The sequence below is a fragment of the Schistocerca gregaria genome, chromosome 4 (assembly GCF_023897955.1).
Source record: "Schistocerca gregaria isolate iqSchGreg1 chromosome 4, iqSchGreg1.2, whole genome shotgun sequence".
Taxonomy (NCBI): Eukaryota; Metazoa; Arthropoda; class Insecta; order Orthoptera; family Acrididae; genus Schistocerca; species Schistocerca gregaria.
In genome coordinates, this window is record NC_064923.1 from 695,179,197 (window position 1) to 695,251,285 (window position 72,089).

Consider the following 72,089-nt stretch of genomic DNA (forward strand, 5'->3'; position numbering starts at 1 on the left):
CCCCTCACGTCTGCTGCTAGATGGGCCACCCTTACTCCAACACCTCCTTAATAAAGATTAACATGTCGATCACAGAACTGAGTGCTACGCAGCCACCCAGTTCACATGTAACTGCAAGTGTAACTGCGAGTGCGAGTGTCTTGTTGCTATCAAAGCGGGCGTATTTAAAGGAAGCACGAGCGACGTCCTGACGTCATGCTCGTTTGCAATGAACGCATTAGTTACACTTATACTGCTGATTCATCGGTCGTACTCGCCCCTTAGGTGTTCTTGCGACAGAGTTGCGTGTTGTTGCGGCAGACTTGCGCAAGTTGTGAAATGCAGTACAGCTGAGGCTATACCTCTGTTTCGCACTCTACGAAAGTCTCCGCCTAACACAAACCCGCGTGCTAAGGAGTATTCTCTCGCCTGTTGTGTGTAACTAGGCTATTGCCCCTGCGTGACGACACATTCCGATATTTGTGCAATCCTCCTACCTCTTGACCAACCTAAAGCCTCTGGCTCTCAGCATAGGCAACGAAATTTTGACAATATTCCACGTTTCCAAATCTTTACTTTTGCGCGACACTACAGATCTAACAATCTAAATATGACGGTGTTTCTTCGAGCTAGGAAAAGTTTCGGACAAATAACACAGATAATTTACACGTCGAAGTAACGGTGTAATTTAAATTAAGGATCCATTGTGCCTTACACGTAGTGGGTACTAGGTTCAACCCACGGTCTGGGTTTGTGTAGATCGAATGTTTATGTACTTTTGATAACTAATACGGACAATTTAGACGTCGAAGTAACATTCTGGTATGTAATTTGAGAAATCGATTATGGTTTACAACTACCGGGTACAAAGTCGTATTTTGAGCCCAAGTGAACCTGTAATTTCCAGCAGTAGTGACAACGAAGTGAGCCCCATGTGCTTCTAGCCTATTACAGAATTAACCTGCACTCATTTTGACAAGATATACAGCAAATTTTTCAGTTCCTTAAACTGTAATTTTACTTTGGTACGGGGGACGAACGACAATGTTGGTCGGGTGCCAATTGGAGTACAGAATAGTCAAGAAAGAAGCTTGGCTTAGAATAGGGGCACAGAGTTGCAGGAGACTTGGCGGGGAACGATGACGTAGCCCCGACACCACTCCTCACCTCAAAGCTGTCCTCGCCTCGCCGCTACTTACCAAAGTCTGAGGAATGACCACTGTATATCTTGGGTTCGAACAGTACATTGCTTTCCTACTGTCTAGTTAACCTTCAGACAAGAAGTGGAAATGATTCACACAATGTACCTCACAAGAAGATGGGTAATGTTTGTGTTACATCGCCAGCTTTGACAATTCAGCGCCTTCTCCGTAAATAGATAGGTATTTCAAAGGTTATTCAATAAAGTATAACAACAATACGTTTCAGCCACGTAGAACTCAGAAGTGTGAACAGTTTTGCTGCGATTTACTGAACTCTAGAAACATTTAGTAAGTCTTACAGCATATAGAAATAATTTAAAAGACAAGATCGCTTACTTACTGTTTACTGGATAACCGGTTTCAACACACTAAAGATGAAACTCTCGGATCTAATTACCTTTAATATGTGAAACCGGTTATCCAGTAAACAATAGTTAAGCGATAATGACTTTTTTAATTATTTCTACAATAGAGTGATAGCCCGACTGCACGCTATGTGTTCACTGCTTTTAGAATATGCTGACAGTATCACCACAAGTGTTGTACAACACGGTGTATCTTTAAGCCAACCGGATTAAAACTCTTCGCGTGTACTAAACCGCCTTAACTTACTTACCTATAATTTCGTACCGAATTTTGCGTCGATAAGCAACAACTTATTTTTCTCTCATCAAAGAGGCGATAAAGAAATTCAGACAGAAAATTTTTGTAGCGTGTAGCTTACAAACACTTTGACTTTGTTTCTTTCCGTTGAGGGAGATACAGACATAAATCAAGACTGACACGGAGATGTTACGACAGAATATAACAACGTGAAACTGAACGAGAGTTAAAATAAAAGTCACACAATGCAAGATATCGTGTAATCTGTTTGTTCAATTAAACCTTGGGTAATAATGTATTGACATTTTTAAGTTTGGAGACAAAATTTAATTGAAAGAGAAACGTTAAAGTCAGCAGAATATCCAGCAAACATTCAGGACCTTAACGTCCTATACACGGTAACATTTCTGGAGGTTCATTCCAAAATGTACTTTCACACACATTATGTAAGTTCTGGCCGGAAGTATGATCTGGATATAAGGTTACAGAAATACTAACTTAACCGATTTAGATGCCAATTTTTGCAAGACACGTTTTGCAACTAAGAGGTAAAAGAGATCAGTTTCGGAAGTGAAGAAACAACTGTTTGATTACAGATAAGAGAAGTAATGCATACCCCATACATACAGCAAATTATGCCTGAAAAAGTACAGAATAAAAGTAAGAAGACTGTGGTAAATGCATTGACTCCTTCCATTCGATAAACATTATAATCCCTACAATACAAACCGCTATAGATATTTACATCAATCTCTGTGACCTCTGAGTCGATGTAGTCGCGAGATTGTAACCTCTTCGTTAGAAATTGTAGTTACACTACCGTGTACCTATTATTAGACGACCGGACCTTTGAATGAGCGGACCTACAACTGGTTGCGTCAACATTAAAACTTACGCCATCTACCTAACTGTTAGTGACATGTCTGTAATTAATGACCATCTACTTCGCAATTAAATATGATCATGACCTGTTGTGATGACAATAGGTAGCTCAACCACGTTTGTATGTTCGCAACAATGAAAGTTTATATAAAAGTCTTCCATACGAACACTTTTGCATTCCAGTCTGATAACTTGTCACTACAGAGAAATAATTATTTAATTGGTCTTCATTATTGCGTCTATACCACTTTTCACAATTACTGCCGTCTCCTATACACTGTGTGATCAGAAGTATACGGACACCTGGCTGTTACAAGTTCGTGGTATCTTCCATGGGTAGTGCTGGAATTTAATATGGTGTTGACCCATACTGATCCTTGATGACAGCTTCTATTCTCGCAGGTGCTGGAAGGTTCTTTCGGTAATGGCAGGCCATTCTTCACGGAGTGCTGCACTGAGGAGAGTTATCGATGTCGGTCGGAGAGGCCTCGCACGAAGTCGGCGTTCCAAAACATTTCAGAGGTGTACTATAGGATTCAGGTCATGACTCTGTGCAGGCCAGTCCATTACCGCCACAGGCTGTGCATTATGAACAGGTGCTCCATCGTGATGAAAGATGCAGTCGCCATCCCCGAATTGCTCTTCAACAGTGGGAAGCAAGAAGGTGCTTAAAACATCAGTGTAGGCCTGTGCTGTGATTGTGCCACGCAAAACAACAATGGGTGGAAGCCCCTTCCGTGAAAAACACGACCAGATCATAACACCAACGCCTCCGAATTTTACTGTTGGCACTACACGCGCTGGCAGATGACGTGTACCGGTCATTCAACATACCCACACCCTGCCACCGGATCGCCACATTGTGTACCGTGAATCGTCACTCCACACAATGCTTTTCCACTGTTAAGCAGTCCAATGTTTACGCTCTTTACACCAAGCGAGTTGTCGTTTGGCATTTACCGGTTTGATGTGTGGCTTATGAGTAGCCGCCCGACCATTAAATTCAAGTTTTCTCACCTCCCGCCTAACTGCAGCGGATCCTGATGCAGTTTGGAATTCCTGTATGATGGTCTGGATAGATGGTGGTGGTGGTTATTGTTTAACGTCCCGTCGACAGCGAGGTCATTAGAGACGCAGTGCAAGCTCGGGTTAGGGAAGGATTGGGAAGGAAATCGGCAGTACCCTTTCAAAGGAACCATCCCAGCATTTGCCTGAAACGATTTAGGGAAATCACGGAAAACCTAAATCAGGATGGCCGGAGACGGGATTGAACCGTCGTCCTCCCGAATGCGAGTCCAGTGTGCTAACCACTGCGCCACCTCGCTCGGTCGGTCTGGATAGATGTCTGCCTATGTCGGCGGTCTGTCAGTCACGTTTCCACTTCACTGTAACATCGGAAACAGGGGAGCTAGGGATGTTTATGAGTGTGCGAATCTCGTATACAAACGTATGACACAAATAACACCCAATCACCTGACCACGTTCGAAGAACGTGAGTTCCGCTGAGGGCCCCATTCTGCTTTCTCAAGATGTCTAATGACTATTGAGGTCGCTGATATGGAGTACCTGGTAGTAGGTGGCAGGAAAATGCACGTAATATGAAAAACGCATGTTTTTGTGGGTATCTGGATACTTTTGATCACATAGTGCAGGATTTTAAACCAAGGAGATTACAGCTCCTAGGTTCAGACCTACTCACACAGTAATGGGTAACATTCGCTCCTTCTGCTTCACTTTGATATGTGTATCTATTAACGAACAACCACTTTAACATAATTCTTCCTCACGAAGTTATATTACCACCGAGCCACATCTGTAGGGTTCGGGGAGCACATCTAGCTTCCGACATCGACGTACTCGCGTGCCCGCTCGTTACGTGCTGGAACACTACTGGTGCGAATCGACAATGCTCCTGCCGCCGAAGAAAATGCGCGTAGCGTACCGAAGGTTCAAGAATGCCTGATTCGTAGGCTAGCTCATGCTAACGAAGCATAGTAGTGTTGGAAAAACAATACTCTTACAAGTAACATACTGAATGTGAAAGACTAAATTCTCATTGATGACTCCTTTACTCGTTTCAAACATCAGAATCATAAACTCTTTGGTCAAACAGATTTGTCTCACAATGATTCCATGTCGACTGTGATGTTGTTGTTGTGGTCTTCAGACTGATATGAGCAGCTCTCCATGCTACTATATCCAGTGCAAGCCTCTACATCTCCGAACAACTACTGCAATCTACATCACTGTACGCCCTGTGCACTTCCCTCAAATAGTAAATTTTGATCCCTTGGTGTCTCAGAGTACGTCCTATCAACCGATCACTTCTTTTCGCCAAGTTGCTTCTCAAATTTCTTTTCTTCTCAGTTCTATTCTAGCTTCCCATTACATAATCTGCCTGTCAACCCATCCAATTTTCTGCTTTCTTTTGTAGCCATACATTTCAAAACATGTATTCGCTTCTGGCAGTCGTTGATGTTTCATTTCCATACACTACTAGACTCCAACCAAATACAGCCTTTAGGAAAGACGTCCTAACACTTAAATCTATAACCGACGTTAACAATTCCCTCTTCATCAGAAACGCTTTTCTTCCCCATTTCCAGTTTACATTTCATAGCCTCTCCACTTCGACATCATCAGCTTCTTTCCAGCTCAAATAACAAAACTCACCTACTACTTTAAATGTCTCGTTTTCTAATCTAATTCTCCATTCACCACCAGATTTAATTCTACAACATTCTATTGCTCTTGTTTTCCTTGTACAATATTCATCTTATATCCTGCTTCCAAGACACTTCCCATTCCATTCAACTGTAATTCCTGGTCCTCTGCTGTCCCTGACAGAATTAGAATGTCATCGCCAAATCTCAAAACTCTTATATCTTCTTCTTGACCTTTAATTCCTACTCAAAAATTTTCTTTGGTTTCCTTTACTGCTTCTCGATGTCCAGATTTATGCTACAACCCCGTCTCACAACCTTTTCAACCAATATTCCGTTCCATGCCCCTAGTTCTTATAACTGCCATGTTGATTCTGCACGAATCTTAAATAGCCTTTTCCTCTGTGTATCTCATCCCTGCAACCTTCAGAATGTCAAAGTGAATATTTCAGTTAAAGTATTTCATTTAACAGAGCCAAAAGCTTGCTCTGAATCTACAAGAGGTATAAACATAGATTTGACTTTCCTTAACATGTTTTCTAAGATAAGTCGTAGGGTCGGTATGGCTTTGCATGTTTCTACATTTCTCCAGAACCCAAATTGATCTTCCCCTAGGTCAGCTTCTACAAGCCTTTACACTCATTTGAAAAGAATTAGTTTTAGTAGATTACAACCACGGCTAAGTAAACTGATAGTTCGGTAATATTCACATCTGTCAGCAAGTGTCCTCACTGGAATTGAAATTATTAAATCATATTTTAAGTCTGAGGATATTTCGCCTGTCTCATACATCTTGCACACCAGACGGAATACGTTTGTCATGGCTGTCAGTGGTTCTAAAGGAATGTCGCCTAATCGAGGGATCTAGCTTCGACATGGGTCTTTCACTGATGTATCGGATTCTTCTCGATTTATCATATCCCGTCTTCATCTACATCTTCTTCCCTGATTATAATATTGCCTTTAAGCTTATCTCAGTTCATTGGACCCACTGTACTCTTTACAATTTTAAGGTTTCCCTTGGTTGCTTAGTATTGGGTTTCCATTTGAGCTCTTGATATTCAAACAGCTGTTTCTCTTTTCTCCGAAGGCCTTCTGATATTGACGTACATACAAATTACGCAGTTAACTTGTTCTTAAACATTTTTATGACATCAATAATTTTATCGTTCATTTGTGCTGTCTAGGAATTTCAACACACATGAAAAGATATGCGTCTCTTAGGTCAAGTGACACAATCGCATTGCACAATTCTGTCTGGGAACGAGAACTGACCTAGTAGAATTTGTTGGCATCGGGGAAAGTTTCAGTTTCTGCATTTGATCTGTTTTTACAGAGAATGACAAGAATATTATTATGAATGCTCGCCATTAGCTTGTGCCCAATGGCAGCTGTCAAGTCACAGGCTGGGTTATCTCATATAAAGCGGGCACTGTGATCGAAAAAGCTTATTGAGAACTACCACATACTCAAGTTTCTGAGGAAGAGCAAATACTATTACGAACACAACAATAACCTTAATGAATGTGGCATTCCGTCGCTAGTATTTGACTGAAAGTTTTATACAAAAGCTAGCACAAGGACGTGGCAAAATAAATTCAATACAGTTCTCAAAATAGCAGGATGTTTACCAGGATGCTTGGTTTTAGCTTTCCCATCAAACAGAAGTTCAGTTTCAAATTACTGCAGCGTATTCGATGCAATAACTCAAGACTGTGGAAGTATTCTTCTACATATCCTTATTAGGAAGAACAATATCGTGCAAGAACACCAAGTGTACTCAGTTTCCAGTCTCTGTTTTATGACCAGAGATTAGCAAGTAGTGAATAAGGAGAAACCTACTCACGAACCACACAGAGTTCTAGAACAGCTCCAATGAATTTCTAGTCTCTGAATTTTGACGAGAGACTACGAAGTGGTGAATGATAAGAAATTTGCTCATGAATCGCTCAGAGTTCCAGAGTAGTTCCAATTATTTTGTAACGTACAGACTGGTAAAGCGTGATAATATTATAAACAATTACGTTCTCAAGCTACTGTGTACTGCAGTGTGCGTATTTCTAAAATATTTAATGCTTTCATGTAAACAGCAGTATGAGGAATGACACTGTACATATCAAAATGAGGTGCAATAAAGAGACAATACTTTTGAAGGAAATATTTCTCCTTGTTTAAAATTTTGCTACATCTATGTGTATCCTGTGGAGTTATTTTCAATTAAAACAACACAAAATACACTCCTGGAAATTGAAATAAGAACACCGTGAATTCATTGTCCCAGGAAGGGGAAACTTTATTGACACATTTCTGGGGTCAGATACATCACATGACCACACTGACAGAAACACAGGCACATAGACACAGGCAACAGAGCATGCACAATGTCGGCACTAGTACAGTGTATATCCACCTTTCGCAGCAATGCAGGCTGCTATTCTCCCATGGAGACGATCGTAGAGATGCTGGATGTAGTCCTGTGGAACGGCTTGCAATGCCATTTCCACCTGGCGCCTCAGTTAGACCAGCGTTCGTGCTGGACGTGCAGACCGCGTCAGACGACGCTTCATCCAGTCCCAAACATGCTCAATGGGGGACAGATCCGGAGATCTTGCTGGCCAGGGTAGTTGACTTACACCTTCTACAGCACGTTGGGTGGCACGTGATACATGCGGACGTGCATTATCCTGTTGGAACAGCAAGTTCCCTTGCCGTTCTAGGAGTGGTAGAACGATGGGTTCGATGACTGTTTGGATGTACCGTGCACTATTCAGTGTCCCCTCGACGATCACCAGAGGTGTACGGCAGTGTAGGAGATCGCTCCCCACACCATGATGCCGGGTGTTGGCACTGTGTGCCTCGGTCGTATGCAGTCCTGATTGTGGCGCTCACCTGCACGGCGCCAAACACGCATACGACCATCATTGGCACCAAGGCAGAAGCGACTCTCATCGCTGAAGACGACACGTCTCCATTCGTCCCTCCATTCACGCCTGTCGCGACACCACTGGAGGTGGGCTGCACGATGTTGGGGCGTGAGCGGGAGACGGCCTAACGGTGTGCGGGACCGTAGCCCAGCTTCATGGAGACGGTTGCGAATGGTCCTCGCCGATATCCCAGGAGCAACAATGTCCCTAATTTTCTGGGAGGTGGCGGTGCGGTCCCCTACGGCACTGCGTAGGATCCTACGGTCTTGGCGTGCATCCGTGCGTCGCTGCGGTCCGGTCGCAGGTCGACGGGCATGTGGGCCTTCCGCCGACCACTGGCGACAACATCGATGTACTGTGGAGACCTCACGTCTCACGTGTTGAGCAATTGGGCGGTACCTCCACCCGGCCTCCCGCATACCCACTATACGCCCTCGCTCAAAGTCCGTCAACTGCACATACGGTTCACGTCCACGCTGTCGCGGCATGCTACCAGTGTTAAAGACTGCGATGGAGCTCCGTATGCCACGGTAAACTGGCTGACACTGACGGCGGCGATGCACAAATGCTGCGCAGCTAGCGCCATTCGACGGCCAACACCGTGGTTCCTGGTGTGTTCGCTGTGCTGTGCGTGTGATCATTGCTTGTACAGCCCTGTCGCAGTGTCCGGGGCAAGTATGGTGGGTCTGACACACCGGTGTCAATGTGTTCTTTTTTCCATTTCCAGGAGTGTATAATGGTAGTAACAGTAACAGCTGTACCGGAAAGATGCATTGGCACGCGGTTCGTTCTAGATTGGTGTTTTACAATTTCTGTCTTTTAATAAATGTTGATGATGTCATATAGTTCGTCACGTCTCCACCTCATGTGTCGATCTGTAAAAACACTGTTTTTAAATTGCTGTTTCTTCGCTGTAACCGTACCCGGCGTGGATAGAAATGACAGTTGGGGTTTAAAAACGAAAGCGAGCAGTGTCCTGTAAAGCGGCTTTAGTGTTAAAGATGTCTTTTACTGCACACAATAAGGTCTCTGATTTTAATTCTGACGCTTGCACGTTACGTGCTTCCTTTTAGATTCACTATATTTGCTGTTTAATAACAAGCAAATTATATAGTATAACACGTCAACAACTCTAAATAACACTTTAGTCTGTTGTAAAATATAATTTTTTACGTCAGTAAGCCTAACTTAGATTGTTTCATCTTCGATTTGTTTATGAGTAGGCCGCGTTTGAAAATTGTCTTTAAGGCCAGAATTGACCAATCGCGCAAGCCAAAGCGGAAAACTTCAAAACGTCCTTTAACGAATATACGGCTGTGATACCCCATAAGTAGAAAATGGTAGTAACGTGTCATAGCGGCTGCAGTGTAACACGTGTTAAGTTCGTCTCGCGAAATTTAGTTGAATTCGAAGGTGTTCTCGCAGGTGGTGTTGTCTAGTACAAGTGGAAATCGTGTACCCAACAGTGTTCTGTGCAGTAGTGCTATTTTTCTTTCTGTGCTCCGCCAATATCTTCGAGAAAATGGTAAACAAAAGAGTCAACAGCAGCGCGTCCAGCAGCGGGGAAGCAGCAGGTGCGGCGGGCCTGCTCTTGGCGGAACGTGTGGCCGCGGCTCCCCGTATAGCGGAGCTGGTCCGCTCTGAGGTAAACGCTGCGCTTCGCGATAAAAACAATCTCGATCTGATAGCAGGCACCATATCAGATACTGTAACGGCAGCAGTATTGGCGAAAATGCGTGAAACTGTTGAGGCCAATACATCCGAAATTACAGCACTAAAAAGTCGGTGTCTGAATACGAGAAAAAGGGACGTGAGTTGGAAGTGAAACTATCTGCACAACAGACGAGCTAGAACAGTACCAAAGGCGAAATAGTCTACGACTGTTTGGAGTAGCAGAAAATAAGGAAGAAGACGCGGACAACCTACTTATACAGGTTACGCGTGAAAAATTAGGCGTTGAAGTGACCAAGGCAGACATTGACAGGAGCCATCGGGTGGGACGAAAACTACCAGGTGCTACCAAACCTCGTCCAATAATAATTAAATTTGTCTCGTACCGAAAAAGGGCTGAGATCTTTACCCAGAAGAAGACGTTAGCAAGGACAGGGCTTACAATAAGGGAAGATCTGACACACGAACGGCTAAAGATTTTAAAGATTGCCATATCACATTTCGGTCTTCAGAATGTGTGGACTGAGGATGGCAGAGTAATCATTAAGACAGCAGCTGGAAAGAAGACAGTCACAAACATTACAAAAATGAATAGTATAAAGTGAAGCCTCTCGAGCCAAAAGTGCAAACTTAACACCATTTGCAAATAGTAACAGTCCTATACTCAGATATAGTCATGTATCTGTATTAACTGTTTACTATTTTTTTGTGTCTGTAGCTCTAACCATTGCTTAATTTTAGTTACTGCTAATACTTTTTTCATTTTCTCAGTTTATTCTCTTCCATTCTGTAATAGTTCTATTGCAATAATTAGTCTCTCCTTTAGTTCATTGGTCAACCCATCTCTTCGGTTTAAATTGTTCATAACAAAAATCACTGTCAGTATCACTTTAGCAAATTTAAATCTAATTGTAGCTTCCTATGATAATCACTACCAGTATCACTTTAGTAAATTTCAATTTAATTCTAGCTTCCTACGATAATCTATTAAATATTACGCTTATTTCTCTCTGCTGGCAGCATCGGCCTCTTAAATCACTCCCCTTTCCCTTATTTCCACCCTAAGCGGTTTCAAATACGCTAATTACATTTCTCCTCTTACGGCAAAGGATACTCAGTGACACACAGCAGTCACTATTTTGGTCATATTCTCCTTGCACCGAATACCACTAATCCATTTTCTATACTCCCTCTACCTCAGGAAATCTCTTGCAGTCGCCTTTCTTTCGCCACTCGCGGAGTCACAAACAGGGCGCGCAAAATCTCGGACACCCCTGTGTTATGTCACTTGGCGGAAACACCGGCCAGTGCCCCTCGCCGCAGGTAGTGCATAACAAAGGGACAAACCAGTCTGCCACCCTACTCCAGCTCAGCGAAACGCGTCAGAGCTTCTAGCAGCTCACTGTAACATCTCGTCTTAACCTGCGCATTACGAAGAACTTAGCCTCCTCTTCAACCAACTAAACTACCACGTAATCCTTTTATCCGAAACGTAGTTGGAACCACATCTGCATCTATTCATCTCCCAGGGTACATATTTCTTAGGGCAGACAGATCAAAAAAGCGAGGTGGAGGGGTTGGCGCGTATATACGAACACATCTCAAAGCGAAAGTCTTCTGTACGTCAAATACTGCCGAAGAAAAAGAGGCTGAATTCATGTTCATTGAAATCAATATACAAAGTCGGAAATTCTTGACTGGCGTCGTGTACAAGCCGCCAAAAATAAGACCAATGAGTTCCTTCCAGTCGGAATTACATTCACTTCAGTGTCATTACGAACATGTCATCGTAATGGGTGACTTGAACATAGACCTGCTAAGAAACACTCTCTCCGCAATAAACCTAAGAAGATTGTTTAGTTGCAATACCATGAACATTCTACCATTACAACCTACACACCATACCGTTCACAGTCATACTCTTATAGACGTAATCGCAACGAAACAGACTGACAAAGTAAGAGATGTTGGTCAATCATCGGCCCCTGGCCTCTCAGCACATGATATAATATTCCTGGCCTACTCTGTGCAGCCCCCAAGGATCAAATCGCGTTACATAACTTGTAGGAACATGAAACGTATTGACCTTGACACTCTAACAGCCGCTTGCTCAGATATCTCATGGCATCAAATAATCAGAGAACCTACAATCGACGGCAAAATTAATGAAGTTGGTGATAAACTCACTGCCCTCTATGACAAACATGCACCGATGTGCACAGTCCGTGTAAGAAAAGCTCCTGCTCCATGGCTGACAGCTGAATTACGTCAAATGATGACTAATAGGGATGCTGCCCACAGGCGTTTCATGGCAGATCCGAAACCCGAGCGTTTCGAAGAATATAGAAACAATGCATTCGCAATGCCAAAATCAGGCACGGTCGCTCCCTTGTATGCAGCGATCTGACACCCACGACTCTATGGAAGAATCTCTGTAGCTTGGGGGTCGGAAAGCCAAAATCGGAAACTACTTTTCATCTGTCAGCTAACGAATTAAATGATTTCTTCTCTGCACCTCTGAATACCAGCACGGCTGATAATTACCATTTACAAGAATCCCAAACCTAAGCGTCAGATCTGAAGATGTAAACACTGCAATCGCTCTGATGAATGATGATCTGTCTTCAGCAGTTACATGGGCGAAAAACCTGGGACTTAAACTAAATACAAAAAAGACGCAAGTAATCTTAGTAGCCCATCAGTAATTAATAAGTTCAGATTTCCGCGAACGGCTACCTCCTATTCTGGTCGAAGGTACTCCAATACCATATCAGAAAACAGTGAAGAACTTGGGTGTAACTTTGGATGAGCATCTCAACTGGGCGGAGAATACAGTCGCAGTGTGTCGAAAGACGTCTGCTTGTCTCTATGCTCTCAAAAAGTTTCGGAAATTATTTCCACAGGACTTGAAACGCCAGCTAGTGCAAGCACTCGTTCTACCGAACCTCCACTATTGTGATGTGATTCAACAAGGCATGAGTAGTGAAAACAATAGACGGCTAGAGCTAACCATGAATGCCTGTGTGCGTTACACTTGCAACATTCGCCGATATGATCATGTTAGTGCTTCATACTCCGAGCTACGGTGGCTGCGGCCTGACAAATTGCGTGACTACCACACTCTATGTCTACTTCACCGACTCCTCGTCTCGCAAGCACCCCAGTAACTTGCTTCAGAGATTAAAAACCTGTCATGCCATCATAATCGAAACACGAGGTCACTCTTATCTGGTATCCTAAGTGCGCCCACTCACAAAACAAAAACTTTTGAGAACTCCTTCTCAGTTGCCGCTGTTCGCCTCTGAAACAAACTGCCCCTTACCTTGAGGAAAATTCAATCTCCTGCTGCTTTTAAGAAGAAGTTGAGGCATTACCTACTATCATCCTCATAAAGTTCTCCACAAAATTAATGTAGAAGGCCGATCCTCTCATCTGTCAGATAGCAAAGCTAGCGTCTCCTATCTTGCTCCTGAGATGCCTTCCTCTTCATCTATCTCTATTAGCCACGCAATCTTCTTTTCCTTTTCATTTCCTTAATTATGTTTCATCATGTCTCTCTAGTATTCTCCTCCCTTCACCATGAGTCTCTCTCATACTCCATGCTGCCAGCACTCCTATCTAAAATCTTTCTCTTCAATAATGTAGTTTTCCAGGTGTACCTTTCTAATTGTTTATTTAACTTTTTGTACTAGATGTAGTTTAACATGCCTACTAAAACATATGAATGTAAAATAAATAGAATGCCTGGTTAGATGTAAGAGAGGGCCTGATGGCCCTAATCTTGCCAGGTTAAATAAATAAATAAATAAATAAAAAAGACCATGGTATGGCAGCAGAGATTGTGTAGTAAAAGTGTTCGTTTAAGTTTTTATGGTAAGGCAGAGTGTGGTATCTTGAAACATTTACAGGCAGGACTGAAATAATAGCTTAATATAACTTCATATTCCACACTTTTCTGTTTTTCAGTTTTTTCTCATATATACAAAAAATGTTCCGAGAAGTGTGGTTCCTCCAAATTTTAAATAATTTTTAAAAGTACAACATGGCCATGTACCTTGGAACAAATTATACTGAAATTCGAGGACGTTGTAATTGACGGAATCTTGTCAATACTTTATATCTCTGTTACGTCATTGTTCTACTAGACGCCAGTAATCAGTAAGTGAAATCAAATTAAGTTCAAATGGTTCAAATGGCTCTCAGCACTATGGAACTTAACATCTGAGGTCATCAATCCCCTAGTACGTAGAACTACTTAAACCTAACTAACCTAAGGACATCACACACATCCATGTCCGAGGAAGGATTCGAACCTGCGACCGTAGCAGTAGCGCGGTTCCGGACTGCAGCCCCTAGAACTGCGTGGCCACTGCGGTCGGCTCAAACTAAATAACCAATTACAAGACAAATAGGTTTTGAAATAGAAGCACTTATAGTATCAATTTTCAAGATAGACATTAAAGAACCTCGGTTTATTTGCAAATACCACTTGCTCCGTTGTAGAAGACGTGCTTCCGTTTCAAGGTACAAGACTGTGCGCGGTCGATGAAGCAAGGCTGAACTCTCCACACAGTATGTTACAACTATTTTTCTGAAAATATGTAATTCTGTAATGGAAGAATTAACATCTTACAGATAGCTTAAATTTATCATAAAGCACTTAAAAGCGTCAAACCCAAAATGTTTACAAATGCCGCAAGAAAATTAGTCTCAGGCTCTAAACAACAAAAGTGGTATAAAATGCTAGAAACCTCTTTCGACGATCTCTGTGGTGCATTACCTCATATGCTTCTAAAATCTGTGATTAAACTGGAATAATGACGAGGGAAAATCATTTGTGCTTAGATATACTATTCTAAAGGCAAAAGAACCTCCACTACAATTATAGTGCTTTTTAATACTGAAAGAATCCACACAACTTCATCAGCACTCACATAGACACATACACATCAGCCCTCAAAGAACTCATGCTGCTTCATCAGCACACACAAGCATTCTTCAATAGAAGAAGTAGGGTAGCGTTACTGAAGTTTGTCACAGCTGTAGGGTAATACAGCATTCACAGAACCACCAGAGCCGCGTCTTCTTATTCTCATTCGTACAATATTGGAGCAGAAACAGTAAGGTTATACAGATAACGCATTTCTCGAAATAATTTCTGGATCAGAGGCACAGATAGAAGCCAAATGGCAGTTGTGACTTGACTCCCATATCAGCTCTCTTCTCATTGTAGTCTGTGCACATTGCAGGGAGCAAGCATCTTTCGGAAGCTAAAGCGAACATATATTTGTGAGTGGAGTTTGATGTTTTTTATGGCATGGGATAGCTCATTGCTGTGTGTTCATGTGTCGGCCGCGGTGGCCAAGCGGTTTTAGGCGCTTCAGTCCCGAACCGCACGACTGCATGCTGTCGCACGTTCAAATCCTGCCTCGGGCATGGACGTGTGTAATGTCCTTAGGTTAGTTAGGTTTAAGTAGTTCCAAATTCTAGATGACTGATGACCTCAGCTGTTAAGGCCCATAGTGCTCAGAGCCATTTGAATTTTTGTGTGTCCATTCCTAGGACCCTGTGCATCATCCTCTTCGATTGCCAAGGATTCCAGCCCACACAAAATCAGCCGGTACCGAAGGAACTGCTTTTTCAGATGATGTGTGGTGCTCTTAATAGTGTAGCTACTTCTTGATATTTTATTCTACATAGCACGGTAGTGAACAATAATCTGGATATAACTTCAGCAGAATGTACAGTGCAAGATCACCATCAAAGAATTGGCTCAGTTGGTGTATCGCTGGAGACCGCACTGAATGGTTTACACTCATCTGTACTACCAGTCACAAGCGTTTGTGAAGAGTTTGGAAAAGGTAGGGAGGGTTAAGAGTATGTAGCCACAGAATGACATGTATGATACTGAAGAGACCTAAAATATTTTATAGTTGTAAATCCTGAGAAAAAAGATTCTCTGATAACGGGAGTGCCTTCATTTTTTGCACTAAGAATGAACATGGGTATTGCCCTGGCATGTGCCAACGATCCAGATGTGAAGTTGGAGGACCCGTGGTTGTGGAAATGTCGCCAGAGAGATTTCCCATTTGATACCAATGAATAGGAAGCAAACTTGTTGTTAAACTCACAAGGAAATGTGACATGTTCAAATTTTTTTATAATAAAATGTATATCTAGAGTATTTTTTCATGTAACGTAAAACAAAATAATATTTCGTTGATGCCCCATTCCGATGAGATTTTGCTGTTATTGCTGACTTCTCTACCGTCCTCATTGTAACCAGCAAGGAAGCTAAAATAACTGAAGAACTACATCAAAGAGTAGATATAATTCATCAGAGGAGAAAGGTTGCCGTGAAAGTACACTGATGACCTTCAATAAGCTAATTTTGTTGACCTGATTGCACATTTCAAATATAGTTCTAGGTATAAAAATTTATTGAAAGTAATTTTCTGTACTCGTATACGCATTGGTCACAGTTCTAATGATTGAAATTGGTACTCAGGATGCTGAAAAATTTACAGAATGATCAAAAGTATTCCAAATTATATACAACAAAAACCAATTTAGGAAAGGGATTTTTCAACCCTGTTTTCAAGAAGGTAATGAAAAAATGTAGGAGAAATCACTAATCATATTTTCGGGTGCGGGGCAAATCAGTAGAGCTCTTAAAAGTATGACGTCTAAATGCTTTACAGCAAAAGCGTTTTCGAAATATATTTATTCGGTGCAAGATCTAGTACGTCTGTAAACTCACACTTATATAGAACAGTCAGTATGACGCCTGAGTATATGAAAAGTAACAGTCTTTTGTCTACTGTGTGTGATAACATCAAACTGTTTCCAGAATTAATTTTCACCCCACAGAGAAATGTAAGCTGACTTGAAACTTCTTGGCAGTGTTGTGTCGACTGAGCTACGCAAACACGACTGACGTCCCGCCCTGTGGTTAAGCCATGTCTCAGCAATACCCCTTCTTTCTGGAGATCTAGGTATGCAAAAAAAAAAAAAAAAAAAAAAACTAATATGAAGTTTGGCAGGTAGGAGATGCACTATTGGCGGAAACAAAGCTGGCAGAGCGGATAGTAAGCCGTGCTTACATAGCTCAGTAGGTACATCACTTTCCCGAAAAAGATAAGTTTCCCAAGTTCGCCTCCCGGTTCGGAAGACACTTTCAATCTGCCAGGAAGGTTCAGTATCAAGATGACATATTCACAAACAACTAAATTCTAAGTAAACTAATTTGTTAGAATTACAAATCACATGACAATTTTTAAAAATCGAATGACCATCTGCTGATCGGCGGAGATACTGAACAGTCTAGCAGTTCAGTAATCAACCATAAAAATGTATATGTGGGAATGTTAATAGTTGCTACGTAAAGCAGAAGGTTTCTACAGTACCTAACTACAGAAAACTACGTACCTACCCTCACATGGAAGGAAAAAATTGTTAGAGAGAAACGAAACGTAGCTTTCTCCAAATGGTTGGGCTTTAATACAACACACAGTTATTGGATTACTTTCTAATGGCTACATGTGTAATGACATGAAAGGCAAGAAAAGTGTGTGTCTGTTTCAGTTAGCGAAGCAGTCAGCTATACAATGGTGTCATGCCCCACACGAAAGCTGTAACACATTGGTAGTAGATGTATTATCATTAACAAAAAGTAGAAGGTGAGCACAAATTCTGGTCCTGATTATAACGATTTATTACAGAATAACCGTTTGACATAATAATTTACATTTGATTCCGTTACACAGGTTTGTGTTACTAGTTTCTTTAAGACCACTTACGTTACTAAACCTCAACGTAAGCCCCCTTGGTAACTCGGGGAATATCGAGGCGGTTTTCCGGTTCCCGCCAAGTGTTTCGTAGCATGTGTTCTGTCATAGTACCCACAGCAGCTTGTAGCCTAACCTTCAGTTCGTCGACGTCAGCAACTGGTGTGACAAAGGCCCTTGACCCAGAAAAAAAAAGTCAATGGGTGTAATGTCTGGAGAGGGAGTAATGTCCGTATCGGTGGACTGGAAGGAACGATCCAACACCCTGGTCACCCCGCCCTCCAGACATTAAGCCCCTTGACTTTTTTTCTGGGGCTATATAAAGAACGGAGTCTTAGTCACACCAGTTGCTGATGTTGACGAACTGAAGGCTAGGATACAAGTTCCTGTGGGTACTGTGACAGAATACATGAAACACCTGGCGGGAACTGGAATACCGTCTTGACATTCTCCGAGCTACCAAGGGAGCACACATTGACGTTTACTAACGCAAGTGGTCTTTAACAAAAAGAAAAAAAAGAAAAACTAGTAACACTAACCTCTGTAATGGCATCAAATGTAACTTATTATGTCAAGCGGTTATTCTGTTACAAATATTTATAATCAGGGAAAGGCTTTGTGCTGACCCTGTATTACATTGCAAATGTATTATGGAAGTGTAATTCTAACTCACTGTCTATACATACTGTATAGGACAGATACAATCGACGTTCTCTGAAAATGTAACGAAAAATTTTTATAATAAATAATGAGTTACGTAACCCAGTGTTTTTTCATGATCCATATCATTAATGTGTTTGACCGTTTTTTCTGGTAGAAAAAATGAACAAAATATGTTGCATGTGTAAAACCTCTCCAACAGGGCTGTTTCTGAGAAAGGAGCGGCGGGAAGGGTTGTGGCTTACGTACGTGGCGAGGGGTAGAGACATGGCAAGGGGGAGAAAGGGTTTTGGAGGAAAGGGAGTTTGTAGGGGAGCAGTGAGAGGAGAAAGTCATATTTTAGCGAGAATCTACATTACATTCCTGCTGTCCTTCCCACAAATTTCACAAGGTGTTGGTGGTAAACATTAAAATATATTAGAGCAGTAGCTTCGCTGTGGACAGCTCTAGTGCCCCTCTCCCCCTCACTTGCCCTCCCCACTTACTTAATCCATAACCACTTCCCCTCCTCTCTCCCTAACTACGCTTGTTTCTCCGAAATAGCTGGGGGAGCACAGATATTTAATTGCCGCAATAACTGTGATAGCTCAGATGATCTGGCTGTGATTGATTAATGGGTAATCTTCGGGTTTTCCGCTTTTTGATTCCGTTTCTATGGGCGCCTAGATAGGTTGTGAAAATTCCGTGCAGAAGAAAGCAGTTAATAGCTGCACTGCACTCCTGAAAGCAGACTAAAGCAATACTTTTTTCAAGAAAGTTCGTTATTTCCATTGCTCAAGGAGGGCTTACTATCACAAGTGAACAGTCTACGAGCACAAGCTTTACAGCTTAAACTTTCACAAGTAAATATCATGTCGAAAGTATTTAAACATCACAAGCAAACATATTAAAGGGGGAAACAATAAAGGAGAGAAGGGAGAACTACTTACGTTTATGTTTAGAAGCTAACTGTTCCCCATAGTCCATAAGCTTTACAAACCGACGTTCTATTTTAATTAAAGTCTAACAAGAAATAATCAAAGTGTTCTACCATTCAAATCAGTACTGACATTAATCACAAATGGTTACCATAAGCACCATATACAAGGCTCCTTGGGCAGATAGCATTGGAACAACCTTAAAACAACAATTAGTCTAAAACAGAAACAAGAAACCATTTACACTACTTCATACACAAACGTTTACAGAACATCATTTATTCGGATGAAGTTAAAACTATTATTTTATTTTATCAACTTGTTGAAAAAAGGAGGAAACTACCTTGACCAGCATCTAGTAAAACACTCGTAATAAAAACAATTGACTAAATTAAAGTCCAAACACGACATTAACACTATTGGGGATGAATACACGGTAAAATGTGGCTTAAAAGCGTAAGTACTCAATAATAAATGTGTCATTCCATAGTTGAATATAACAGTACTTTTGCTTTAAGGCAATTTACGAGAACACTGAGAACGCAGCCATAAAAAAAGGTACTAGTATTACCAAAACTCAGTTCTGGTTGTTTAACGAAACGGCTCTACAGGCGCCACTGAAAGTTACTAGTAAACAGACATCACCCACTCTTTCCTGCCACGAAGGCAGATCAAAATATGAAACAGAGGATCAGCACCTCCTTCCGTCCCGCCGCGACCTTGTGGTTCCGACTGCAGAGAACAACACTTTCCCGAGCGGCACCCGCCCGGCCTGAATGTAGTGTTTACTTCCACGCTCTTCCCCGTCTCTGATGCACACTTCTAGCCAAGGCACAACCCTGCTTTACTGCGAAAAGCACAAGTCAAATAGTCGACTGCCGACGGAAATGCTGCTGCCTCACACAAGAGAGCCGAAAACCAACTGCCTGGAGACGAATCTCTTCTGTCGCTCTTGAAGACTTCGTTCAGCCCCTCCCACCACCTAGCGGAGAAGCCGAATACGCGCGACAGTGGTAACCTCTCTGAAATCGATGGAGGCTGTCTCAACGAGAGGACACACTTATCAAGGGGATTTGCATTACCACTCTTACCTTTTCTTTGCTCTAAGTTCCACATGTATGTAGTAGATGTTTCTGATTTTATCTATCCTACCAAAGTCTTTTACCAATATGAGTAACTTCATTTCTAATATTACAAGTTACTTGTGATCATTATTTTACGATCCCACTTTCTGTTGTTTTCTACTGCCATCTTTTACACAATTTACTAACTTCGTTACTAATGTTTCTAGTTGTTTAGATCTTCATTTTCTGATTCCAAGCAGTTCTGCTCCCTCCAGTTGGGTGACAAGATGCTATATTTTGCAATAACAAGTTTTGGTCTCTTTCCTCAAATTACCCTCAGTACCTATTGCAATTTCACTAAATATGTTAACACACGCGTTTGCTAACCTATGTTTCAGAAATTCAAGTAAATTTGTGTTTTCATTTTTTTAAATTTTTGCAGCTAGTACATAAGGAGCATTACGTGACGCATTTGATAACTAAATACCAGTCACTTTAATCTACAGGTAGCGTTTTGACTAACAATCAGTATATCTTGGGTCCCAGTTTCGACAACAGACACGGCATAATTTCGGAAAATACACTCCTGGAAATTGAAATAAGAACACCGTGAATTCATTGTCCCAGGAAGGGGAAACTTTATTGACACATTCCTGGGGCCAGATACATCACATGATCACACTGACAGAACCACAGGCACATAGACACAGGCAACAGAGCATGCACAATGTCGGCACTAGTACAGTGTATATCCACCTTTCACAGCAATGCAGGCTGCTATTCTCCCATGGAGACGATCTTAGAGATGCTGGATGTAGTCCTGTGGAACGGCTTGCCATGCCATTTCCCCTTGGCGCCTCAGTTGGACCAGCGTACGTGCTGGACGTGCAGACCTCGTGAGACGACGCTTTATCCAATCCCAAACATGCTCAATGGGGGACAGATCCGGAGATCTTGCTGGCCAGGGTAGTTGACTTACACCTTCTAGAGCACGTTGGGTGGCACGGGATACATGCGGACGTGCATTGTCCTGTTGGAACAGCAAGTTCCCTTGCCGGTCTAGGAATGGTACAACGATGGGTTCGATGACGGTTTGGATGTACCGTGCACTATTCAGTGTCCCCTCGACGATCACCAGAGGTGTACGGGCAGTGTAGGAGATCGCTCCCCACACCATGATGCCGGGTGTTAGCCCTGGGTGCCTCGGTCGTATGCACTCCTGATTGTGGCGCTCACCTGCACGGCACCAAACACGCACACTACCATTATTGGCACCAAGGCAGAAGCGACTCTCATCGCTGAAGACGACACGTCTCCATTCGTCCCTCCATTCACGCCTGTCGCGACACCACTGGAGGCGGGCTGCACGATGTTGGGGCGTGAGCGGAAGACGGCCTAACAGTGTGCGGGACCGTAGCCCAGCTTCATGGAGACGGTTGCGAATGGTCCTCGACGATACCCCAGGAGAAACAGTGTCCCTAATTTGCTGGGAAGTGGCGGTGCGGTCCCCTACGGCACTGCGTAGGAACCTACGGTCTTGGCGTGCATCCGTGCGTCGCTGCGGTCCGGTCCCAGGTCGACGGGCACGTGCATCTTCCGCCGACCACTGGCGACAACATCGATGTACTGTGGAGACCTCACGCCCCACGTGTTGAGCAATTCGGCGGTACGTCCACCCGGCCTCCCGCATGCCCACTATACGCCCTCGCTCAAAGTCCGTCAACTGCACATACGGTTCACGTCCACGCTGTCGCGGCATGCTACCAGTGTTAAAGACTGCGATGGAGCTCCGTATGCCACGGAAAACTGGCTGACACTGACGGCGGCGGTGCACAAATGCTGCGCAGCTAGCGCCATTCGACGGCCAACACCGCGGTTCCTGGTGTGTCCGCTGTGCCGTGCGTGTGATCATTGCTTGTACAGCCCTCTCGCAGTGTCCGGAGCAAGTATGGTGGGTCTGACACACCGGTGTCAATGTGTTCTTTTTTCCATTTCCAGGAGTGTAATTATCAGCAATGATGGTCCAAGACTTCTGGTATAAGTAGTTATACCACTGGTGCCAACGCCTTGTGGAAGAGGACGGAGGAGCACTTCTTACCCTTGAGAATGAAAACTGTGCTCGTGGAAGGATCAGCTGTGATCAACATTATGAGGATGCCAAGAGAATGGAAGTCACTGCACTAAATACACACAATGAGTGTCCACAGAGCATATTTGTGTGACCTTTACTTTAAAAATATGCTTTTAAGACGTATCTATTTGCAAAACATTCCGGATTAGTCACCTATCCGAATCCCACAGATCACAATGCCAAAGGGGACGTGACCGTAAGAAAGAGGTCCTATAATCAACGGAAGTGTAGCATGCCACGAGTCAGAGCTTGCTACGTCAGAAGTGCGAATGCACGGACTAAGGCGTCTTGTCACGGTCCGCGCGGCTCATCCCGTTGGAAGTTCGAGTCCTCCCTCGGGCATGGGTGTGTGTGTCGCCCTAGGCGTAAGTTAGCTTAGGTTATATTAAATAGTGTGTAAGCTTATTGTCCGATGACAGCAGTTTGGTCCTATTACACTGGGAGGGGTTTCTGCAAGTGCTGTTAAGAGGTAAGCCCCTCAAGATTTTCGCTATCGGAAGATTATTCTGCCACGTTGGCTCCACGCAGTCAACCCGCTACAGCCAGCTGCATACCCCATTAGTAGGTCTCGTGCCTCAGCGGACGGAGCCGACGCCCTCGCTCACGATTATTGCGTCCACGGTAAGATTGCACTATGCGATGCTGGCTTACTGTTTCAGGTTGATTAAGAGGGTGGTCTGGGAATGGAATGGAAAGTTGGCGGGTCTACATTTATTTGCAAGGAACATCGCTCAATATTGCATTCATAACTGCTGTACATTGAGTTACAAAAACTTTTAATCAAAAGTTCAAAGAGATAACATGACGAAAATTCGAAACAGAACACACAGAAGGCAATAAAACGCCTTACGTATAGCGCAAATAGTAAAATTAATTTCATGTCAAGTCTAAGGACGTTCAGAATCCAGTCACCATAGATTAAATCCGCTAATTGGTGACAATTCAAAATTTAGAACGAAGTACGTAACTGATGTGTCTCTCGCACCGACACAGAGGAAACGGATATCAAAGTTTACAATAGAAAGAAACGTCTGCTTCTACGATAATACCAAAATCATAATTACAGTCTCTCACAGGTAAGACGACTTGACAACATGGTGATTTCAGAGTCTGGCAAAGAAACACAATTAGAATCTTCATAGACAGATAAACCTGTATGGAAAATATTCGAAGTCTGAATAAGATATCATGACTAACACCAGCGTACAAGCAGAAAAGTGTATGCTGGATAGAGTCTGACTACTCCAAGGGAACAACACTGAAGGCTGAATACAGAGGTGTCCAATGGGTCTTCGAGAGCGTCCTAAGACGATGGGGCGAATAGCACCCGCCCGGAGGCCAGAAGAGACTCTCGAAGCCTGAGGAACTTACCTGTGTATCTCTGGCGCCGACCTTTATAGAGGCCGGCAACGTCATACTCGCAGCGCTATTTCCTGGTAACGTGTGTAGCGGACGCGAATAGGTCCCTTTTAAGTGCCAGCCTCTGCTAGCGCTCGTAACGGTCCCAGACGTCCGTCCATTAGGAGATGATTCCGCGGTGCTGAGGCGTGCCGGGATCATGTAGGCTGCACGCGTGCCCGAGGTGCTCGAAGGGTTGCCGAGTGCTTTTGCGACGATCGCCGGTATAGCCCGAGCCAACAACCTTTGACGCACTTACGACCTTATAGCATGACATTAACTGCGGTTGAATGGCTGGCCAGGAAAACCCTCGGATCAACAGTAATCACAGGAGAGGCAACAGTGACCAGTAATACAAGTGATTAAACACAAATTAAACACAGGCTTAAAATAGAGACCAGTTCCACACAATTAAGATGGCAAATCTGTGGAAGCACACATATATCCAATTAGCACATGTAAGTCATTTTATCTAGCCCAGAAGAAATTAGCATTATTAGGATAGCTGAAATGCAGTATGATTCTTTGCTTTAGCAACTTATCTACTCGATTCTAAAGGCGAGTCAATTGTTAATTCGCTAATAGCAGTTATAAATCCCTGACATATCAAACATTATACCTTCTATAGCAAAGGGAGAATAACGTTCAGAAATTATTCCCCATGCAATCCTTTCTCGGCGACAAGCAGTGCATGTCTATTACAAGAGTTGAGCCACATTCATAAGTTCAGGTCGTCTTCCTCTCTGAGAGGCAGTTCCATATCATTAGAGCTGCTTGAAAATCAACAGCAATTAGGATCAAGGTCAGCCGCGCGCCCTCACACACATTCAGCGGTTGAAGCGACTCCCTGTGGTACGACCAGCCAGCAGCCATGAGAAAAACAGTCCATCGTCACTGCTGTAGGCAACTTCCTTCTCTCACCGGCGTAACAGCTTAAATCGCCCTCATCGGCGATGCGCTATCTCGGCCGGCCAGAGAAGTGATCTAATTCCCCGAGCTGACGTTGAAACGTCCCCATTGAAAAATTGTACATGATTGTGCTTAAGCTGACACACAATATTTTTTCAGCTCAACGCAATCTGACTTTCAGTAATCCCTACAAGAGAATGGCCCTGACTATCATTAACCTATACGTTTCACAAATCACTTACCTCACAAAAATCTTCGTTACTCAAGCTACTGCAATACAGCGAGCGCCACTACTGCCAGCTAAATAAAAGACTCAAACTACAGAAGGCACTAACTACTGATAGGCATAGTTAGCGAATGAAAGGTTTTAATAGAGAACAAACAATATATTTACCTTAATAGTCATAATATATATAGCAGTTCATGACATCCAGTCTTACAAATTTCACAATTCCGCCATCTCTCTCCCCACGTCCACCACTGCTGGCGGCTCACCTCCAACTGCGCAACGCTACGCGCTGTTCACATCCAGCTGCCGCTGCCCAACACTACAATGGCAGACAACAATGCAAACCAGCCAAAGACTGCACACGGCACAGCCAGCGATTTTCGTACAGAGCGCTACGTGGCGTTACCAATAAGAAAACCTAAACAGCCTACTTACAAGGTAGCCGATCGTAATAACCATCGATGCCCACACTCGCACGGACCACAGTTAATATGCTACAGTGCTATTGTGAGCGATAGGTCTCACACTAACTCTAATGATTTTTGAACTATTTAATTCCAAATTAAATCCCATTTGTATACTCTGTTGATGTCACGCTAATTCGATTCCTCTTCCACCACGGTTGAAATTATTATTTGTGTGCCAATTCGACTTTCCCAGTGAAATCCTATTGGCGGCCCTTTGTTACTTGTTACTAACATATACCTTTTAAAACAAACCAATATTTCAAAATCTTGTGTTTCCAATCTATTCATGCAATTGTATGATTTACCTAGTTTCTTCTTGACTGAAAATGAAACGTCACCTGATGAACTCTTTCATCTGGTATTTATTCAGTTACCGTACATATTGATTTTCGCAACTCTCTAACCATATGCTGGGGTAAAGGCGAACATGATAGCTTCAGATATTTAATATCAGCGTTTCCTTTTGCGCAACAGTCGTTATGACCGTGTAATACACGTGCTTCATGGGAGTATTTTATCATCTCTCAGGATTAGGTAAGATAAATTATCGAGATTTCGTCATTTGCATATCCATAGAGAATTCAGTGAGGCGGTGTCTGTGTTCACAAAACACCGACTTGTGCCAAAATTAAAAGTCCGGCCATTCCCTAAATTTCTTGGACTCTCTTATGTATAACTGGCGTCCTGTCGCTCTCTAGTTCGGAGGATCAGGTGACGGTCTTTGGTATTTTGACTGATAACAGATTTTAAATTTTGACATGATCTAAATGAAAACTCTGCCATCCTGCCATTCCTTAAATTTTTGGGACTCGATGACGTATATTTGCCGTCCCGTCAATTTTTAGTTCTGTAGACCCAGTGATGGTCATGGTAATTTTAATTGATAGATTTTAAATTTTCAATTGATTCAACTACTCGGAGTGAGTTAATGCAACAGCTTACACCGAGAACTGAGGCGGTAGAAACAGCAGCCAACATCATCCGACTCAAATTCAGCCACCGATAGCAGCAGCAGTACAAACTCAGGAGCCAGGATCCAAATGGACGTCCTCTGAGCCGGTTTCTGAACCACAGAGATTCGCGACTGTTTAAGGTTCAAAGAAACTCAAGAGAATGCAAACTTTTTAAAATTCTGAAGGATTTTATTGTTGAAATTTCCGCGTGGAGCACTCTGTTAATTTGGCGCGCTCTTTTTAACCACGTACTTCAGTTCACACGGTTGCTTACCTTCCAGCGTTGTTAGTATTAAGATGTATGTGTTTTTCTTGATACCGTTCGTTACGACACCGTCACTTTCATCGTAGACATTGTTAATGAAGACTGGTAACCAAACCAGCCAATTAAGCACCACGGAAAATGTAACGGCGTTGGTTCAGTGTCTACTAAAATCTATACACCCAAAATATGGCCTTCCAATTATAATTAAGTAACTCTTACTTCAGCAGAGCGAGAAGGCGTCACTGCAGCAGAGCAGTTCTCGATAAATTCAAAGTTCAGGAGGCATTCAACAACAAAGTTGCCAATACGTTAGAGAAGCAAGAATAGCAAAATGAAATAGTCGCTGAGACGCTAAGCAATCACCAGCAACATATCGCGCAAATTTTCGAAGAAGTGAAGAATCTTCCGGAAGTGGTTAAGAGAACTGAGGCGGTAAATACAGCAGTCATCATCATTCCGACTCATATTCAGCCACAGATAGCAGCAGCAGTAGAAAATCAGGAGCCCGGATCCCACTGGACGTACGCTGCCCCGGTTTCTGAACCAAAGAGATTCTCGACTCTTTAAGAGTCAAAGAAACCCAAGAGAATGCAAACTCAGTCCGCAGAGACAGAAGACAATCACGATGAAGCGAGTTACTCTGGGTCGCCAAGTGCATCCACCGGCAGGCGGGATGGTCGGTGTCAGCGTAACCTACTGTAGCGAACAGTCTAGCTTACACGCTATGTTAGAAACTGATCAGAATCCGTCAGAGACTAGTAACGGAAGTGAAAAGTCATGACCAGCGTGTGTCAAATGTGTCAGTGAGCATCTGGCATTAAATGAGACCGCGGGCTCAGTGGAGGAGGAGCTTTTGACAACCATTACTTTTCGAAACTCAGGAATTTCAGCTATTTCTTGAGAGTAAACCGAATCTCAACCCTGAAGCTTATGTGGAACAATTCGATCACTGCAGGAACTCTAAATAATTTGCAGTTACCTTGAGGAGATGCCCCCATTCTTCCGCTGGGATAGTATACCTCGTAACGTCCTATTGGTATCATTCCTTCATCGATCTCATTCACATGGCCAAGTAACAGCAGCAGTTTTTGGCGGACGTCATCAGATACCCCTATACATTTGCTTCGTTGGTTTACGTCATTTCTTATTGTATCCATCCTATTACAGCTTGAGCTTCTTCTTAAGTAACCCATCTCAGAGGGAAGCAGTTTATCTTTGTTAACGTCCCAGGCTTCTGCACAGTACAGGATTACATGCTGCACCTACATTCTGGACTATAGCCTTATACATTCTCTCCTTCGTTGTTCTTATTAACTAGAGTTCATTGTCCTTGTTACAGCTCTTCCTTTATTAATTTTAACAATGATTTCACCGTTGTTTGTACACAGTTTATTAAACAGTATCCCAAGATATTATGCCTCTACCACACCGGCAATTATTTCTCCACCTACACCCAAATTATTTACTTCTCCATTCCCAAAAGCCAAGTACTCACACTTCGTCATGACCATCTTCAGTCCAGGTTTATTGTATTCCTCCTTTATATTTCTAACCACATAGGTCAGATTATCTCCATCTTCTGCTAGTGCATTCTGGTCATCTGCAAAACCGAGTCGAGGTATCTTGCTCTCGTCTGCTGTCACTCACATAACCTGGCATTTTCTGTACGAATTCTGCTCCTAGATACGGCTTAAATGGAGTCGGTGACAGCCCACATCCCTAACGCAGATCCTTATTGACATTTAATTCTTCTGTCCACGTATTCCGTATCATTACTATCCCTTTGTTATTTTCGGATAATTTCATAACAGCCTTTAGCAACGTTTTATCCAATTCTATCACTTTCAACTTTTCCCCAGCATGTTGGTGGGTGCATTATTATATGCTGTCTCTCAGTCATTCAAAGAAACATATTTCTCCAGTCCAACATATGTGCGTATCTCACTTATTAGATGCGTTTCTCATTTTTTAGATTCATTGTGAAGATGCTATCCATTAACGATCTTCCTACTCGGATCCAGCCTGCTCTCCTTGTGGCTTCCGATTTCTTATTTCGTTACCAGATCTTTCAGTACCTTCGAGTACAGTCTTCCAGCGTAAGGAATTAGTGAAATTCCTTCTTAATTATTTGAGTAATGATCCAACTATTTCTTATGCATGCGTCTTATGTATGACGTTTTGCATTCCGATGGATCATGTTCTCTATCTAATATTCTTAAAAATTAGCATCTCCAATAATTTCGGTGGACCGAACTCCACAGCCGCTGGATATATTGATCCACATTATGTTGCCTTCTTCATCTTACAGCTCCTCATAGCCAGCCGAAGAAGTTTTATATCTACACGCCATAACTATCCCTTTAGCATTCTCACCTCACATTTACGTGAAAATTCAGGCTGATTTTCTTCGAATAAACCCTTAAAATATGTTCCAGATAGTATAAAATATTGTCCTCCTTGCCTCAGCACTAAGGGTCCCACCAGTCAGCCTCACTACATATTCACATCTTTCTTCCCACATTTTACTCATCCTCTCTAACAGTTCTCATTTTACTTACCTATTTAGTGTTCTATATCTCTCTATACTTAGACTGCCATTTACATTCAGGATGTCAGATAAATTTCTTTCTTTCCTGTTAATCATCTCTGCCATTTCTAATCCCATCAAATTGGTTCATCTTCGCCTCATAGTCTCAAAGTGCTCCTTTCTCTGCTTTATCTATGACCTTCTTTATATTCTAGTATGCCTATTCTACTGCTCTATCTGCATTCTGCACTTTTTGTTTGCAGTCGCAGTTGGTGTAAGTGCTTAAATCTTTCAATATATATCCTACGGGGTAGGGCTGATCTGAATGACTCGACCTCTCCTGTTCGTCATTACTCCTCAGAGTATAGGGGATATCAATTTTTCATACGACAATCTACCCCTCTTTTAACATTAAGATCATAAATATTTAAATTGGTTTCTTTCTCAAGATTAGATAGTAAAAAATTTATTTCATCCGTCTTGAAGATACTGACACTGCTCCAATGATTCTAACACCTTTTCCCACTCTCAAATCTAACATCCCAATGGCCTTACTACTCCTCTCCATCCTTACTCTCTTATTAAAATCTTCCTGCAACTATAACTTCTTGGCCTCTTGGAACGGATTCTGCAGTCTCTATCACAATCTATTTATACTCTTCTTTTACCTTCATCGGCGAGCCTTCAGTAGGGGCATACAACCCCCACAATCAATGTATTCATGACTATAGCTCTAAAGTTGAGCTTCATCATTCTTTCGTGAACTGCTTACGCAAGGTAACATAGTTTGATCACTGTTTGTTTAGAATGATGGATACTGATACTCTTGCCCTAACGCTTTTGTCCATTCCAAAATACAGCTAGATCAGTGTTGTGCTGTTTTAGCTCCACAACAGTTTCTCGTCGTTAATTACGGATGCCCTGTAGATACCAGACGTCCATTTTCGTTCCGGTAGTCGAATCACATTAAAACCACGCGTCAACCGAGGAATATTACAGGGAATTTTAGCTAGCCATCTTTTACTATGCATGGGGAGCTGGTCCATCGCGTCGCCGCCAACGTGGAGGAAAAGCATTTGTAATCAGGATTCTCTTCCCTGAGAATGCGCCTGATGTGCAAATCGTATAATACGAAGTTTTTTGGTACATGGAGCTTTCTTAGGGGTGACCTGTAAGAGACAGGTGCTTACAGTTTTAAAGTTACTCACTTTGGAGTTATACCTGTATGTAGGCTGTTTAGGGTTTTATGTTGGTAACGTCACGTAGCGCTCTGTATGAAAATCACTGACTGTGCTGTGTGCAGTCTGTTGCTGGTTTGCATTGTTGGAATATTCTAGTGTTGGACAGTTGGATGTGAACAGCGCGTAGCGTTGCGCAATTGGAGATGAGCCGCCAAGAGTGGGTGATGTGGGGACAGACATGGAGGAGTTTTGAGAGCGGATGATCAGGACGTGTGTCCATCAGAGACAGAAAATTTGTAACACTGGATGTCATGAACTGATATACATATTATGACTTTTGAATACTATTAAGGTAAATACATTGTTTGATCTTTATCAAAATCTTTCATTTGCTAACTATGCCTATCAGTAGTTAGTGCCTTCAGTAGTTAGAATCTTTCATTTAGCTGATAGTATTTGCACTCGCTGTATTGCAGTAGTTTGAGTATCGAAGATTTTTGTGAGGTAAGTGATTCATGAAAGGTATAGGTTATTGTTAGTCAGGGCCATTCTTTTGTAGCGATTATTAAAACTCATATTGCGTTGCGCTAAATATATTGTGTGTCAGTTTATGCACAGTCATTGATAATTTTTCTAAGGGGACGTTTCACACTATAACTTTTCGTGAGCTACAGATTATTTAACTGCGTTGGTATCCGCTAGATGATGTTTTCGGCTTAACGCCGTCAACCCCTTACTACAGTCAACCACCTTCAATTACTATTTCTGCGGCCGTGACAAGAATGAAGATTTCGACGTGCTTTTTCAAATACAAGCTATGATGAGAAAGAGAGACAAAATCTCAATATGTAGCTCAGTTAGTTTTTCTGAGGCAGTGCTTGAGTTACGTGAAGTCATGTATGTTTTTCTAACAAGTCAAGTTTTCTTTCTTGGTATGCTGACCATCCACGAATCGATTAATTGTTGCTGTTACGAGCGGTAGGTCTTGCTATTACTCCAATGATTTTAGAACTTTTATATTCCAAATTCTATTCCTTTTGTGTGATCTGCTGATATCATGCAAATTCGTTCCTTTTTCACCACGGTCTAAATTATTATTTGCGTGTCCGTAAACTGTTTTCTGGTCGCCACTACATTATTCAACCTTTCCAGTGTAAAGCTATTGGAGATTATTTGTAATTTATTACTGAGTAAACATCTTCTAACGGAAATACATATTTCAAGTGGTTTGGTCTTTCCAATCTATTGATGCAAGTCTTTCATCCAACCTTAAGCCAGTAGAGAGGCCAGCCTGATTGCTTCAGGTATTTACATCAGCGTTTATTACGAGCAACAGCCGGTATGCCCGTGCAATTCACGTGCTTCATGGGAGTACTTTATCATGTCTCAGTTTCAGGTAAGATAAACTATCATGGTTTCATCATTTGCATACTGACGGTGAATTCAGTGAGGTGGTGTCTGCGCTCAGAGACCACAGACTGTCTGTGTCATTTGAATATGACTACTGGATGACATCATGGTGAGATAGAGATGTCGAAATCACATACTGAATTGTGAGACGTGCCCAGGAGCAGATATTCCAGTAATAGTGAAGGGCAGACGGAAATATATGAGAATCTTCAGTAAGACCGACGTAGAAAAAAGTGGTATACTGGTGTAGCGATGGGCGGTGAAATGCTTTGGAAGTGGTTTGATGCTGCAATTACTGCGATAATTAACCCTATAATAGGAAGTTCAGTGGAAAAGGGATAGACTTCTTGGAAACAGAGAACAACTCCACTGGCAACTTATTTAGAACTCTTACAGACGGCCTTAGCAGACAAAGCGATTTTGCAATGGTTGTGCAGCGTGAGGCATTTAAACTGGATTAAGAATAACTTGCAATAAAAATTGTTCCCTTCGAAAGGGAACATTCATTGATAGCAAAGTCGGCCCTGCCCCTACCGCAGGGGCTGGAGACGTGTCAAGTTTGAAATCTTAAATAGGAACGAACGTCGTTTTTCTTTTTTTATGAGTAAGTTTCGTATTTAACATTATTTTTGTGCGTGATAGATGGTGCTGTAATCGACAAAACTCCGAATGGGTAAAAAGCGCTGAAAAATTAAAATATCTCAATAATTACGCATCAGAGTAGGATCACAGGTGGTTAAAAATGAATTTATTCTAACAATTTTAAAGTCAAACTGACCTTTCTTTTTAAAAAATTACAATCTCCACCACGTAATGATTAGATTGCCCACAACATTAGCGTAATAAATAAAACTGATGTCGCTGTAATGGAAAACAGTGAATAATGATTTGTTTTCTACATCAAAGAATTCAAAACTTTTTTCTTAATATGGCCCAGGAACTCTGAAAGTAGTTACAGCAATAATGTAGGCAAAGTAAAGTGTTAAGCACTGGATATTCAAGTTTCTTTTTGCTATGAGAAACATGTTTCTCATTAAAGACTTTACAATAACTGCTTTTCTGATCTCCTTGGACCCTAATCTGGCATATATTTCTTGAGATATTTAATATTTTAAATGGTTTTTAACCCACTTACAATTTTTCTATTACAGTGTCAAGGCTTCACATCATATAGTGTCTATGATTCAAATGGTTCAAATGGCTCTGAGCACTATGAGACTCAGCATCTATGGTCATTAGTCCCCTAGAACGTAGAACTACTTAAACGTGACTAACCTAAGGACAAAACACAACACCCAGCCATCACAAGGCAGGGAAAATCCCTGACCCCGTAGTGTCTATGATCTGATGGATAAAAGGACGACGGTGAGCTACACTTTGTGGTCGTAATGCGCTGGTTAAGATCCAAGAGACAGCATACAGTCTCTTCTGAGTGCTGTTCGTTGTTTTGACGTTATACTGATTCGGATCGTCCTGCTGACCGCCTTTAGCTGGGGCCTTTATGCAGACCAGCATTCTAGCGATAAGAATCTGTCCAAAACAAATATTCACTTCACTGTAAGAGGGTATCAACTTCAGAAGGCTAATGTCTTTTCTAAGTTGAAGTCTTAGTGTCCGATACGTCATGTAGGGTATTTAAGAGCCTTCTTGTATTAATTTTCTAATTTGATACTAGTGGGCCAAACGGACTCATCGTATGCCCTTATGTTTCTGTTGTGGCTGGCGATTGGCGTACTGGTTGTCATTCAGTTGCTGTGTGAATTTGATCTGTAATCTGTAACTTTTCGAATTTATCGAGCAACTGTCTGACAGAGATCGAGTCGTTACTGTATTTGTCTAATTTGTGCGCTAGAGGCCCTTGTCTTACCTGGGATTTCGTTCTTCATAATGATGAATGGTAAACCTTTCAGTCTGTTTCATAGACATATGCATTATTGAAAATTTCCCGTTTTTCATTACCACGCATACTAGTGAATTACGCTGCTTCACAGCCTTGTATGTAAAGTAATTTTTCTTTTTACATAGTGATCGAAATCTTTTAGCCCAGAAGCCTGCTGCACAGAGATGAACACTTTTTTAAAACTCTTCTTATATATAACTGATGCTCATTGACGCTAAAGTCTGCTTCGCTGACGCATATATCATTTAAAATTTTTTTTTTTTTTACAAATATGCACATTAAGGAAATAGCAGTTCCTTTCGGCTGGTTCATGGTTCTGTATGTAGAGGCTTAAAATTGTGAAGTTAATTTCTTCACTTTGTGATGCTTATTAATTGGTGGCAAAGTGTGCTTCGCAATGGGTACTTTAATTTTTGGTTTCTATGAGTGTGCAGTCTAGTGGGATAACAACTTTTTCTGTTTGCTTTTCAGACGTGTGTGTAATTTTTTAAAATTATTTTGGTGTTTAATGATGCTCCTCTCCATTCTTTAGTCAGTGTGATTCGCAGTCATATGTATAAATCATTTCCTGTGTCAGGTGTTTGCCGATGTGTGTTACAGAATTTGTTTACGTGTGTTTTGATAAATTCTTGGGAATTTCTCAGAACGTAACGATTTGTTTCGAAACCTAACTCTTGTGGAAAACAAGTACCATTTCCTACTGTAATTTTAATAAAAATAGCTTTAAGGGATTAGTCAATTAACAATTTAACTACAACCATTATTGTATTTTCGTGCAACAGCTTATTACTTCCAGATTCTGGCTCCCTATTAGTTCACTATATTTAGTACCAGTATGGAATATGGACTGAGAGTAAATTGAAGAAGAAAGTAAATAATAACAAGTAGGAGAAATGAGATTAGTCAAAAAATGAACATTAAAATTGCTGACTCGTGTTAGATGAAGCGAATGAAACAAAATAAATTAAAATGAATAAAGCAAGGAGGATTTAAGAAACAGACTAACGGAGACAAAGAAGATATTTCTTGCCAAAAGAAGTCTACTAGTATCAAACATTTGCTTTACCTTGAGAAAAAATATCTGTGAATAAAATGTGTGAGAAGTAGCTTTGAATGGAAGTCAGTCATCGAAAGTGACGTCCGCGGATCGTGGTTTTGATGTAGTGTTCTCGCTTCCCGCGCACGGGGTTCCCGTTTCGATTCCCGGCGGGGGTCAGGGATTTTCTCTGCCTCGAGATGACTGGATGTTGTGTGTCTTTCATCGTCATTTCATCCTCATTCACTCGCAAGTCGCGGTAGTGGCGTTAAAGAACTTGTGGAGCGGCGGCCGAACCGCCCTGCGAGGGGTCTCCCGGCCACCAATGCCATACGGTCATTATTATTATTACTATCGAAAGTGTAAACAGAAGAGAATCGGTATGTTTGAAATACGGTGCTACAGAACAATTCTGAAAATTGGGTAGATTGATAAGAAACAAATGAGGAAGTTATCCGCAGAATCAGCGAACAGAGGAATATGAGAAAAATTTTGACGCAGGGACAGGACGATAAAAGTTGTGTTATGCCATAAGGGAATAGCTTAAATCCTACTATAGGGATCTTCCGGTGTCAAAAGCAATAGAGGAAGACTGAGACACGAATATATTCAGTTAAGGCAATAATTGAGGATCTTGGGTGCAAGTGCTACACTGAGATGAGAGGTCAAGAATTCGTGGTATGCTGAGCAAAGCAGTCGGTAGATGTTGCCCCAGAAAAAAATTAATTCCAGTTCATTTTGCACGTAGACCCAAGGCAGTGAACAGTATTGAAAATACAGCCTGTGCAACTTCTGTAAGTTATGTGAAACATTCCTATTTGACACAATTGCTTCCTGCCAAGTCTTCATTAAAACTGCCAATTTCGGTGAAAGAACTGACTGTCCTCTGGAATAAGGAACGTCGTTAAGCACAGGTCATTTGTAGAAACACGATTATTAGTATCTAGGTCAACATTATACGCTTATTGATTCAAAACTATAGAACGCTGTAAAGTACTCTATTTATATTTGGCAAGATTTTTTCAGGGCGAAGATCAAATTTTTATGAGTCCTGCCAGCGTCTGAAGAGCTGCGCCACCATTGGCTGGTGTAGGAGGCGTCTGGTCGATAGCTTGTTAATCCGCCGTCCTTATGAGGGAGCATCCTTTTGTGAGGGTCCCAGACGACGGCTCAGCCGCTCTCCACCTTCTGGCCCGCTCGCTTTCCGCCGCCCGCCCACGACTTGTTAGTAGCTCGTTTCGCCGGCGCCTGTCCGACTGCGCTGCCAGCAGCGGCGCATGTCTGAAATATTAAAAACGCCGTTCCATTAATCCCCGACAAATCCGCTCGCCGCTTCGTCTCCTCTTATCCGCTGCGCTATTGGCATCGCCGACCCCTTGCTCCGACTCTCCCGCGGCGCACGTACCTTCCTCGCCGACCCAACGCCTGCGGGGCCGCTGCCTTGCTTAACTCCTCCAGCTCTGTCTCGCACTCACCTGTTTCCGCACTGCTCTACAATGTGCACCCTGAGCAAAACGACGCAAGAAGGGAGCCCTCTTGAAGCAGGCTCACATTTGCATCGCACTCAAGTTCATCTGCGAATTGAGTTCCTAATGAAATTCATCGCATTAATACCTAACCATTTTTGCCTTCGCGCTACTTGGCCCACACTGGGAAACAAATTGCTACAATGGTATGGCACTAATTTTTGACTATCAAATTACGTGCGACAAAAGGGGTAAATATTCTGTGACAAAACATGAAAAAGGAGATATTTTTAAAAAGGTACAGTACAGAACAGCTATTCTTTATCAGTTTACTAGGGAAATTTGTCACTGGTGTCTATGAATAACACCTACCGACCTCTTGAGACGGCAAAAAATAAACAAAAAAGTTATTTCTCTGTGTGGGCCACAACGAAGATTATAATTCTCATCCTCCTCTGGATATTGTGAGTTTCATTTCCCCTGCTCGTCTGGATTCTGTCAATAGGCTATTAAAACATTCTTCCCACCTACCACGTGATCAAAAAGTCAGTATAAATATGAAAACTGAATAAATCACAGAATAACGTAGATAGAGAGGTACAGATTGACACACATGCTTCGAATGACATGGGGTTTTATTAGAACAAAAAAAAAAATACAAAAGTTCAAAAAATGGCCGACAGGAGCGCTTCATCTGATCAGATAGCAATAATTAGCATAACAAAGTACGACAAAGGAAAGATGATGTTCTTTACAGCAGATGCCCAATATGTCCACCATCATTCCACAACAATAGCTGTAGCCGAGGAATGATGTTGTGAACAGCACTGTAAAGCATGTGCGGAGATATGGTGAGGCATTGGCGTCGGATGTTGTCTTTCAGCATCCCTAGAGATGTCGGTCGATAGCAATGCACTTGCGACTTCAGGTATACCCCAAAGCCAATAATCGCACGGACTGAGGTCTGGGGAGCTAGGAGGCCAAGCATGACGAAAGTGGCGGCTGAGCACACGATCATCACCAAACGACGCGGGCAAGAGATCTTACACGCGTCTAGCAATATAGGGTGGTTCTAATAAACCCCATGTCATTCCAAGCATGTGTGTCAATTTTTCCCTCTCTATTTACATCATTCCGTGGTTTATTAAGTTTTCAAATTTATACTGACTTTTTGATCAGCCGGTACCTCTTCATCTGGTCTAGTGCTGTAATAAGTCAGTCCGACTATTAGGCCAATTACCTGTTACAGCACTCCATCTCTGGTGTGACCTTCCTTGATTTATTTTCTTGTTCGTTTATAATCAGTCCCTTTACATGGCTTCTGTCTTCATTCATACCTTCTGAATGTTCGTTCAGTTTTCTATTTTTATTTTTTATTTTTTGGCGTACCTTAGGTATTTGTAAATCTTTCCCCACAAATCCGACCCAGCCCTCCCGTTGGTCTCACGCATTATATCCTGAAGGTGTCTAGAGGATGATCCGCAATGCAGTACGACTAGGACAGGATTAGATGGTGGAGCCACCGCAAGAGGACTCGGTGAGTTTTATGGCAGCCATCTAAGACACTCGCATAGACGTAGACATACAGAAATAGAGCAAGTGCAACGCATCTGTAACATGTGTGGCTGTGAGTGACTGGGTACTTTCGATCACAGTGCTGTACTATGCCGACCGACTAATATGCTGTTCTGTCTTGCACGACTCCTTCCATTCAATCGACATCTAGCACACAAAATAGCGGAATTGGGATTATCATGTGCCGTCATCATTGATCTGTAATAAGAGTATAACGGGAGGCGGGATAGGTACGGAAGGATGCCATGGTTTTTTGTTATTACTGGAGAGTCTAGACAATTCTGTTAGGAAATATGTAAAACATTCTCGGTTTCCTTGCCGAGTCAGTTCGGGATAAAATCTCAAGTTTTCGACCATAGCCTCTATCGTCATCGTCAAGACCAACTGTCATCACTGCTGCTTTGGTGGTCTTACATATCCCGTGGACGACTTCTGACTGTTCGGCTTGTAATTGGTCGGCGATTACGTACTGCCGTCGCTGACTGTCTCAATGTCTGCGCTGGTGGCGTCACCGCTTCCGTGGGAGCTTTATGAAATGACGAACGGTATGGCGTTAGGCTCTCCGTTGTCTCCATCATTGGATAACTTTTGTATGCAGAATTTTCAGGAACGTACGTTAAGTTCGGCTCCCCTCCGTCTATCCTTATTTTATTGTTATGCTGACGATACATATATGGTCTGGCCACACGGCACGAAAGATCTCGAACAATTTATGGAACACATGAACAGCATACATCCGACCATCCAGTTCATAGTCGAGTTGGAGAAGGAGAAAAGTCTAGATGTTTTAGTACAACGACAGACGGACTGGCGTTTCGGCCACTCTGTGTACCGTATGCCGACACATACCGATTTATACGTTAATGTACAGAGCTTCCATCATCTTGCCCAGAGGGAGCCATTTCGAACAAGTTGGTATATAGAGCAAAACCTGTTTCTGACGAGGACCACTTGAAGTCCGAATTTAACCATCTGAAGTAAGTGTTCCAAAAGAATGGCTATGATGCACGCGATATAAAGGCAGCGCTCTCCAAGAAAAGGGAACGTGAAAATGCTGCACACTCACGGGATGAAACACCGATTGCGGCTCTTCCTTTTTGTGGTGCTATATCCAGCAAAATAGGAAGAGTCCTGGGTAGAAGGGGTATAAGACTGATTTTTCGTTCTCCTAAAAAAATTACGGAGAAGATGCCCCCTGTTAAGGACAGTCTCGGCCTCAGGGTCCCTGGAATTTATAATATCTCCTGTGAGTGTTGAAGCAATTATATACGTCAAGCCATTTGTACCGTTTCCCACCGCTGTGCAGAACGCTAACGGCATATTAAAAATAGAGAACATGAGAAATCGGCAACTGCGGAGCACTGCCACACGAATAAACGTAAAATATGGATCAAATGGCTCTAAGCACTATGCGACTTAACATCTGAGGTCATCAGTCGCCTAGACATACAACTATTTAAACCTAACTAACCTAAGGTCATCACAAACATTCATGCCAGAGGTAGGATTCGTACCTACGACCGTAGAATAAACATAAAATACTGTTCGATGAAACAAATATTTTGTCCCAAGCCTCCGCATACTGGGATTCTGTTACTACAGAGTCTGTTTAAATAAGAATGAGCTAGAAGAACTTTAACCGTGATAGTGGATCATGGGAACGAGCGTTTGACGCAGAGAAGCAGCAGAGAGAGGTTTACGCTCCCACGGACCCGTGGCGCCAACCAGCGCTGACATTGACGCCGTCTGCGACAGCAGTATTTAATAGCCGACCAATCAGAAGCCAACCACGGGCTATATAAGGCCATCACAGTAGCAGTGAAGACTGCCTCGACGTCTGTATGCACCTCCTGTCCCCCACACGGATCCTCTAGGACATGTTTCGTTTCCCCTATCTGCTCCTTTTCCTCGAACATATCCGAGTCATCTACACCTCCTGCCGACTTGATCGCAAGGCCGCGGTCGTCTCGCGGTTCTAGGCGCGCAGTCCGGAACCATGTGACTGCTACGGTCGCAGGTTCGAATCCTGCCTTGGACATGGATGTGTGTGATGTCCTTAGATTAGTTAGGTTTAAGTAGTTCTAAGTTCTAGGGGACTAATGACCACAGCAGTTGAGTCCCATAGTGCTCAGAGCCATTTGAAACATTTGAACCGACTACATCGTCTCCTCTCAAATCGCCGACCGCACCTGAGCCTTTACCATAGTGTCTCCCTTCCCTCCACTTCTACACCTTTCCCAAGGTGGTTTCCACAATCTACCAGACGACGCCCTAGCTCCCTCCAGTAATCCCTCCTAAGTACAAAAATGTTCAAATGTGTGTGAAATCTTATGGGACTTACCTGCTAGGTTCATCAGTCCCTAAGCTTACACACTACTTAACCTAAATTAGCCTAAGGACAAACACACACACCCATTTCCGAGGGAGGACTCGAACCTCCGCCAGGACCAATCCCCCCTATCTACTCTCTGATCTCCTATTTCCTTCCTCTGTCCTTTTCCTTGGCTTCCTCTCCTCCCTCCCTACCATCCTGTTTTTTCCCCACCTACCCTCTCTCTCATACCATTCTCTCCCCAATTCCTTTTGCTTTCCTCTCCTATGCCTTCCCCCACTCCTTCTCGCATAGGCCCTCACCCATTTTGTGTGTCCTCTCCGTCCATCAGCTGCCCCCCCCCCCATTTCTCTTTCCCTCTCCTCACCCCTTTTCCCCTTCGTCGACCTGGGTCCTCCCCGCCCTTATCTGCCCCCATGTCTCCTCTATACTGGTGTTTTAAGTGAGTGTTCAGTGTTGTGTGTCCCCTGTTAGTTTTGCGAACAGACAACATATTCTCGCTAGTTGTGTTTTTTATCTCGTGCAAACAGACACCAAACTGTCGCAGTGTTTTCTAACTGTGGCTGTCTACTTACTGTGTGTCTTCATCCACTCCGTCAACCCCGTGTTTTTATACACTCCTGGAAATGGAAAAAAGAACACATTGACACCGGTGTGTCAGATCCACCATACTTGCTCCGGACACTGAGAGAGGGCTGTACAAGCAATGATAACACGCACGGCACAGCGGACACACCAGGAACCGCGGTGTTGGCCGTCGAATGGCGCTAGCTGCGCAGCATTTGTGCATCGCCGCCGTCAGTGTCAGCCAGTTTGCCGTGACATACGGAGCTCCATCGCACTCTTTAACACTGGTAGCATGCCGCGACAGCGTGGATGTGAACCGTATGTGCAGTTGACGGACTTTGAGCGAGGGCGTATAGTGGGCATGCGGGAGGCCGGGTGGACGTACCGCCGAATTGCTCAACACGTGGGGCGTGAGGTCTCTACAGTACATAGATGTTGTCGCCAGTGGTCGGCGGAAGGTGCACGTGCCCGTCGACCTGGGACCGGACCGCAGCGACACAAGGATGCACGCCAAGACCGTAGGATCCTACGCAGTGCCGTACGGGACCGCACCGCCACTTCCCAGCAAATTAGGGACACTGTTGCTCCTGGGGTGTTGGCGAGGACCATTCGCAACCGTCTCCATGAAGCTGGGCTACGGTCCCGCTCACCGTTAGGCCGTCTTCCGCTCACGCCCCAACATCGTGCAGCCCGCCTCCAGTGGTGTCGCGACAGGCGTGAAAGGAGGGACGAACGGAGACGTGTCGTCTTCAGCGATGAGAGTCGCTTCTGCCTTGGTGCCAATGATGGTCGTATGCGTGTTTGGCGCCGTGCAGGTGAGCGCCACAATCAGGACTGCATACGACCGAGGCACACAGGGCCAACACCCGGCATCATGGTGTAGGCAGCGATCTCCTACACTGGCCGTACACCTCTGGTGATAGTCGAGGGGACACTGAATAGAGCACGGTACATCCAAACCGTCATCGAACCCATCGTTCTACCATTCCTAGACCGGCATGGGAACTTGCTGTTCCAACAGGACAATGCACGTCCGCATGTATCCCGTGCCACCCAACGTGCTCTAGAAGGTGTAAGTCAACTACCCTGGCTAGCAAGATCTCCGGATCTGTCCCCCATTGAGCATGTTGGGGACTGGATGAAGCGTCGTCTCACGCGGTCTGCACGTCCAGCACGAAAGCTGGTCCAACTGAGGCGCCAGGTGGAAATGGCATGGCAAGCCGTTCCACAGGACTACATCCAGCATCTCTACGATCGTCTCCATGGGAGAATAGCAGCCTGCATTGCTGCGAAAAGTGGATATACACTGTACTAGAGCCGACATTGTGCATGCTCTGTTGCCTGTGTCTATGTGCCTGTGGTTCTGTCAGTGTGATCAGGTGATGTATCTGACCCCAGGAATGTGTCAATAAAGTTTCCCCTTCCTGGGACAATGTATTCACGGTGTTCTTATTTCAATTTCCAGGAGTGTATTTTAACTTCCACAACTTTCCGCCTTTTCACTGTTTTTTTTTTTTAAAAGTCACCTTTCTATCCCGTTTTTTACTGTTTGTTTATTTCGTAGTTACCTTTTTTAACATTTCCGTAGGCTGTAGAGCTGCCACCAGACCTCCGCCCCCTTATGGGGGGGGGGGGGTGAAATCTAAGTGTAATAAAGGAAAAAAGAAACAGTATAGACAATCAGTTGCTTCTGACGATGTTGATGGAGGATGTCGTCGAAAGCTTTGAGATTTTATTCCAAATTGACCATACAAGAAAAGCGAGAATGTTTTACAATATCTGTGCCATCGCGAAAGACTTTGTTCTCACTTTTACGAAATATCGGTGACATAGAATGCGTCGAAGATGTTATGCTCTTTTGTAGGATGTATTTAATTGTCCTTACATCCCTACAGAAGCATTTGCGAAGAGGTTTTCGCTATTTGCTGGCCTGTAGCTCTGTCAAAAGCGGTTGAAATCGAGACGTCGTTCTCGGTAATATGCATGGGTACGTATATGTGTAAAGCCGTCAGCGGCGGTCGGTTGCGTTCGAATATATAACCTGCTATGTGTTCGTCTATAAATTACCTTTCCGGAGGTGCGCACCCAGCAGGTAAGGGGAAAGGAAGCTCTCACGCTCCAGGATACTACGTGCAGTCGTCACACTGTCAACTATCGAATAACATATTGCTGGATAGAAAAAAATACCCTAAATCTTCAGTTTGTAGATGTCCTGACCCGTACCAGAAGCGGAAGGTGTAAACACAAGTAGCGAAGATCAACAGATAAGCAGTAAGAGCTTATATTTATGGAAAAAAATATCAGAGCAGCAGCAGAAACCGACACTGGACACATGTCAACTCCCTGTTGCAAATTCCTACACGGTAGAGTGGAAGTAAGATGAATGTACAGAACCGTGCCGGACTTTGAGTTCCATCAAGTGCATCGCTACACGAGTCTGCAGACAATCTCTCTGATGTTACGAGCTGTAACCTTATTTGTTTCAACACTACGAGTTTCCAATCTGCAACGCTCGTTGAATCTCATCTGAGTACGAGGCTCCCAATCCAAAATACGCGCATGTAGATCATCGGACAGAGGAGAATTCTTAGGACTTTTTAGTAAGCTGGTATATAGGATACGCAATCATCCTCACATAAAATGAAACAGCACCTCGGTATGCTAGAAGTATAACTATATACATACGAAAAAATATCGAACAATATAAAAAAAGACATAAAAATTGTAAGAAACGGGCCACATCCGGTGTAACAGGAAATACTTAAAATTGAGGGAAACACGACGGAATTTGTAAAATCGCGACGAAATCTTGAAAATTAGGTAATCTGACCGAGAATAGATAAAATTAGGGAAAAAGTACCGTGAAATGCGGGGGATTGAGGAGGGTTGAGGATACCCGAACAGGCAAGACCGAGTAAAGCTTAAAAATTATGCTCTGGTAGCATTCAGTTTTAACCCTCTCCCCTAAACTTCATGTGTTTTCTCAGCACATACTTCGACATAGGCGACGCAAGTTTACACATAGCCGATGTATTAAAGAAGGTGAAACATACATGTTTCAGTCCATAAGTGTATTCTCACGCTTGCAGTCGAATATACACTGAATCACCAAAGAAACTAGTACAGGCATTCATATACAAATACAGAGATTTGTAAATAGCAGAATACGGCGCAGAGGTCGGCAACGCCCATATAAGTGACTGACACAGTCGATGCATCGGTTACTACTGCTACAATGGCAGGATATCCGGATTTAAGGGAGGTTGAATGTGGTGCTATAGTTGGCGCACGAGCGGTGGGAAACATCGATGAAGTGGGGATTTTCCCGTACGACCATTTAACGAGGGTACCGTGAATATCAGGAAGCCGGTAATACATGGAATGTCTGACTTCGCTGCGGCCAGAAAAAAATCCTGCATAAACTGGACCAACGGCGACTGAAGAAAGTCGTTCAAAGTGATAGAAGAGCAACATTTCCGTAAATTGTTTCTGGGCCATCGACGAGTGTCAACGTACAAACCATTCAACGGAACATCATCGATATGCGCTTTTGGAGACGAAAGCCCACTCGTGTACCCTTGAAGACTACACGACACAAAGCTTCACACCTCCCCTGGGCCGTCAACACTGACATTGGACTGCTGACGACAGGAAACAAGATTCGTCGTCGGACGAGTCTCGTCTCAAATTGTATCGATTGGATGGACGTGTATGGGTATGGAGACAACCTCATGAATGGATGGCTGCTCTGTAATGGAGTGGGGCGTGTCAAGTTGGAGCGATAATGAACCTATGATATGTCTAGATAAGATTCTGATACGTGACACGTACGTGGTTACCTGTATCCATTCATGTCCACTGTGCCTTCTGACGGACTTGGACAATTCCAGTAGGACAATGCCTCAACCCACACGTCCGGAATTGCGACAGAGTGGCTCCAGGAACAGTCTTCTGAGTTTAAACACTTCCGCTGGTCACGAAACTCCCGAGGCATGAACATTATTGAGCATATAAGACATGCCTTGCAAAGTGCTGATCAGAATAGATCTCCACCCCCTTGTACTCTTACGGATTTATGGGGAGCGCTGTAGAATTCATGGCGTCAGTTCCCTCGAGCACTGCTTCTGACATCAGTGCGTTGCGGCACTTCTGCGTGCTGTTGGGGGGCTTACACGATATTGGGCATGATCACCTGTTTCTTTGGGTCTTCAGCGTAGATATTACCGAATTTTGCTGCTTCTTCGTGTGCATTTTCGGGTAGCAGGGCGTGGGTGGTACCACAAAGTATCAGCTGTCGAAAATATTCATGTCAGTTTTTCGTCGCTCTCTTTCCTAGTGAGACATAGCCGCATTCTTCAAAACAGATACTACTACTAATAATTAGCATGAAAGCCGTGGATTGTGTGATTGATTACGTTTCTGACTTAAAAATACTTATAAAATTCATTTATTTCCTAAGAGATAAACAGTAGTAGCCTCCCGACTTCGTTCTAGTTTCCTTATAAGTAGCTCTATCGACGGATTTACACTGACACCACCTTCCTAGGACGCCAAAACAAAGTAGAAGGAAGTAATGTTATCCTTTTAAAGTTTGTCACAAAAGCGATTGGGGTAGAAAACTTGCAGGATCATTGTACGTCTGATGTTGTAAACCCAAATATGCACCTAAAACAGCAACTGTAATCGTCAAAAACTGTAAATAATAAGGCAAAGCAATCACATGTGGAACACGAAAAATCAATCAAGATAAAATACTACCACCATAAAAAGCAACTAATAATAAACCAAAGATACAAATTTGTTCTGCATTAGAGTATTAATTGCGTAGCACTCTGCTTGAGTAATACTTGGGAAACCAAACGGCTTTTAAACATAGGATTATTAGGTGCAGTACCGTGTAGCCATGGTAGTGAGTGTTTACTGCCTACGATCATTTCTCTCATGCCTTCCCGGTGCTGACTCCAGACAGTGGCATAACAATAACTGACAGTACAGTTGATCTACGTGAAATGTTTCAAAAACCATCTGTCTCGAGCTCCCTCACGTATAAACCATATCTACCTTCTTAATCTACGTTTCTAGCATTTGTAGACTTAGAGAAAGCTTTTCACAATTTGACTTGAATACTCTCTTTCAAATTCTGAAGGTGGCAGGGGTACAGTACAGGGAGCGAAAGACTATTTACAATTTGTACAGAAACGGCTGTTATAAGAGTCGATGGACATGAAAGGGAAGCAGTGGTTGGGAAGGGAGTGAGAAAGGATTGTAGTCTCTCCTCGATGTTATTCAATCTGTACATTGAGCAAGCAGTGAAGGAAACAAAAGAAAAATTCGGAGTAGGTATTAAAATCCATGGAGAAGAAATAAAAACTTTGAGGTTCGCCGATGACATTGTAGTTCTGTCAGAGACAGCAAAGGACTTGGAAGAGCACTTGAACGGAATGGATAGTGTCTTTAAAGGAGGATATAAGATGAATATCAACAAAATCAAAACGAGGATAATTAAATGTAGTCGAATTAAGTCAGGTGATGCTGAGGGAATTAGATTAGGAAATTAGACACTTAAAGTAGTAAAGGAGTTTTGCTATTTGGGGAGCAAAATAACTGATGATGGTCGAAGTAGAGAGGATATAAAATGTAGACTGGCAATGGCAAGAAAAGCGTTTCTGAAGAAGAGAAATTTGCTAACATCGAGTATAGATATAAGTGTCAGGAAGTCATTTTTAAAAGTACTTGTATGGAGTGTAGCCATGTATGGAAGTTAAACATGGACGATAAATAGTTTGGACAAGAAGAGAATAGAAGCTGTCGAAATGTGGTGCTACATAAGAAGATTAGATGGGCAGATCACTTAACTAATGCCCGCATCCCGTGGTCGTGCGGTAGCGTTCTCGCTTCCAACGCTCGGGTTCCCGCGTTCGATTCCTGGCGGGGTCGGGGATTTTCTCTGCCTCGTGATGGCTGGGTGTTGTTTGCTATCCTTAGGTTAGTTAGGTTTAAGTAGTTAGGTTTAAGTAGTTCTAAGTTCTAGGGGACTGATGACCATAGATGTTAAGTTCCATAGTGCTAAGAGCCATCTGAACTTAACTAATGAGGAAGCATTGAATAGGATTGGGGAGAAGAGACGTTTGTGGCACAACTTGACTAGAAGAAGCGATCGGTTGGTAGTACATGTTCTGAGGGATCAAGTGATCACCAATTTAGTATTGGAGGGCAGCGTGGAGGGTAAAAATTGTAGATGGAGACCAAGAGATGAATACACTAAGCAGATTCAGAAGGATGTAGGCTGCGGTAGGTCCTGGGAGATGAAGAAGCTTGCACGGGAGAGAGTAGCATGGAGAGCTGCACCAAACCAGTCTCAGGACTCAGGACCACAACAACAACACCTTCTTAACTGTCTGTTATATCACAGCAACACTCTCATATCTACCATACACCGATAAGTGTTGCTACCCTCCTCGACATGCATGCATCGGGATAGATCTTGTGCATTTCGGTTCATGCCATTGGTATGATTGTTGTGGGAGAGTCTTCGCTGAACAGCTGTAATGGACGCATCTCGTCCTGTTCCTTCACGAGACGTGGAATTTAGTGGATGTATTACCTTTATACTTCTGGTCAGTTGCAGATTAAATTGACGACTGTGTTGGAGGGATGATAGGTCAAGGACAACGTGGGAGTGGCCTGTCAATCTCCGACTTTATCCTACGAATGCGAGTATACACTGTGACACCCATCCACACAGGAAAATAAGGCCAGTCGTAATAGTAAATACTGCACTTTGATCGATGTGCTGGAAATATGTAGATAACCTTATTGCTTCAGTGCAGGTCGCTGTCTGGTTAACTTTCGTGCATACGGCCGAATGGACATCTACTTCATTCACAATCTAGCATATGGTACATGTAAAGTAGTGGAGGGGTGATTTATTGATGACACAGAAATCGTGAAGCAATTGCTGTGCCACTGACTGGCGATGAAATTATGGAACAGTTGGTAAAATTGCTAAAACTGATCATGCTGTCAACTGCAGTGCATATGACAGTACGTTAACCATATCAACGGTATCTTTCACAACACAACTGTCCACTACTATGATGTTGATTAACGCATAATGATTGAATGACACTACATAGTTGAGATGGAGACAGCCTTGGTGGAACACGATATCTGCGATTTGTCACTGTGGAGCATGGGATTAAATGTAGAGGTCATCATCTTCAAACAGTTGTTTGGAATTGTTCCCGAATGCTGCACACCCTTCCTATCTCCATATGCTGTGATCCCCCCCCCTCTCTCCCGAACCTAGATTTTTTCCACCAATACGATAATAGTACCTCTTTTTATTTCTGCTACCTCGCCCAGGTTGTGAACAGGAACTTCTGGCAATGGTCAACACTGAAACAGTAATCATATATGTGACTGGAAAATGAGGAAACAATGGAACACCAACACATATACCACCCCATCACTGTGGAAGATGAGATTAAGGGTTCTGGTCATCACCTTCGGGCAGCTGTTGGAAACTCTCCACAATGCTAAAAAATCTTCCAGTTTCCATATGTTGTAAGTCTTCCACATTTTTCACTAATAAACATCGCATCTGTCTTTAATTTCTACCAACCTGTGTGTTGTCAGAACTGCACAGTTTCAACCATATGATGTTCAGCTTCCTGTGAGAGCCAGTGGATTAAAATGTGTTAATGTCGGTCTAACACCTGACATAGACTTCAAGTCACAGTAGAAAACCAAAGTGTATGGCGGTGTACAAAGGTGTAATCATACTCTGTTTATACACTCCTGGAAATTGAAATAAGAACACCGTGAATTCATTGTCCCAGGAAGGGGAAACTTTATTGACTCATTACAGGGGTCAGATACATCACATGATCACACTGACAGAACCACAGGCACATAGACACAGGCAACAGAGCATGCACAATTTCGGCACTAGTACAGTGTATATCCACCTTTCGCAGCAATGCAGGCTGCTATTCTCCCATGGAGACGATCGTAGAGATGCTGGATGTAGTCCTGTGGAACGGCTTGCCATGCCATTTCCACCTGGCGCCTCAGTTGGACCAGCGTTCGTGCTGGACGTGCAGACCGCGTGAGACGACGCTTCATCCAGTCCCAAACATGTTCAATGGGGGACAGATCCGGAGATCTTGCTGGCCAGGGTAGTTGACTTACACCTTCTAGAGCACGTTGGGTGGCACGGGATACATGCGGACGTGCATTGTCCTGTTGGAACAGCAAGTTCCCTTGCCGGTCTAGGAATGGTAGAACGATGGTTTCGATGACGGTTAGGATGTACCGTGCACTATTCAGTGTCCCCTCGACGATCACCGGAGGTGTAGGGCCAGTGTAGGAGATCGCTCCCCACACCATGATGCCGGGTGTTGGCCCTGTGTGCTTCGGTCGTATGCAGTCCTGATCGTGGCGCTCACCTGCACGGCGCCAAACACGCATACGACCATCATTGGCACCAAGGCAGAAGCGACTCTCATCGCTGAAGACGACACGTCTCCATTCGTCCCTCCATTCACGCCTGTCGCGACACCATTGGAGGCTAGCTGCATGATGTTCGGGCGTGAGCGGAAGACGGCCAAACGGTGTGCGGGACCGTAGCCCAGCTTCATGAAGACGGTTGCGAATGGTCCTCGCCGATACCCCAGGAGCAACAGTGTCCCTAATTTGCTGGGAAGTGGCGGTGCGGTCCCTACGGCACTGCGTAGGATCCTACGGTCTTGGCGTGCATCCGTGCGTCGCTGCGGTCCGGTCCCAGGTCGACGGGCACATGCACCTTCCGCCGCCCACTGACGACAACATCGATGTACTGTGGAGACCTCACGCCCCACGTGTTGAGCAATTCGGCGGTACGTCCACCCGGCCTCCCGCATGCCCACTATACGCCCTCGCTCAAAGTCCGTCAACTGCACATACGGTTCACGTCCACGCTGTCGCGGCATGCTACCAGTGTTAAAGACTGCGATGGAGCTCCGTATGCCACGGCAAACTGGCTGACACTGATGGCGGCGGTGCAGAAATGCTGCGCAGGTAGCGCCATTCGACGGCCAACACCGCGGTTCCTGGTGTGTCCGCTGTGCCGTGCGTGTGATCATTGCTTGTACAGCCCTCTCGCAGTGTCCGGAGCAAGTATGGTGGATCTGACACACCGGTGTCAATGTGTTCTTTTTTTCCATTTCCAGGAGTGTTACAGCTGAAACGCCAATGTACGAGGGTCGGTCAAAAAGTAATGCCTCCCATTTTTTTTTCTACTTAAAATTTAAGTTAAGTGAAAAATTTGAATTTGGCGCCATTCCTCAAACCTCCTTCTGCAATCCACTGCAGTAGTAACTTTCTGTGTCAACAGGTGGCAGCACAGCAGAAGTTTGTAAGATGGCCGACATCGATGCTCGTTTGAGACAGCGTTGTGTGATTGAATTCTTGAATGCAGAAGGTGAAACGCCCATACGCATTCATGAAAGACTGAAGAAGGTGTATGGTGTTGTGACAGTGGATGTCAGCACTGTTAGACGATCGGTTCGTCGTTGTAAGGAAGCTGAAGGGCAAACACCGTTGACTGACGAAAAGCGGAGCTGCAGGCCGGTGAGTGCAGTGACTCCACACAACATTCAGCAAGTTGATGACATCATTCGTGGTGACCGTCGGGTGACTGCAGATGAAGTGTGTCGCATTATTTCTCTTAGTAAAGGCAGTGTGATCACGATTATTAAACAACTGGGGTACTCAAAAGTTTGTGCACGGTGGGTTCCAAGAATGTTAACCGATCAGAATAAAGAGGCAAGGAAAACAATAGCCTCCCAACACTTGCAGCGCTTCCGTTTGGAGGGAGATGAGTTTCTGAAAAAAATTGTGGCCGGGGACGAAACATGGGTGCATTTTTTTGAACCCGAATCAAAGAGGCAGTCAATGGAGTGGCGTCACACAAGCTCGCCGAGGAAGAAAAAATTCAAAACTGTGCGATCGGCAGGTAAAGTTATGGCAACAGTTTTCTGGGATACAGAGGGTGTGATTCTGGTTGATTTTTTGGAGCAGGGATGCACAATAAATTCTGTTCAATACGTCACAACCCTCAAAAAACTTAAACCACGTCTTCAGCGAGTTCGCCCAACAAAATCAATGGCAGATGTTCTTCTTTTGCATGACAATGCAAGACCACACACCAGTCGTCACACCTCTGACGAGATTCTCAAAATTGGATGGGAAGTTTTGCCTCATCCCCCATACAGCCCTGACCTGGCACCATCAGACTTCCATCTGTTCGGGCCACTAAAAGAAGCTCATCGTGGGATTCATTTTGAAGATGAGGAGGCCGTCAAAACATCCGTGCGTCAATGGCTTAGGAAGCAGAGCTGTGATTTTTACCGTGCTGGGATACATGCCCTTGTTCAAAGATGGACCAAAACTGGAGAGATGGGCGGAGATTACATTGAAAAATGACAAAATGATCCTCAATGTTGTGGTTTTCAACCTATGTAATAGCATTTTAATTTCCTGACAATTAAACGTAGAAAAAAAAAGGAGGCATTACTTTTTGACTGACCCTCGTATTTAGGTGCTTATAAATGAACAATACAGGAACCCCTCCCCTATGACTGATAGTCTGTTGGATATGGTCTTCTTCCAGTACAGTCGACCACACTGTATGCAGGTCTGTGCAAGCGACTTTGATCATTGGCCATCTGCTGGAGCGAAACATCTGTATGTGATATGGTTGATGTCAACACACTGATAGTATTAGTTTTTCGATATATCAGAAGACAGAAACATAGTAAAGTCTTATAGGACGTTCTATTACAAGGAGTGGTATAGCTGCTTAAGGTTTGGATGCCTATATTAGTCCCAAAACTAAGTCTATTTTGCTCATAAAACAGAAATTGGCTGTATCTATTTTTGTGAAATCATTACTGGTTTTATTATTATCGTCATGATTCTTTGTTTAAAAGCAGATGTTACTGTGCTATGTTCTTTCATACTTATAACCTCTAATTATAAAGTCGACACCTCTTGAATTATAGCTCATTTTGGAACCTCGAAATACTAGTGTTTTTCGCGACATTTGAGTAGCTTGCTTGAAACAGGCTGTAATGATCAAAGTGTATACAAAACTAGAACTCAAGGAGATTGTGTTGCAAATGATCGTCTGCTTTATGATAGAAACTTTTCAGAGAGCTGGGTAGTGGGTCGTTATAGAGCAAAAACGTCAAATGTAAGCAGACAGACCGTACGTGGTTTCGATGTATCAGAAGAGAGGGAGACACATTACATCTTGTTGGAGGTTCCATTAGAAGACGTGCTCTCACAATTGCCAGTGTGTGATAGCAACACACTGGTAAAAAAAAGGACCTACCATAGTGTACAAAACAGCAGCATCCTCTTGAATGATAGCTTCTAATTGTCAAACAATAAATGATTATGTTTTTTTTTCGATATGTGCTCAAATGACGTGAAAGGCTGTATTCTGTAATGATATTTCATATGTCTGAAATGTTCCTGATACAAACATGCACGACAATGATTTGAATCCTTGAGATGCTCTCGGATCGTATGATTTGTCCACCAAGCTGAAAGAAATTTCTTAACGTATATGTATTTTCTTTGAGTTTAAGTTCTCGGTTTTTCTTTGCTCTGAAGTTTGTCTCGAAAGAACGACGACATTCTGCAGTGACTGGCAGTTTTCGGAGCATAATAGTGGTGGTGTCGTTTTTTTCACTTCATTGGATATGACAAATTAATGATGCGCATTATATCCTGCAGTCGAACTTAAAAACTACACCTATTTTGCTCATGAAACTAAAAGAAAATGGACTCCGTCTATTTTCGTGGAAGGGGACATTTATTAACATTGTGATAATTTTTTTCCATTTTCTTAATAGATGCTCGCTTATAGGAGAAGCATTGGCGTTAATTACATCTGTTACCATGAAGTGTTTTCACATTCAAAATGGTGGGAACTTACTGTAGTGGGTTTACTGTGTGTGAGGTAACCGACACAGCTGCGTGTGCCGCTATGTGCTGCTGCCACATGTCAGTCTAACAAAGTTTTAGTTGGGGTGGTCCTCATTTATCTAATTTTGTTTAGTTGGCTTTATATCCTTCTGTGTTGGCTGAAGCCCGATGCCTGGACTGTCACCTCAAGATGGAGCAGGTATGGCCAGCTCTGGGGGGAGGGGGGGGGGGGGCGGTTTGACGGTATACCGCAGATAAAAGCATGGTGCGAGGTAGTAGTTGACCATTTGGTAACGCCTGTGTCCCCACCACAGGTGGATCGAAGGAGGGAGGGAGGGACGGAGGGAGGAAGAGGGATGAGGGGAGGTAGGGGTAATTTCTCTAGTTTCTGGCTGTTTATCACGGAATATCGTTCAGCTGCCGCCACTTAGCAAATTTTTGCGACGACGATTTTCCTCAATACCTGTGTTGCATTATGACCCACTAATTACAACTGCTCTCTCTTTCATGACAGATTCTGTGTTTAATTAGAAAGCACTCCGGCATCGGGCCACAAGTGGCCCATCGGGACCATCCGACCTCAGTGTCATCCTCAGTTGAGGATGCGGATAGGAGGTTCAAAATGGCTCTGAGCACTATGCGACTTAACTTCTGAGGTCATCAGTCACCTAGAACTTAGAACTAATTAAACCTAACTAACCTAATGACATCACACACATCCATGCCCGAGGCAGGATTCGAACCTGCGACCATAGCGGTCGCTCGGCTCCAGACTGAGGCGCCTAGAACCGCACGGCCACTCTGGCCGGCGCGGATAGGAGGGGCGTGTGGTCAGCACACCACTCTCCCGGTGGTTATGATGGTTTTCTTTGACCGGAGCCGCTACTGTTCGGTCGAGTAGCTCCTCAATTTGCATCACGAGGCTGAGTGCACCCCGAAAAATGACGACAGCGCATGGCGGCTGGATGGTCACCCATCCAAGTGCCGGCCACGCCCGACAGCGCTTAACTTCGGTGATCTCACGGGAACTCATGTATCTACTGCGGCAAGGCCGTTGCCTGTTTAATTAGAACATTGATTCATTTTCCATCAGTTGTGGTAGTGTGTACTGGCTTCGATTACCTGGCCTACAGGGTGATTGTCAAGTAATACACTGAGGAGCTATTTGTATCAAAGTCTAATGTAAACTTCGATAGGTACAGTCCTCAGCTGTATGCTTATAGGTAATACACTTATTAAACTCTTCTCTGTCCAACACCAGCATCTCATGAGTGAAACATATTTTCCACATAACAGAAAGAAAGAGAAATAGAATACATTGCACCCCAGCCTTTCTTCCCACCAACTTGTAGGTGAAGGGTTGAGTTTAAGTGTGTCTGCCGCTAGTTTTGAGTGGTTTTGTGAAACGTTTTGGCAGCAGGATAACACTAATTGTATGGCACTATATTTTTTTAGCTGTATTGCCATTTTAGGCACTCTTTGCGTAGCACTATACATATACTAGTGTCATTCGGTCCATTCTTTATGATTACTTACTTAATTAGGACCAATCTTTACTTCAGTTTCCCAAACAAAAATTAAGTACACTGACCTAACCTTCCTCTCCAGCATGTGGACAATTTCCATGTGTTGGGGAGTACACGTGAGCTCTACATCCAGAAGGACCAGGGCTGGAGTACTGGAAAGGTCACCACCATTTTTAATGTCCTTCCAATTTCCGGGTAATATGAGGAGACAAATTCCAGCTAAAAATCGAAAGCGTCATCGAAATTCCCGGCGATCCCTCATATGCTAGCAATAAAAAAAATATCTGTCACAAAATTTCGTCCAGTGTGTATTTCGGGCAGTAAATGGACGTTAAAGTCTGGCAGCCTAGCAACACTGTAGTCACATGTATAGTAAGTACCTCTGTCAGTATACAGCAGTAGCACTGTGTAGTTGTTCCAGTGAATGTCATTTTGGTTTAGCGTGCAGGACTTCGAGGGTTCGATTTTGGGTTGAGGTTGACTAATTTTTATACGCTTAAAGTGGCCTGCGCGGTACAGTATCTGGCGTCTTTATCGTCAAACAATAATTACAGTGGGGGTTCTAGAAAACATTTGCAGTTACACACTAGGAGCACAGAAATGGAAATGCTATCGTTTTCTTTAATCGGTTTTTAAAGGAATCTTTTGTACTTTGTGAAGTGAATTGTTTCGCACCATTCCAGTTACTAGATTCCAAACTTTTCTGTGTATCCTCCCCAGTGGTAAGATAGATAATTACTAACTATTATTTTTGCCACGTTCGTTAGCTCCTCATGTCACCAGTATTGCTAACAACTTGCTTTCCTTACATTTTCGATGGGAACATTGAGGGAAGGTACACCGAAAACAGGTTTGGAATGTATGCAAGGCTGCGAAACAATTTGTGTCCACGACGTGCAAAAGACTACTTTAAAAGCTGACCAATGAAAACGACCGTACTTCCATTTCCATTTTCATAGTGCGTAACGGCAAATGTCTTACAGAAGACCAATTGTTACCTCTGTATGACCATTAAGACGCCAGATACTGTACCACGCAAATTACTCTTAGCCAATGAAAACAATTAAGCCTTGACCCAGGATAGAACCCTTGCCCTCCTGCATGCTAACCCAAAATGCTATTAACTGCACCAACTGTACAGCACTGTTTTATTTCCTGGCAGAGGAGGTGTCATAATGCGCCGAAGTTAAAAGTGACGGCAGCTGTGTGTATATACAGGGTGATTCCGTGATGATGTTACAAACCCTCGGGGAAGATAGATATGGATAAATGTATGAAATTGAGATGAACGATCCTAGTCGGGAAATGAACAAGCCGGAAGTTATAGGCAAAAACCGTCCTGATACCTGTGACAATGGCGCATAGCGGTACTGTTGTTGCGAAGACTGTAGGATAGACAACTTTCAGAGGTGGTAGTATGGACCAAAACAAAAATTTAAGGCCAGTAAATGTTGACTCTGTAATGCATACTTTAAGAGCCACGACCACATGTTCAATAGAAGAGATATGTTTTACAGTAGTGAAGTTGAACAAGAGCTGCCAGAGGTACGGTAACGTTATTCGCTTATAACTTTCGACCCGTTCGTTTCCGGACCAGGGTACCTTATCTTTAATACCTCAGAGATTGTAATATTGTAACATCATTGCAGAATCACCCCGTGTATACATATATTAACACGTGCCGGCACCTATGTTTTTCACACACACGCAAACATACACACACACAAACAGATCATAGCCACTATAAAAACAGAGTCAGAAGTTGGCAGAAACCTTCAGTAGTTACCAGCGCCATCAAAGACACAACATTAAATCGTGTGTTCAATTCCTAATGGTATGAAGTGCAGAAAACAAAATTTCGAACAGCAATTATTAGAGGGATAGCTATAACAAAGGAATAAAAACACAGCTCGTAGATTAATGTCCTCGAAATCACTGAATAGAACATTAAATTGTTACTACACCACAGGAAAACAAAAAGTGATCAAACTCATATATATATATATATATATATATATATATATATATATATATATTGTAACATATATATATATATATATATATATATATATATATATATATATATATATATATATCAAAGCGTAAATTAAATACTATGAACAAGAACATGCACATGTTCAAGACAAGTGAAGATAACTCCCAAAGAATAAAGGCTAAATGCGTAAGGCACAGAAGTTGCGTTTGAATCAGCTGTGACTGGATGTTCACAAAATAATAAATATTAATGTACTGTAACGTCTCTTAAATCATCTTTCAGTCGGGTGAATGTATAACAATTTCAATCAACTTTCTGACATATATAAAAAACATTTTTGTCAGATCGTTTCACAAAACTTTGTTTTAAAATTCATAACTATACCCGATGTTGATTCTGATTTTAATTTTAGTTTGGTTCACAATCAGTTCTGTTGAATATTTCGCAAAATTGGTCAGCTCGTAACTGCTAAGACATTTTATGTAATGACTGGGTATTACAATTTTTATTACACTGGTGATTAATGACGTAATTAATACTGCCCATCGCGTAACTGAATGATGGTTAGTGGTGTCGCGGCTGCCAAGAAAAGCATATAAGCGTAGCAGAGACGAATGAGGAAACGTTCCAGCGGCAGTACGACCCGTATATGGGGATTCCCCTATTTACAGATAGTTGGTTTGGGGCCCGGCATTTGGGAACGAGCATGCCTGAATCAGAGAATCAGGTTGGCTCTTTGTTTGGCTGTTTACGTGATATTATCTTGATCATGTGCAACAAACTTGTTGAAACAAAGGGTAGGCGATCGTTTATTGGACATAATGGATCATCACAGGGCGTGAGTATCGGAGATTGCTCGATGTGTAAAATACGTTAGGCAGTGGTCTGTGACAGATCTGAAGACAGCGTACTATTCTCGCGCAGTCACAAGTGTTTCGGAGCACTCCATTCAGTACACGTTGTTGGGTAACCGCAGAAGACGACGACTACACATTCCCTTGTAGCTCCTACGACATTGTTAATCAAGATGATGATGGGCACAGTGCCATTGAGATTTGGCAGTAAATCAAAGGAAGCGTATTGCCTGCTCGCATAAATCACGTATCTTCTAACAACAGACCGACGGCTGTGACTGATACGTCGACGTCTAGGCGGATGGTACCTTCGACTCTGGTAGAGTGGGGAAGTATGGATATGTTGAACTAAAAGACACTTACCCGGACTTCCATGGAACCTGTGGTAGCATTCGAAATCATCCTGCTTCTGTTAAGATCGATCTTCGAAGTATACAACAACTTACGTCGCTGTAACTAACAAAGATCTTGCCGAGAAACCGAGTAAAGTCTGGTCCTTTGTAAATTTGCTGAGCGGCCGAAGACTCCTGCCCAGTCTGCTGGGGCAAGTAAAAGAAAAGTTAGATTGATAACTTTCTTGTTTGTGAAGTCATTCACGCAGGAGGATCTTATAAACATATCGTCGAGTTACCGTCACACTGGGTCCCGTATGGAGGAGATAGAAACAGGCATCCATGATGTTCGGAAGCAAATGAAATAGTTGAAAACAAATAAACCGTCAGGTCCTGAGGGAATACCAGTTTGGTTCTGCAGGTAGTGTTATACGGCATTGTCATTATTACGAATCGGTCTTCCAGAACAAACACCCAAAAAAGTCGGAAAAAATGCAGGTGAAACCTGTATGTGAGAAGTCTAAAAGAACGGCACAGAAAATTACAGTCCAATCTCTTCAAAACCGGTTTTCAGCTAAATTCTTGAACACATTGTGAGTTAGAACATAATAAACTTTTTGAAACGGGAGAGCTGCCGTCGACAAATCAGCATGGGCATAGAAAGGATCCGTCAAGCGAAATTTACCTGTCCGGGGATATGGTTATTTTTCCTCTTTGTTATAATTTGTTTTTTTTTTTTATTTTCTTTAAACATTTGTATTTCTTCTTTTCTCTTATGTTTTCTCTCTTGGTTATATTCAGGAATATCATCGATTACTTTTGTATTGATTGCCTTCAAATATTATTTGTTTAAAGGAATCAATTTATAGTCATTAATCCACCAATAACCATTCTTATATGAGCGACAGAAGAATAAGCAATTAAAGACTTTAAACCAACCTGACGAAAACAAATAAATCTAACAATAACGCCACCAGATAAACCTTTTCCTAGATTTCCGGAAAGCGTTTGGCATGCAGGCCTTTTGCATCTGTTAATGAAGGTCTGAGCCAACACTCCAGGTTCAAAGATACATGAGTGCCTCAAAGACTTCTTGACTAATAGATGTTATTATGCTGTCCTAGACATGGAGGGTTCAACAAAGAAAAGAGTATCGTCCGCAGGGTTCCAGCTAAGTGCGACGTGACTGCTCGTATTCTCTATGTACATAGATGTACATAGATGTGACGGAAAGGGTGAGCACCAGTCTATGGCTGTCTCCTGACGCACTGTGGTACGGGAAAGCATCGTCGTAGAGTGACTGTCGGTGGATAGAAGATGACTTTGGCGAAATTTTGAGCTGACTGTTGAAAAGCAGCTTATTCTCAGAGTACAATAATAGTAACGGAGCGTCAGTAGCATGCTCCTTGACGGGCTTATAGTTCACTAGGGCGACCCACCCTTGTGTACTGGTCGAGTGTTTAGGATCCCCAACGAGGCAGGTTGATGGAAGACACAGAGGCATTTCAGAGCCGTGTTGATAGATTTATTGCGGATAGGCAACAACAACTTGCGAGTATTACGGATATGCTTTGTGAACTCAAATGGGAATTTGCGCAGAGAAAACGACATTTCCTTTCGCGGAACGCGAACGAGAAAGTTTACAGAACTGGCATTTAAAGCTGACTGCAGAACGATTCTACTGCCTCAAAAGTACATTTCACGTAAGGACCTGAAGGATAAGAAATTAGAGTTCCTAGAGAGTCGCCCTCGCTCTATTTGCGAGTAGAACATAATGAAATGACAAGCAGTGATGCGAGGTACTCTCAAGAATGCACCGTGTGGTGCTTTCGCGTTCGAAAGAGATGAAACTGTCTAATAAGTGAACCTTATTGAAAACTACCTGAATCTCTTCTTGCTCTGTATGTCCATAGCTGTTGAAGTATCTTCCAGAATGAGTACTGTCCATGTGACAAGGTTACACTCCCCGCTACAGTGGTTTAAGCGGGATGGTAAGAAACTCAATGACCGCAAAATGTGCCCCATTTGAACATCGAGTTCGTCATCGGGCGCCAGTTGCGCGCTCATAAACCACCGTGCCTTAATTACTGGAACTGTGTGACTTGTGCGTAGATGTCTGGTGCTACAAACCTCCGAAAACCAATCGAGCACCTCAGAGATGAATATTTGGTGATTGACTGGCACTTGTGTTACACCACTCTTGCTAACCAAAAATATTTTCCGACCTGTTTTTAACGTTCTTTGTAAAACCCACAGCTACTGATGCTACAACAGTCTAACTACCACTGATTCTCTTCTGGACGTAAACATACGAGGAATTCGTGCCTTTGAGCTACTAAGAGGTGCAAGACACTGCGATCACGCTTGGATTCACTAAAGCGTCTGCTCGAAGTACTTTTCAGGCGATAGGTATGGAACAATCTCACCAAACCACTGTTTCTGGCACCATTTTTGATTGCCGGCAGGTTGAAACTTTCCCCCTACTATACTTCCATGATCCGAAACCTTAGTGCTTTGTGTTGAGGATATTTTGTGTGAGGCGCTCTGCCGCTACAGTACCTGACGTTGGTGGTGTATAAAAGCATCCGTCTAACACGTTTGGTGGTTTTTTGACGATTCAGCAACTTTATTACACGTTCGGAACCTTTAACTAACTCACTAGCTTCCAGAGAATTTCTTATACCAATATTTACTTTGCCGTCATTGGCGTCTTGCCTATTCTTACAATACATATTCCAGTCTGCACTTAATACTTCACTGCTATTCATTTCCGGTTTCAGCCATCTCTCTGTTCTTATTTATTACCATTAATAAGCGATACTTCAATATCTCTCTAATAATACAATTATGTTCCGTATTTCTCAAACTTTAATACTTGTGGCAATTTTGGTTAATCTGCAGTGGTTTTATATTCCTCTAACAAGGTTGAAAATATTTAGCAGCTACCTTTGCCATAATATTTATTAAACAACAGCTGCTTATTCTAGGTTTTTATAACATCGCACGTTTCAAGTACATTTACCAACTTTTTTTCGTGGGATCTCTAAAGTTAGATTATTATTAAACTAATCATCCAAAATCAAATGATCTTTTTCGACAGCACTGTATTTAATACGCTAAATATGTTAAGCCTATTAATGTATAGTTGATCTGAACAGGATTTATATGACTAGATGCAGTTGAAATTTCGTTTCAACAGAAAATGAAATATTCTTACGTAACTCTCAGATATCTGTTCAATGATGTAAGCTCCCCGTAACTTACAGCAATTTCATGATATGTGTTACATAATTTATTCTGTTTGGAACAACGAATAATTCGCCAACTTCCGACAGAAAATCACCTGTAAGTGAACTGTACACTTCTTTACGTAGTGTCCAAGGCCAGTATAAATTGCATCTGGTGTCATTTAATTCATTTCTTTACTCGATTACACACACTGGGAGTAATTATTATAACTTCGTTCTACAAAAAACAGTAGATTTCAGTTGTAGAAACCTATAATAAACGGCATATTATCAGCAGTAATGTTCAATACGGTAACTGACGTCATTAAAGAACCATTATTCTGTGTAAGAGGCACACGGTAGCTCCCTCGCTTGTAATTCAACGAGAATTTTTGGAATGTATTTTACAACGATTTTCTGTAATTCCTTGATGGCTCCATTGGCGTTTTACTTCCTGCTAATGAAAGGGGAATGTTTAATTTCAACCAATTGGCACGAAAAGCACTGCAGAATGTCGTAACGCAGACAACACTGATTACTCTTTAATGAGCACAGTCAACTCAGCTCTGATGAGAGACAGATATTAAAATTACTGCTTTGCCTGTGCAGACGAAGCGCCGATCCTTTTCATACATGGATCAGCAAAATTTTTGCAGCGTAGCAACGCTTTAGACCAAATTTTGAATAAAACTGTGGTATTCAGTGCAGTTGGTGTATTGTGCAGAGCTGCGATCGAACTTCGATTGCACTGCTGCTGATCTGCTGCGTGGTCCACTGACACGAACTGTAACTGCTTTGTAAGCACCTTCAGAACTTAACTACAAATTTGTAGATGTCATGAATATGATTATTATTATTAGCCTCAGTAATGATCCCTCTTGTTTGTCTTACTTTCCATTTAGGGTGTTACCTTTAAAAACATCACATTATCAACTATTATTTACCTTTTGAAGATTGCGGATTCGAAAACATTATGCTATAAATTAATTTGAATTCTGATAATAGAGGTTATAACGCTGCTTTAAAAAAATTGGTATGTGTTTGTTTGTTAAAGAATATGCAATACGTAATGTTTGTCTTACGCAAATTAACTGTGTGATGTGTTGTTAAGCAAATGACTTAATCTGCAAAACCAATACGCAATTTTCATAATAAAATCAATCCCTCTTAAATTTTCCCAGTCTCGTGCGCACTAAGTTCTATAGCCCTGTGCAATAAACTGAAAAAAATCTCTGTGCAAATAAACAATGAAATAAACTTTCGCTGGCCGCGGTGGTCTCGCGGTTCTAGGAGCGCAGTCCGGAACCGTGGGACTGCTACGGTGGCAATTTCGAATCCTGCCTCGGGCATGGATGTGTGTGATGTCCTTAGGTTAGTTAGGTTTAAGTAGTTCTAAGTTCTAGGGGACTAATGACCACAGCAGTTGAGTCCCATAGTGCTCAGAGCCATTTGAACCATTTTTTTAAAAATAAAATTTCTTTAGCCTGAGAGTCGCAATGGATGTAATCTTGGTATTCTGTTCTCTCCACAATAGGCATAGAAAATATTCATTCTTGGCACAGCAAAGTGCAATGCAACAGTAAAATACCTTCATACAAATAATATCTGTACATTTGTTGATAAATGAATAACCTTGCAAATGTTCAGTGAAAATGCTGGATATTGGCTCATTGCTGTGCGATACAGCTCGTACTGAAGCTGTTAGAGACATTAACACTTTTCTGATTCTGGCACATTAATATTTTTTGACTCTGATTGAAAAATTATTTCTTTTAAAGAATATATTCGTTGGGTTCAAATGAACACGACACGGAAGAGGATAAGTCACTGATAAGAGGGATATCCTAAGACAGAATACTTCACTTAGAAAATTGCATTCAAAATAAAGTTTCTCCTTCACAAAATCTGACATGAAACATTTTACTTACATTAACTTCAAAACCAGTGAAGTTCTCAACTGCTTTACCGTACTTATTTACTCTCATAGTTAAGAACACTTGCACTGTTAAATGATAAAAAGTCTGACATCGTTCGAAAAAATAGATTCCAAAATTTAACTTGTCTCTATCAGGATTACTAAACACACAAAATATTACAAATCTGGTCTACCTAATCAACCGACACTTTGAACCTGATGGAAAATACTTGGTTCCTATATTCATGGGCCAGCACTGTAAAAATTAGCGAAATCCACATTGCGTTGCTGCATACTTAAGGCTGTTGTTGTGGTCTTCAGTCTTGAGACTGGGTTGATGCAGCTCTCCATACTACACTATACTGTGCAAGCTTCTTCATCTCCCAGTACCTACTGCAACCTACATCCTTCTGAATCTGCTTAGTGTATTCATCTCTTGTTCTTCCTCTACGATTTTTACCCTCCACGATGCCCTCCAATACTAAATTGGTGATCCCTTGATGCCTAATAACATGTCCTACCAACCGATCCCTTCTTCTGGTCAAGTTCTGCCACAAACTTCTCTTCTCCCCAATCCTATTAAATACTTCCTCATTAGTTATATGTTCCACCCATCTAATCTTCAGCATTCCTCTGTAGCACCACGTTTCGAAAGCTTCTATTCTCTTCTTGTCCAAACTATTTATAGTCCATGTTTCACATCCATACACGGCTACATTCCATACAAATACTTTCAGAAACGACTTCCTGACACTTAAATCTATACTCGATACATTCCATTATCCTCGTTTTGCTTTTGTTGATGTTCATCTTATATCCTCCTTTCAAGACGCTAGCCATTCCATTCAACTGCTCTTCCAAGTCCTTTACTGTCTCTGACAGAATTTACTTGAAACTAAATATACAAAATTTTATTACCTTACACATTTGTTCCATTTACTTTACCTTTGAGTTACATTATAAATTCATTACTCTTCTATAACTGCCAAGGTCAATGCACAGTATTTGTTAACGATCAATAACGCTTCAGGCCCTGATAACCTTACAGACTCACAAATTAATAACGCACTTTACACTTTGATAGAAATAACTACGACTTCACGTTTACTGGCTCTGTGTGAGTATAAACGATATCATTCGTCCTTACAACATAAGACATACATCCTACCTATGACAGAGTGCAACACCAACTGCCACTGTGCTCAGCCCCTGCATACAATCGAGTCTGCCACTCAGGCAACATCTTTGGTTCAGTGGTGTAAAAAATACAATCTCAACTGCAAAATATACAGTTATACAACTCTGCTTCCGCCGTTTGCCGATAGGTGACGACAACAGTAAGTAGCGATCGAAAGGGACATGTAGCAGACATCTGGCTGTTAGCTTGGACCTCGGTCAACATAACCTCATTCAAACATTAGTGGATTTGTGTCGGCATGATAAAGCTATTCTTGATTAAAATGTCAGTTTACTAGCTTAATTCTCGTCATTTGTGGGAGGTGTTCCAGTTTTGTTCAGTATCTAGAAAACAGCGACTGAGTCTCATCGAATGATCTCCAATACGTGTGGTAAGGACGCTATTAGTGAAAGAAGATGTTGGGAGCGGTTTCAGCTCTTCAAGAAAGGTGATTTTAACGACGTACACCGGCATAGTGGTGGAAGAGAGAATGTCTTCGACGATGCCGAATTGGAGACTTTGCTGAGTGAAGACTAGCGCCCAACTCCAGAATAACTGGCACGATTAGTGTGAGTGACACCGCCAGCCATTTCAAAACGTCTCAAGGCTATGAACATGATTCAGAAAGAGGGAACTTGGGGTCCAGTGTGAGAAAAAACCAAGAGACGTGGGACGCCGTTTCTGTATTTGTGAAGAGTTGCTTCAGAGGCAAAAACGGAGTGGATTTCGACGTCGCATTGTGAGCGGGGACAAAAAATTAGTTCATTACAATATCCCTAAACGCAAAAAACCATGGCGATATCCCGACCATGCTTCCATGTCGACGGCCAAACCGAATATTCACAGCTATAGGACCGTGCTCTGCGTTTGGTGGGAGCAGCTTGCCGTCGTGTACTATGAGGTGTAACAATTACAGGTACTCATTATCGAACGCAATTAATGCTTTTGAGCAGAGCATAAATGACAAACTGCCACAATACAGCGAGAGGCACGATAAAGAGATTTTGCAGCACTACAACGCTCGACCTTACGTTGCAAAAGAGGCCAAAACGTACTTGGACACGTTAAAATGGAAAGTCCTACCTCACCCGCCGTGTTCTCAGACATTTCTCCCTCTGACTGTCACTTGTTTAGATCAATGTCTTTCCTGACCAACACTTCCGATCTCATGAAGAAGTCGCAAATTGGATCGCTTCGTGAATCACTTCAAAAGATGAACAATTTTTTCGACGCGGGATTCGTACACTGCCAGGAAGATGGGAGAAAGTAGCTTCTATCGATAGAAAATACTTTGAATGACATATGTGTCACCAATTTGTATCATTAAAGAATGTTGGAGAAAAAACGGCGGAAGCAAAGTTGTACACCTTGTACGTATGACAAACCTTTTAGATCATTTTTCATGAATTATATTAAAACATCGAGCTCACCGTACAAGTGCATCCCTCACAATGTCGCTAATGACACTATCTGAAGTATCGGGATACCTACTAGGGCCATTAATTTGGTGCTTGTCCTCCCTTTGTGACTACTTGATTTCTACTGGAAACACTTTCAATTAGGTATTAATAATGTCTGTGGAGGAGTGGCAGCCAATTCTTCTTCAGAAGTCTAAACCAAAGGAAGTATTGATGTTGGACACTAGGATCTGGGACGGACTGGTCGTTCTAACTCAACCCAGAGAGCTCTCTTCGTTTCAGAAGGGCACCATGAACTCCGCAGTCCATTTATTTTCCAACGTATTTCTCTAATTTGTTAATGAATCCACTGAAGTTTTACTTCCTGCTAATGAATTTGGTGTCCACAATGCATTAGCTCACAGATACTGATATTAGACAGGATGTACTATCATGCTGATATTATAATCGAATCCGAACTGTTCCTCCAGTGTACACAGTACACAAGCTGAAAAATGCTTTCATCTCCTACCGATTTCTTAAGCGCCATGAGGGTATCACACCTTAGCCACGAAAAGCACCCCTATTCTAACTACAAAACATTCGCCAAACCAAAACCATGCAGTCAGAGTGCCACAGGATGCAGAGTGATTCACCGCTCCATATCACTCGTTTCCAGTCATTCATTGCCCACTTCAAGAGCCACCGAACGTTCATTATGTAATGTAAGGCCCGCATAGCATTAACTACAGAAAAATGTGGCTTATGTGGAACTGCTATGACTGATTATGCCTTTCAGCGTTCAGTCTGGAGCATAGCCCCCATTATAAAATTCCTCCATGATCCCCTATTCAGTGCTAACATTGGTGCCTCTTCTGCTGTTAAGCCTATTACTTCAAAATCATTCTTAACCGAATCCAGGTACCTTCTCCTTGGTCTGCCCCGCCTCCTCCTACCCTCTACTGCTGAACCCATGAGTCTGTTGGGTAACCTTGCTTCTCCCATGCGTGTAACATGACCCCACCATCTAAGCCTGTTCGCCCTGACTGCTACATCTATAGAGTTCATTCCCAGTTTTTCTTTGATTCCCTCATTGTGGACACCCTCCTGCCATTGTTCCCATCTACCAGTACCTGCAATCATCCCAGCTACTTTCATATCCGTAACCTCAACCTTGTTGAGAAGGTAACATGAATCCACCCAGCTTTCGCTTCCATACAACAAAGTTGGAGGAAAGATTGAACGGCGCACAGATACCTTAGTCTTGGTACTGACTTCCTTCTTGCAGAAGAGAGTAGATCGTAGCTGAGCGCTCACTGCATTGGCTTTGCTACACCTGGCTTCCAGTTCTTTCACTATGTTACCATCCTGTGAGAATATGCATCCTAAGTACTTGAAACCATGCATCTGTTCTAACTTTGTTCCTCCTATTTGTAACTCAATCCATTTATATCTCTTTCCCACTGACATTACTTTCGTTTTGGATATGCTAATCTTCATACCATAGTCCTTACATTTCTGATCTAGCTCTGAAATATTACTTTGCAAACTTTCAATCGAATCTGCCATCACAACTAAGTCATCCACATATGCAAGACTGCTTATTTTGTGTTCACATATCTTAATCTCACCCAGCCATTCTATGGTTTTCAACATATGATCCATAAATAATGTGAACAACAGTGGAGACAGGTAGCAGCTTTGTCTTATCCCTGAAACTACTCTGAACCATGAACTCAATTTACCGTCAACTCTAACTGCTGCCTGACTATCCATGTAAAGACCTTTAATTGCTTGCAAAAGTTTACCTCCTATTCCATAATCTCATAAAACAGAGAAAAATTTCCTCCTAGGAACCCGGTCATATGCCTTTTCTAGATCTATAAAGCATATATACTATTCCCTGTTCCACTCTTAACACTTCTCCATTATTTGCCGCAAGCTAAAGATCTGGTCCTGACAACCTCTAAGAGGGTTAAACCCACACTGATTTTATTCCAATTGGTCCTCAACTAATACTCGCACTTTTCTTTCAACAATACCTGAGAAGATTTTATCCACAACGCTGATTACAGAGATACCTCTGTAGTTGTTACAATCTTGTCTGTTTCCATGTTTAAAGATTGGTGTGATTACTGCTTTTGCCCAGTCTGATGGAACCTGTCCCAACTCCCAGGCCAATTCCATTTAAGACCTGACATACCGCTGTATTTGATAAGTTCCGACTTCATTTCATCCACCCCAGCTGCTTTCTTGCACTGCAATCTATTGCACATTTTCTCCACTTCCTCAAATGTGATCCTATTTCCATCATCATTCGTATCCCATTCTACCTCGAAATCTGAAACATTACTGATCATATCTTCACATACATTGAGCAACTCTTCAAAATATTCCCACCATCTGCCCAAGGCATCCACAGGATTCACCAGCAGTTTTCCTGACCTGCACTGCAATCTATTGCACATTTTCTCCACTTCCTCAAATGTGATCCTATTTCCATCATCATTCGTATCCCATTCTACCTCGAAATCTGAAACATTACTGATCATATCTTCACATACATTGAGCAACTCTTCAAAATATTCCCACCATCTGCCCAAGGCATCCACAGGATTCACCAGCAGTTTTCCTGACCTGTCCCAAATACTTGTCATTTCCTTCTTACCTCCCTTTCGAAGACTGCTAATTACACTCCAGAATGGTTTTCCAGCAGCCTGAACCAAAGTCTCCAACCTGTTTCCAAAGTCTTCCCAAGATTTCTTCTTGGATGCTGCTTCCATGTAATTTTTACAGCGACCGACCGCAATGTTCGACGTTCTCTTTCCGTCATTTCATCAGCCTTAGCTGTGGTTGTACCTCCGATTTTCGATTTCAGTGGAGAAGGTGGCGGGAATGGAGAGTGATTTTATATCTACTCTGAGAGGTAAGAGAAATATGTTAAGTTCCAGCATCGCCAAACCATATGTCCACATGATTCAGCTCTGGGTTCACCTATACTCCTTATGTGCGTGAATGATCTTCCACTTCACAGTCAACAAGGAGAATTGGAACCTATTGCAGACAGTACTGGTGATATAATAAATAACATTAGTTAGAAACCCACAGAAGAGATGCAAATGATATTTTCCAACAGTTATAAAGTGGTTCTCAGAAAATGGACTTTCCCTAAATTTTGAAGAAAAAAAAAACACACTCACACACACACACACACACACACACACACTGTATTCAGTTGTGTACAGCAAATAGAGTCACACTAACAAGCTATTTAGCATATGAGTACGATTCTGAAGCTAGATAGAATCCTTAAAATTTTTGTTATAGATACTGATGTAATATTCAACGGGAAGTATCATATTACTGAGCCTCTCTGACAATCAAGCTCAGCTTATTTTTCTCTTCATGTAATTTCTAATTCTGGAAACAAACGACTCAACCTTACGACATATTTGCATATTTACACTAAATATTGTCTTATGGAATAATTTTATCACTAACGAAGAAAATATTGACTGTACAAAAGCTAGTAATAAGAGTAGTATGCTGGTTCACCCACAAAAGTCATGCAGATGCGTCTTCAATCAAACAGGCATTTTAACTGCGCCGTCACAACAAACTTATTCGCTAATGAAATTTTTCGTAATTTTGTAATAACATTGATGCCCATACCTACGCAACTACATGGGAAAAAGACCTCTCTTACCCATTATTAAAGATGTCATAAAGGAGTTCAGCGTGCTGCAACTAAAAATTTCGATAATTTGTTCGATGTCATAATACGACTCACGCATACACACAGAAAACAAAAGATTTAAATTTAATTTACAATCATCTCTTGCACACAACTCCTTCAATTTCACGGACGAACTTCTGTTTGAAAGCCAGTAGCTAGCAAAAAAATAAACAGGAAAATTTGTTTCTAAGTGTAGTTTCATGAGTGCTTATTAATATTAACACTAATCATGTATGCATACAATTTACCATGTAAACTGACTCGTTCCACAGCCCTTCAATAAAAGAGTCTTTCAAATGATCTATGGAGCACGTAACTAACTAATTAACTAGCTATCCAACGAGCTGTCAGAGGTTAAGCTCCAGACTAACAGCTGGCCGGAGTGGCCGTGCGTTTTATGCCCTACAGTCTGGAGCCGGGCGACAGCTACGGTTGCAGGTTCGAATCCTGCCTCAGCCATGGATGTGTGTGATGTCCTTAGGTTAGTTAGGTTTAATTAGTTCTAAGTTCTAAGTGACTGATGACCTCAGCAGTTAAGTGGCATAGTGCTCAGAACCATTTGAACCATTTTTGAAGTAGACTAACAATCCACGGTTCTATGGTTTGATCACTGATCAGCCCTAGTATTTTCAATCGCGACTTTTGACTTACCCTATCTACTGCACATTTTTTAAACGTGTTGAAAATTGGTTCGGCGTCCACGTTAAACATTAGGTAACCGCTGGGTAAGTGCAACGACCGGATAAAGGCTATGTGCGATAGGACAACGCACTGTACTCAAACAAACCTTCGGTTTTGTGACAGATCTACTTAATGAGCTCTCTTTGTAACAGTGCTTCAAAACTACGAAGAAATGAACTATTTAGTCTATTTACACTTATATCGGGGACTGAAACTATTTATAATGACTATGGTCTCCTGTTAAATGTATGTAGGGTATGATGATACCCTAAATCACGCGCCCAATGACGGCCATCAGTCTTGCTTTCAAACAGTGCAAATTTACTTACAATACTAAGTAATTACTTACGTTTACCACATGGACATAAAATACAATGAATTAACTAAATAGTTGGTTAACTGATTTCGTTCATGAGCGTCTATAACGTAGGTAGATGAATCGAAGCGAACATGATCGTGTTTTGTAATGAAACATTCTAATGTTCTCAGAGTAAGTTAAGGTTAGTTCACCTGTGAGCTGCATATGCTGGGGAATATTATAACAGGCATATTACAAACGACTGACGCAGTAGTTACTAAAGTGTGGTGATGACTATTTGTACTCTATGCCTTTAGAACCCGCCTCTGTAATCGAGGCCGCTAACGAAAGCTTGTGCGATGGCACGCAGCTCAAAGGTACGCCGGTTCGAATCCCATTGGTGGAAAATTTTCACTATCAAGCGGACGAGAGCTGGTTGCTTAGATTCTTGATCACCAGTCTTTGCGCCGGTGCCCTAGATCAAATTTCAAACACATCACAGTGTCTCATGAAGTGAGAACATATGACACTGATGGTAATGCTCCATCTGAAGTTCTTTTTGTAGATAACACTTGTACTGTAATCAGTTCCAGCATAGATACAGCAACAGAAGAAATGCAAAGTAGAGTTGTTAAATGTATTGTTGACTGGTTTTCTGCAAAATGCCTCACTCTCAATTTCAAAGCGGCTCAAGTCCAACACATGTAGGGCTGCTACACCTATGGTAAGTGTAACACAAGGTGAGCAAGTAATAAATAGGACGGAAACTTTAAAAATCTAAGTGTCTATAGCCATAGGAATTTACACTCGAGAGAGCACATTTTGGAATTCATGAAACAACTTAGAGTTCAGCCACATTTGCGCTTAGAATCATTGCAAATCGTGGGGAGAGACAAATCAGTAAGTTAACATACTTTTCAAATTTCGTTCAGTAACGTCACATGGAATAATGTTCTGGAGTAAGTTAACTTTAAGATTCAAAGTCTTCATTGCACAAAAACATGCTGTACGAATAATACGGAGTGTGCACCCACGATCATCTTGTGGACACATGTTTAAGAAGTGGGGCACTCTGACTACTACTTCACAGAATATTTATTCCTTTACGAAGTTTGTTGTAAATAATCCACTAAATTTACAATGGTGTACATAGTTAAATACCAGAAGGGAAAGTCCATGATGCGAGTTTGCGTCATAGAATTTTGACGCTAAGAAATGGCTCGAGGAAAGATTTTTGAGAAAAGTGAATCCGCAATTAGAATATTTGCGTGATCGACGGACTGAGCTGGAGATAGAGAGTTACGAAAGAAGCCTCCAGATGGTTCCAAGAGGTACATAGGCAGTAGTTAGAGGAGTCATGGCATTCTTAGAAAAGGTCGAAGATGAAGACAATTGGAGGAATAACTGCGAACATTTGATGAGTTGTGGTATTAGCAACAACCATCTGGCAAAAATGGTATTCACCACCATGGTAATGACAACTCACACCACTATAACAGTAACAGTAACAACCTTAGTGAGAGGCGCTTCAGTGTGGAACCGCGCGGGGCAACGCAGAACGCGAAGAACTGTGGCTAGGTCAGTTCGGTCGGATATAAGATGAACTGAAGAATACCATGGTATGGGCGATCTGCTAATGGGGAAAGCGGACAATATTTGACGCTTCTCATCCCGCATGAAATTAGCGTTCGTAAAGAAACGGAAGGCTCTGTACCTAAGAGGCAGGCCAGTCCCAATCTTTTAGTAATTGAAGTAGCCAATCCCAACAAAGCTGATAAAAAAAGAAAACCGACTCGAAATTTCTGAAGAGTGGCTAGTTGAGCTTGCTGATGATAAGCCGATTCGACTAACCGAAAGCCTTGTAGATTCCAGCATCTACGAGGGTAAGGCTCACGTCATACAGTCACATGAGACTGTTATAGGTTGCGCGAGCTCGGGAGAAGAATTATAAGTGGAAACAGAGCACATTTCTGAAAGCAATTTGAAAGATGAGAGCCATTTTTCCGAAAAAAATTAACCTCTCTTGACAGCGAATTGCAGGTAATACAAGTTTTGGTAAGCGAAGAAATTAATAAAAAGGTTAAACTATTGGGATCAAAACGACTTCAGCAACCGCAGAACAAGGAGATAGAAATTATGAATGTCCAAGAACACAAAACTGAATAGCTACCAGATAAACCGCTATAGCAGTCAGAGACGGACGGACTTTTCTGGAATGACCTAGATTCGGATGAGGACTAGTTATGGAAAAAACAGGAACTAGACACAGATTAGTG